Here is a 72,089-nt window from a genome sequence, read left to right on the forward strand (position 1 = left end):
ATATACTTCAACAATAAAATATTTGTAAAAAATATTTTTAAATTTTTAGATGATTTTTTATAAATATTTTACGTTTTAAGTATATCTATATTCAATGAATTTAAAATTTTAAAAAAAATTACTTAAAACATTTAAAAAGTTTACTAATGACAAAATAAAAAATAATAAAAAATTGAAAGATAAAAAACTCAAATATTATTTTTGAAATTTGTTAACCAAACATAGTTATTATTTTCACCTTCAATCCCTTGACAATGGATTGAAATAACCACACCATGGAATGGCTAATCCCCTTTTGACTGAGGAGATTCCTATGGTTCTTTTTGTAAAACAAATAAGTTGATGTAAAGTGTATGGAATTGCTATTCCAATCCAACCATATGTATAAAACAAATATGGCCCAAACGTTCATCTCGTCAATTACAATTTCTCATAGCTTAATTAAAGTCTAAAAATGCTAAAGACTAAAAAAAATTATCAAAAAATTAAAACAATATTCATACAAAGTGTAAGTCTCATACTATATTGTATAGAATTTTTTATAATTTTTTTAAAATCCTAGCATTGCTCATTTAAATTCAAACTCTATTTGAATCACAAATTGGGTTGAGCTTGGTTGAGATGGCTGATTTTTTTAACCGGGCTAAGTTTTGACATGAGGTCTTTAACCAAAGCAATGCTCAGCCCAGCCCAGCCCAACCATCCCGGCCCGAACGATAGGCCTAAATGCAAGATAGGATTTTTTTTTTTTTTTTTTTTTTATAGCAAAACTATGTACATTCCAAAAGACACAACTTCAGTCTTCACCACAGGATGACCCCAACCCTTTAATACTTTATTCATGTTTGATTGGATGGATTAGAGTATGAGACTAGGATTATTAATCTGTGAGTCTAATTATTCTGTGTTTGTTTTAACATTTTGGTTTAAGATTATTAATTCAATGGAATTAATCCAACAAATTTGTAGAATTATTAGTAATGGGGTAGAGGTGAGATTATTAATCCAATGGATAATTTTTCATATTAATCCAATTGGATAGTGAATACTATACTAATTTAATGAGATTATTAATATCTCACTATTAATCTCGTGAGTTAAACATCCATTTCCTTCAATCAACTGATAAAAGTATAAAAGAAAAAAAAAGCAATTCAAGTAAAAAAATAAAATAAAATTTTTAAGAAAATATTCAATTATATAAGGCAATCATAAAACAATGAGTCAAACTCAAAATATAAACAATCAATACAATAATATTGTTAACCGAATGTCACTGAAATACATGAGTAAGGTGTTGTTTGAAAAATTGATTATTTTAGTTAGGTTTTTTATTTTGATTATTTTAATTTGGCTAAAAAAGTTGTGTTTAGAAAGTTAGTTGGCTTTTTTTCATGGATGATTTGATGGTTACAAGAGAAAAATTAAAATGATTATATATTGGATATGATATTTTGTCTCATTAACTATTTCAGTTCATTTTGTCTTTTAGTGGACTATTTTAGCTCAACACTCTTCCCAATCATCACTTTTGGCAAGTTAGGTTTTGCTCTTTTTTTAGCTAAAACTCATAAAAAGGTAAAATAAATTAAAATAGTTAATAAGACAAAATGTTACATCAAATTAATAATTATTTTATTTTTTCTTACAAATATCACATCTAATTACAAAAAAAAAAAATAATAATAAATTCAACCTTCTTCTCAAACATAATTATTTTAACTTATTAAAATAGTTAACTTCCAAAATGTGACCCATATATTGCATTTTATAGTGCACAAAACGTCATTTTATATATATTTTCTTTAAAAAAAATTTTAACAAAACAAAACGTCATTTTATATAGAAAATCCGGACTCGTGGTACGGACCTGCTCGGAATAACAAGTACTTTTAACATTAGATAAGTTTTTTCTTGTTGTAAAGGGTTAATAGGATTAAAAAAGATTATAAATTGTTAACACAAAATCACAATAAAATAGAAAAAAATAATAGGATTGAATTATCTCTAATTGGACATTCAACTAGAGACGTTCTAGGCCTATATATGGTATGTATCTCAATGATACGAGTTATTCATCTTATAAGGCTAGTTGAGTAGAGCATTCATGTAAAAAATAAATAAGTAAACAAATAAATAAATAAAAAAGATCAAACATCAATAGTTGCATGACTGAACCACATTTGTTTTAACAAAATCGATGATCTATTGTCAAAATCACACTAACATCCATTTTTATCCGATCATTTTACTGATCGATATCCAATCAATATAATTTTTCATTTGAATAATATGTTCAATGAAATACCGTTGAGCAAAATAGCAAAAGTCCTATTAATAGATTGAGATTCTCTACAATAATCTATGATCTTTAGAAAGTTTTAGAGTGGTTTAATCTTATAATGATTGTGTTTTAGGCTCCTAAACTAGCATTACAAGATTATTGCAAACTAGAATTATTTTAGAGAATCTCAATCCCTTATTAACACATTTCCAAATTAATAAAACTATAGATATAGACACACAAAAAAAAAAAAAAAAAAAAAAAATTATGATACACACTCCAAAAATATGCCGAGTTATGATATTTTTAGTCTTTGGTTATGATTCATATTGGTGTTGTAACGTTAGTTATAACTTAGTTATGATCTCTTGTGATTTTTATTTTGGTTATGATGAAAAAAAAAATTAAATTACGTCTTAAGTGGTGTTTGCTTATAATATTTGATTATAACTTATTATAATATTAATTAACCTATTATAATTATTATTTTCTTTATAACTGAAGAGACCTTTAATTATATCGTAATATTTGATTATTTTTATGATAACTGAAGAGGCCTTTAATTATGTTGTGATATTTGATGACAACTTATTATCTGTATTTTTTTTTAATAATTATAAGTTAAAAGTGATTTAATTATCACATAACTTGCATATATGATATATACACTCCCTCCAAAACAAATGTGCATGGTACAATGATCCATACAAGCGGGCCCTTAGCCCCTGCAACATTCCACAACACCGTAGACATATTGTGTACAAAAGTGACATAGTTTACAAAAGTTAATGATAGGAAAAATTATTCGACGATGGTGTCAGTGAAAATAAATTATAAATTATTAAAAATAATTATAATAATAATAATTAATATTTATAATAATAATTATTATTATTTATTTATTTGTTTTTTTTAATTTTTTTTTTGCGCTTTGATAAATATAGTTCACTGACACCATGGCGGTGTAATTTTCCCTTAATTATACTTGGCCCCTCTCAGAAATTTTATAATTTTTCCCATATATTATATATTAATACATGTAGTCCGCTCAAAGGTTTTTTTTTTTCTTTAAATAATTAATCATCTCTCTCTCCCTCTTTTTTTCATTCAGTCTCTAGACTACTCTTTGTTGAGGAATTTTCAAAATAGATTTTCAAAATTTATACTTTAATTTTTAAGTATTTTCAAAACTTTTCTTATTTTTCTTTGGAAAGCTTGAAATAAGTTTGAGGACTTTGTCCCCACCCATGGAAACCAACTAGCCCTAGCTTAGTTGGCCACCATGCCTTCCTTAGGGCTTAGTCCCAAGGAGGTCATGGGTTCAATTCTCCTTAGGGGGGTTGAATAAATGAAGTGCAAGCATTTAGGTGCTTTGCCATGGGTGGAAAAATTTTCTCTCATAGGTGCTAATCTAACAACTAACATTTGTCGATAAAAAAAAAAAATTGGGGACTTTGTCCCACATCAGAAAGAGAACAAAATATAGAACACTTAATAAAGTATTATACGGAATATTCCTTTAAATATGAAATTATGGAATGGATGCTAGTGTACATGCACTCACGCCATAAAGATCCTGCTTCGCACCATCCGCACACGCATGCTCATAATGTGGGCAGTGGATTGTGTGGCGTTTGATGGCACACTTTGCACTTAGCATCAGCGCCATGGGAGGCGTTTTCCTATTTGCATCGGACAGGTTGAAGCGATGACGTGGATCCAACGTGTGGCGTTTGATGGTGCACTTTGCACTTAGCATCGGTGCCATGGACGCGCTTTCCTATTTGCATCGGACAGGTTAACTAAGACAAAAGCCATGAAGAATTGAGGTGGGAGGACTATCTGTTTGGAGATAAAGGTATGTTTTCCTATGCACATGGCTTCATTTATCTCTGCCAGCCTTCATTGTTGAAATGGCTTGTACTGACTCTTCATCCTTGTTGATTCCAAATTCAGGCGGTCCCCATTCCATGGGTCAATCTGCAGGTGGGATTGGTGGTTCCACTGTACAGTCAAGGTCCTTTGATCCTTCACCTACATTGGCTCAATCACCTGACAATCCATTCTATTTCTCAACCGTTTCAAATTTAGTTGCCCCCCAAACCTCTTCTACTCCATTTGCCCCTCAGTCCACAACGCCAACTTTTGAAACCGCAGGCTTTGGACATTTGGTTTTCGGCGGTCAACATGGAGGTAGTAGAGTAGCAGCTTACACTGCAACTGCTGAAGTAGATGGCGCGGCTAGTACACAATGACATCATAACCTTGTTGAATTTGGGTGCTATTTAACCCTATATTTAAAATCTTTTATGTGGTTCTTTTTCTTTTTTATGCTCTTTGTAGTATAGATTTATATATTATGTCCCAGCTTTTGTAAACAAGCTTATGAATATATTTTGTCATTTTATGTTGTACAATGCAGCCTTCTTTCTCATCCCCTTTGCAGCCAACTCAATCAACACAGACAACAAATGCTTTTGCTAATAAAAAGTTTCCTCAGCCATCAGCAGGTAACTTTGATATGATTATTCAAATCTGTGTATTTTATTTTATTTTTTATTTTGTGTGTGTGAACACAATCAATAGTTTTTAATAGTCTATTACAGGCATTTGTCATTTTATTTTTGATTTTTCTTTTGGAAGGTTTAAGTGGCGTCGTGGGCACTACAGGAGTTCTTGGTCAGAAAACCTTCAGTCAATTGTATGCTTCATCTCTAATTTGTTATGCAACTTGTCCTATTACTTTAAGCTAAAACTTAATAACTTTACAAGTGTTCTTTACCACATTGGAGTCATAAATATGTGCATTTGATAAGTAAAAAGAGGTAAATTTTGCTTGCAATGAAAATTTGATAAGCACATCATGTCTATGGCTAGTGTGACTGTGTGCTTAACTGGTGATGCATGGATATATCATCAAAAATGGGTATCTTGTTCATGTTTTACACAACATTTGAAAAATCAAGGTGTGTGAGTGATTTTCCGATCACACTGCCAAACGCAGTATTCAGCTGGAGAACACTGGCAGAATAGATGACACATGGCTAACCTGTAACAGAAAGAGAAGATTCCGGCGGTGGTTCGTCCACCCGGGGGCACTCCGACGATCAAGTCAGTATATCTCTCAAAGATAATCAATAATGCAAATCTCACTGTTCAGAATAAAATTGTGTACCTTAGACCCACGGGGGTGCCCCTCTTTTATAGCTAACTCAATCATTGTCCCAACAGGAGCCTAGCTCTAATGGACTTAGGATTACTATCAATCTTGGACTCCTAGTCGGATTGGGATAAACTCCCTAAGAGTCTTATCCTTTCCCTACTGTAGTCTTTCCATTTTCTAGGACTCTTGTGCCTTATCCGTTTATCTCGGATTCCGATACCTTCGGAGGTAACCTCGGCCTTGCCGTGATAACCTCGGCGTCACGACCAAGACACGTGGCACCTCGGCCAACACGTCGGCGTCACCTTCGCCACGTGTTGGTACTCAGAAAATATATCCCCACAACTGCCTCCTAGGTTCTATTACCTTGGCATTCTGAGGTGATGGAACCTATATCATTCATTTCTTCCAGTACATCGATTTACAGTATCTCAGCCGAGATCATCATGTTGGCCGACATGTCTTCGTTAAAGAACAAGAATTTCAAGAACCCTTTCACGCGTATGAGCTGTCATACAATAATTCAACCGTTTACGACACGCATCTTTCCTATATTGGATCGTGCCTGCGACGCGCCAATAAACCGTCTTGTCTGTATGTGCCATCTGATGCATTCACTGCTCTAGGTGCATTTAATTTGATTTCGCTGCCTTTTCAAGTTTTAACAAAAAAATTTTCCCTTTTCTTCCATTTTTTCACTTTTCATTCGATTCCTCTGCTTTTTCTCTCTCTAGCTCTTGAATACGCCATTGTTCCAGACCTCAAGCTCTGCAACTGCCTTCATTCCTCCTTCTGGTGAAGCTTCCGCCGTTCTGTTACTTCTGTAACCATTGTCTGACTTCGGCGATCCTTACACCGGCTTCTTTTCTTCGGTGAGTTTACTGTTCCTTTCGTTTTCAATTCTTTGATGCTTTCTATTACTTGCTGTCATTACTGCATTTGTTCAAACCTTTAACTTGTGAATCATACATCTGAATGTGTTTTTTTCCACGATTTTGCCCTTGCCCATATCTTGAACACACGCACTGTTTCACCACTTCTCTATACTTTTGCCATTGTTCTTGGCCCTATACTTCTTGTATTCTTTATGCTCTTGATAGACCATCTCTGTTCTTGCTTCTAAAACTCATTCTTGTTTCTATTTTTTGTGTCTTTTCTAGATTTGTGCCTTTAGTCTTCGTTTCCATAGACTTAGGTTTGGGATTTGTCTGTAGAACCCACAATTTAGGAAAAACTGAAACGAACTCCCTCTAGATCCATACAAACTTTTACCAAGGTGTACTTTTAGGTTTTTAGCCAAGGTCCTTTAAACCTTCAAAAAATACTTCTTCCTGAAATCCAATATCTCCATTTAAGCCAACATCATGGGTATGTGGAAACATAGGGTAAACACCCCATCCAAACTAGAATTCTTTAGACAAGAGTTTGAAATCCCAGCCGACGTCCATCTGAGGTTGGCTGAGGATGATGACTCCATCATGCCTACTGATGATTCCATGCCTTTCCCTGTGGTAGCCTTCATTGAGTGTGGACTTCGGCTCACACTCAACATTCTTTTCCGTGAAATACTTCATTATTACAAGTTGAACTCAATGCAACTTTTCATTAATTCCTATCGAACCATCAATGGTATTATAGCCTTAGCCAAACAAGAAAATGTTAGGATCACATTAGCCGACATCCAGTATTGCTACACTATGTGTGGCCTCAAAAAAGACACTGGCTACGTTTACTACCTCAAGCCGAGGTCCACAGAATACAAAATCGTTGCCGACCTCCCTGACTCTAACAAGGGAGCTGGGGACGATTATTTCATTACTTCGGGGAACTGGGAGTTCACCCCAGATGAAGACCACCATCTCTTCCCTCTCTTTTAATCAGTCTTTGTAGAGGGCAATGGTAAGAGCCCTGCATTCATACCTACTTGTTTTTTAAAGTCTTTCATACTTTATCTATTTCTTAATGTTTGTTTTTTCTTGCAGCTGTTCCTTAGCCACCAAAGAACTTTCGCCAATCCTTCATTCCCAGCAAGGATTTGAAGAGACTCTTGGACCTGCCAGTTCATAAACGAACGGCGCCCCTGCTTCTCAATTTTATTCCAACATACAAGTCAGCTCTGCCTGACGTCCCTAGGAGGAAGAAGAAAAAAAGCCTTTTCTCCACCATCTGCCACAACTCCATAAACCGCGTCCACATCTCGGACAGACTAAGGATCAACCTCTGATCCAGCTGAGCAACCGTCAACTTCGACTCCATACGTGATTCCAATATCCCAACGCCGCCGTCGACGCCGAACAGTTTCTACTGCCGAGATGGGTTGCCCAAAACCAGTTGCAAAAGATCTTTTGGCCAGCATCCCTTTTGATGTTGATGCACAACCAACATAAACCCTGCCTCCTCCAAAGCCAAAACGAATCAAAAAGGCTCAGCCAAAGGCAAAGGTGTCTCAGATCGACTCTGAGGATACCTTGCCTATTTCCAAAGCGGCTCCAAGTGAGAAAACTGTCTCTGTCCTTGCGAAGAGGTCCGCCGAAACATTTCCATCTGATTCTTCCAAATCAAAAAAGTCGAGGTCATCTTCTGCAATGACCTCCGGGTCTAAAAATCCTGCTGCCCCCTGGGCCCCCGAAATTACCTTGGAAGATAAGCCAGTCATGGCCAACAATAGCGCTGAGGACATCAATGTCGGCGTAGCCCTCAGTACTGCTCTGCTTCTTCCCGGCGATCTTGACTGAAATGCTGGGTTGAGCGAGTATGAAAATTACGCTCTGATGCTTTAACGTTCTGTTCAAGTAAGTGTCTTTCATCTGGCACTTTTTTCCTTCTTTCTCATACATAGAAATTTTCTAATAACTTCTGTTTTGTTCAATTTCAGGCCATCCAGCATACCCATTCTTTCTCTATTCAACCTTTCAAAAATCGAGAGAAGTTGGCCAAGATGAAGAGGGAGTTCTCTGCTCTTCAAAAAGCCAACAAAAGTTTACAATCAAAGATGAAAAAGTTGGAGGGCCAAGCCGAGGCTGCAATCAAAGCCCAAACTGACACCGAAGAGAAGACTGAATCTGCCGAAGCCATTAGAAAGGTTTCTGAGTCCCAAAGAAAAGAGGCCATGGAGAAGATGGCCAAAGCCGAAAAAGAGCTTCAAGAAGCCTTGGCCACCAAAGAGGCTAAAATCAAGGACGCCGACGAGAAGGCATATGCTCAAGGTATGGCCGACGTCACGGAGGCTTATGAAATTCAAGTGAAGCAGGCATGCAACAAGGGTTTCACCCTTGGTTGGATGTCTCTTCTAAAGAAGCTTAATGTCCCTGAGGACTCGCCCTTCAGAAATGCCGACCTCATTCCTCTTCTATTCCCTCCAGCCCCAACTCCAACTCTAGCTCAATCTGACAATGACTCTGAATCTGAGGAGGAGATTTTAGTGAGGAAGCCAAAAGATGTTGCTGGGGTCAAGTCCCCTCCTCAGAATGAGCAAGTCCTAAACTTGACTCAAGATGAGGAAGGTGATGAGGTTCCCAGAGACGCTGCTCCTGAGAAGGCATCAACCGACATCACCATTGCTGATAAGAGCCTTGACGAAACTTTGTAAGAAATTGATGCTGAGCTTGCGGCAGAAAAGGCGGCCAAGGTGGCTTCTCAACAGCCTTCCGAGGTCCAAACCCAGCCTGTTGCTGATGCTGAGGAATCTTAATTACGATGTCTTTTCTTTTGTACTTTGTTTTTCTTTGTTTTTGAAACAATGTAAGCCCTCCATATGGCCGATGTGCCTCCTTTTTCTTGCATGCGTAATACAACTTTCCTTCACTGAGTATTTGTACCTTTATCTTCTCTTGGCTGCTTCTGTATGATTCTACACTTAGAATATTTTTGTATATCTTCTAATATACTCTTCATTCTTTGTGTAACCCTATCGGGGTAATGCACCTCGGTTATACAAACTGATGATTTACCTCGACAAGTACTTGTCTTGTAAATTGCTCATAAATTTCAACAAGTGTAAAAACATATACTATTTTAATTTCAACTTGTAAACTTTTAACAAGTGTTGAACATCATATTGGTTTAACACAACTTGTAAATTGCTACAAATTTCAACAAGTGTTAAACAATGATTTCTGTTTAACTTCAACTTCTAAATTGTCCACAAATTTCAACAAGTGTTAAACAATGATTTCGGTTTAACTTCAACTTGTAAATTGTCCACAAATTTCAACAAGCGTTAAACAATGATCTCGGTTTAACTTCAACTTGTAAATTGTTACAAATTTCAATAAGTGTTAAACATATTTTTCTTCTCTCTTCTTCTCTCTGCCCCCTAATGTGAACCTGAGTTCCACTTGGGTTCTCATTATGCATGTATTCTAGAGATAATGTCAAGTATTTTGAAAAGAGAACCAATTGAGTCTTTATTTATTTACTTCGGCAAATGGCAAAGGAACAAAGAAATTCTAATGATAGAAAAATTTCAAATTACAAGTGTTCCAAGGTCTTGACAACTCTTTGCTCTCATTATCTTCAAGCCGATATGCCCCATTACCCAGTACCGAGATGATTTTGTAGGGTCCTTCCCGATTTGGGTCAAGCTTGCCCTCTTTGGGATCCTTTTTGTTGCCGACGACTTTTCGTAGAACGAGGTCACCAATTTGAAATTCTCTTGGGGTTAACCTTCTTCTTATAAGCTTTGGCAAGCTGTTGCTGGTATGCTGCGAGCTAAATTGCAGCTTTCTCCCTTCATTCTTCTAGAAGATCCAGATCTCGGGCTAAGAGTATATCGTTAGTCCCGTTCTCTACTCCCTAGGTTCTGATTCCTGGGATGCCGATTTCCAGCGGAATGATTGCTTCTGTGCCATAAGCCATGGCGAAGGGAGATTCCCCTGTTGATCTTCTCGGCGTAGTCCGATATGCCCAGAGTACATTAGGCAATTCGTCTACCCACTTTCCTTTTGTTGCCTGCAGCCTCTTCTTTATCCCATCCAGGATTACTTTGTTGGATACTTCTGCTTGTCCATTGCTTTGTGGAAAGCTTGGGGTTGAAAAGTAGTTCTTGATTTTGAACTTTGCACAGAAGTTCTTGATTAGCTTGCTTTCAAATTGAGTTCCATTGTCTGCAACAATTGCTCTTGAAATTCCAAATCTGGTGATAATGTTCTTCCAAATAAAGTTCTTTACGTCTACATCTCGGATTTTGGCAAGAGGTTCTGCTTCTATCCACTTTGTGAAGTAATCTGTTGCTACCAGCAAGTACTTCCTTTGTCCAGTTGCTTGGGGCAATTGCCCAACGAGATCCATGCCCCATTGGGCAAATGGCCAAGGACTGATACAAGGTTCAAGCCTGCTGCTGGCTGGTGTATCAGAGGTGCAAACTTTGGGCATTGTTCACACTTCTTTACATAGGCTTCTGCATCTTTCTACATATAAGGCCACCAATGCCCCTGGGTAATGGCCCTATGGGCGAGTGATCTGCCCCCCGCGTGGCTTCCACAAATTCCTTTATGAATTTCATATAAAAAATCTTCTACTTGTAAAGGGTGTACGCACCTTAAAAGGGGTCCAGTGAAGGACCTTCTGTAGAGATGCCCCTCTGTTGTCAGACTAAATCTTGCCGATTTCAATCTAATCTTGTGTGCCTCTTTGTGATCGTCTGGCAGCTTCTCTTCTTTCAGGAATGAAATAATGCGTCTATCCAGCATGGTCCTGTGTCCACGTATACTGCTTCATGCTCTGTGGATAGTGGCTCGACACTCGGGCCTGACAAATAGTCGATCATTATTGTCCTTGCTTTTCCAGGTTGTACTGCACTGGCTAGGTAGGCCAACGCATCGGCGTGGCTGTTATCATCTCGGCTAACCTGAAGTAGTCGGCAGTTCTGAAACAAGGCTGCCAGCTTGATGACCTCTTTTGCGTAGGCCGACATCCGTTCATCTCGGGCAGAAAACTCGCTCGTTGTCTGGTTGACGATAAACTGGGAGTCGCAGAAGACTATTACCTCGTCTGCCTCTGCTGCTACTGCCAGCTTTAGTCCTGCAATCAATGCTTCATATTCTGCTTCGTTGTTTGAGGCTTTGAACCCCAAACAAATGGACTGTTTCACTATCTGTCCATCTGGAGATATCAGCACTACTCTTACCCCCGCTCCCTGTTGGTTTGAACTCCCATCAACGAACAATCGAAAGGAGTTGCCGATGTAAATGCTGCAGGGTCTGAGTTTTTCCTCTTTTCTTTGTTCTTTTGCCTTTGACTGAGTTTCTCCTTGCTTCGTTGGACATCGTTCATCCTGGCTCAACGGAGCTCGATGTTCGATGGATTCTTGTGTGAACTCGGCCACGAAGTCAGCCAGAACCTGGCCTTTGATTGCTGTCCTTGGCCTGTACTCCAGGTCATACTGGCCTAGGGTGACTACCCACCTGGCTATTCTTCTTGTCAGGTCTCCTTGTTGCAGTAAGGACTTCAAGGGGTGTTCTGTTAGCACCACAATTTTGTGGGCCTAGAAATAATGGTTCAACTTCTTTGAAGCCATTACTAAAGCTAGTGTCAATTTTTCTAAGGGTAGATACCTTGTTTCTGTGTCGGCTAGGGTTTTGATTGCATAGTAAACAGCCCTTTGTTCTCCTTTTTTTTCTCGGATTAGTAATACACTTATCGCATGTTCTGAAACGGCTAAGTACAGGAACAGCTCCTCCCCAGGTTCTGGATTTGAAAGAACTGGAGCTGTGGTCAAGTACTTCTTCAGGTCGGCTAATGCGGCCTCGCATTCTTCGGTCCACAGGAAGTTTGTGGCTTTCTTCACCAAGTTGAAGAAAGGTCTGCACTTATCTGACCTTCTGCTGATGAATCTGTTCCGGGCTGCGGCCCTTCCAGTTAGCATCTACACCTGTTTTGCCGACGTCAGGCTCTTCAACTCTAGGATGGCCTTGATCTGATCTGGGATGGCCTCGATGCCCCTTCTAGTTACCAGGTATCCTAAAAACATACCAGATCCAACTCCAAATGCACACTTCGATGCATTGAGTCGAAGCCAATATGTTTTAAGGATTTTAAAGACTGCTTTTAGATCGGCGAGATGACACTCAGGCTCCTTGGTCTTAACGACCATGTCGTCGATGTAGACTTCTACTGTTCGGCTAATCAGGTGTTTGAACATTTTGGTTACCAGCCTTTGGTAAGTTGCTCCTATGTTTTTCAACCCGAAAGGAATTACTGTGTAACAGTACAGGCCTTTTGGGGTAATGAACGCGGTCTTCTCTTCGTCTGGGGGGTACATGGCTATCTGGTGGTACCCCATGTAGGCATCTAGGAAGCTCATTCTTCCATGCCCTGAAGTGGCATCTACTAGTTGGTCAATCTTGGGTAGAGGAAAGCTGTCTTTAGGATAGGCTTTGTTGAGGCTGGTAAAGTCTACGCAGACCCTCCATTTGCCGTTCTTCTTTTTTACCACCACTGTATTGGTTAGCCATGTCGGGTAGTGAACTTCTCTAATGGCTCTGGCCTCCAAAAGTCTGTCTACTTCTTCCTCTACTGCTTCGACGTGCATCAACGTCGGTCTTCTGGCTCGTTGAATTACAGGTTTGGCCGACTGTAGACACCCCATTTTCGACCGACCTTAAGAATCAGACGTCACCAGTTGAGCGCTCGGTGATATTGCATACTGTGCTCGTTCAGAAGTTTCAGAGTCCCGGCTGCAAGCCTTGCCTTCGGACTTCCGGACTCTTTCGTGCCTTGCCTCGGTTTGTGAACCAGGCTCTGTTTTCTCTGTTTTCTCTTCCCGAAGGGAGAGAGAGGTCTCGTAGATCATCTCTCAGTGGCCGTAGGCTACGTTTCGTGGTCGTAGGCCATTTTTCCCATTTGGAGCCCGGTTTTTGATTTTTCGGAGCCGTCGGCCGTGTGCCTCGACTCGGGACCGCCTAACCATCTCCGTTTGCTCCGGTTTTTCGTATACATCTTATTTCCTCCCTTTTGAGGAACACTGTTGCCCGAGAGACCAACTTCGTGGTCGAACGCCACCTCCGGTGCTTAACAGCCCATTTTCGGGGCCCCAAGCCGCGCGTTTCGGTCCCCGAACCTCCGTTTTGCATCCGTTTTGGTTCATTTTTGGTGGAGACCTTATTTTCATAGTTAGGAAGCTTGTAGGAGGGTGGGAGGCCAGCCATTGTTCTGAAAAGCCAGCTTTATTTCTTCATCGCTCTCCGACGCCCGTTTTCCTCACTTGAAAGCCAATGTTGACCACCTCGGGGCCACTTTCTTGAACCCTAAACCCCATATTTGTGTTGTACACACCTGGGAGGCCACCAATATTTGGTGGCCGACCAGTAATTGTACCTGACCCTTTTGACCCCCTCTAAAAAATGGTCTTTTCTCTCTCCTGGTTCACTTTTTCTGGGTTTCAATCACATAGTTGTGTTGTGCAGACATGGGAGGCCACCAATGTAAGGTGGCTAACCAGTAATTGTGCTTGCTTCTTTTGACCCTTGGTCGGCCATCCAGGGGAGGTGGCCGGCCGGCCACCTGAACTCTCAAAACCTGGCCGGCCATGACCCCCTCACCTGGTTCCTTACAGTTATGACCTCTTTTTCCCCCCAGATCCTGTATCCGAGGGGGACTCTTTTGGGGAGAAATTTGAATTTCGTTTTCCCCCCCTTTCCTTGCCTCTCTCCCTCTATATAACCAGCCCCTCAGCTGCATTTTGAAGGGTTACAAAAATTGGTTTAAGGCTCTTGCATTCAATCCCTCTCTCTCTCTATCCCAAGCACCAAAACACCCTTAGTCCTACACCATTTACCCTACACCTCATAGCACAAGGCCTCCATCCTCCATTCCAGCAACTTGAGGCTGCTTTCCAGAGGTGAAGAGCTCCCAAAACTGGTCCAAGAGCTGCTGGTCCATTGGTCTACAAGGGTGAGTCCCATTTTCCCTCTTTTTTTGCCTTGTTTTGCTTTCTATCTAAGCCATACTTGCTAGCATTTTTGGGCTCCGACCCAAACTATAAATAGTCATATTTTGTACTAATCTCCTTGTTTGATTAAGGGTCTTTCTCTGTTTGAGGTCTCCTACTATCACTTTCTCCTTTATCTCTCTTTTAGGCCAATTTTTACATAGTATTTTAGGCCTATTTGTGAGTTGTTTTGGACTTTTCCATAAACTGTAAAATATCTTGTTTTGAGCCCTTCTTCAACATTGTTGAAGGGCTTTCCTATGTTTGAGGCCTCCTGCTATCACTTGTTTCTTTATCTCTCTCTTAGGCCAATTTTTGTATAGTATTTTAGGCCTATTTGTGAGCTGTTTTGGACCTTGACATAAACTGTTAAATATCTTTTTTTGAGCCCCTCTTCAATATTTTTGAAGGGCTCTCCTCTATTTGAGAACAGAAGCTTCCACTTGTCTCTTTACCCCTCTTTTAGGCCTTTTCTTGCATGATAGTTTGGCCTTATTTGTGATTATTTTCGTGGCTTGATGTAAACTGTAAAGTGCCTTGTTGTGGCACCCTCTTCAACTTTTTTGATGGGATCTTTGCCATTTGGGGCCAGCTTCTGTCCCTTTGTGTTTAATCTCTATTTTAGGGCCATTTTTGCATGATAGATTAGCCCTATTTGCATTCATTTTTGGGACTTGTTATAAACTGGAAATATGAATTTTTTGGGACTTTCTTGCATCTGTCTTCATGCTTCATGATCAAATAATGCATGCTTCGTATAGCTGTAAGTCATTCCATGTGCCTAGTTTCGAATTTCGGGGTTCATTCCATACATCGGGTGCCATGTTTCCATGATTCGGGGCTGTTTTGTATCGCATTTCAGCACTGAAATTTTCATGTTTGCATACCATGTTCCATGCCTTGCCATGCTTTGGTAGAGTGGCATTTCTATGCCTTAGGATCGGTCCTCGGTTTGCGTGCATGTGTGCACGCATTTCGAGTGTCTCATTTTCATCTCATGGCTACTGATGTGAGTGTGGCTGAGGTCCACTCATGTTGGTGTAAGTCCATCATGCATTGTGTATGCCATTGCAATTCATAGCATTGCGTATGCTAAGTTGTATGTTAGAGCATTGTGTATGCCATGTTACCTCGTGCATCGTGTATGCCATTTCATAGCATCGTGCATGTCATGCATATTGCATTGTGTTTGGGATAGGAGTTAGCCCAAGCATGGGAAACGAGGGACATTTCGTTCTTCGAGTGACGGAACGTGTCTCAATTCCCAGTCACCGACACTCCGAATAATCCATGATGGAGTTTAGGTCTTGTTGTGTTTATATGTGCATTCATTTTATATTGAGTCGTGCAATTCAACTCCTCGGCCATCATGCATCGATATACGTGATTGGTGGCACGAGGATCGAGGACTACACTCCCCGAAGAGTAGTTATGCATACATATGTGAAAATACTTTGCCATGCCCCTTTGTTGCTCTCTGTTGCAGCAAATCAGAAATCGGCAGCCTTCCGGAACTTGACGCGCATTCCAAGAACAATTGCAAACAGAGGCAAACCGGGGCATTGCGAGGGATTCTCCGCACAAGGCAACCCGAGCATGCATCATTCATCATCCGGAGCAGATTTGAGGCAGTCCCTGGCTTGCATGCCAATTTATTTCTTTCCTAATTTAATTTGTTAATTAATTAGGGTTTTGTACATATTTGGACTGTAATTATTCATTTGGGAATGTATATTATTTATTCGGACCCTCTGAGCAAGGGCAATGTTGTAATAAGTGTGTGTGCGTGTGATGTATGTCTTCCAACCCCACGTCTTTCTCCCTTTTATTTACCCGCTTATGATGGTTAGATTAGGGCATGTTTCAATTAGCATACAGTATGATAGCATGTTTGCATTCATTCATCTGTTTTGCATGCACTGGGCTCGGCGCATCTTACTAACTGCATTGTATTTTCAATTCCAAGTTGAATACATGTTAGCTGTAGCATTTCATATGCCATGTCTAGAATAGCCGAGCCTGCTATAGTTGCATTTTTGCATGCGTTACATTAGGCATTTCTGTATAATTAGGATCATGCATGGATTTCCAATTAGCTTCTGTTTTGGCTTGGAGTACTCGGTAAGTTTTATGCTTTAGCATCCTTGCATGCGTGTGAGTGACTGCCATGATAGCATGCTTACCATGAGGCTAATTGCTTATGTGATATAACTGCCTGAATGCCTGTGGGTGAAGGTTGGGTTATTTGGATTGGAACAATTCATTCACTGTGAGTTTTTAAGCCCACTAGATAGTGGCAAAATCATGTTTTTTTCTAAGCCCACCCGAGGGTCGCAAATCCACGTTTTAGCCTACTTACGGGTAGCACCATCAAACCATTTTCAAACAAACGAACATGAAATGTTTTGTTCCAATTCAAGCGATCCAGTCTATACTTGTATGCTGTGCGCATCACATAGTAATCTAGGCTAATAACCAGAATAAGAACACATAATGTTTTCAAAAATAGATATCATGGTTAGTAGAGGCCGATCTTTGATCGGGCAAGCGGGGGTGCTCACGAAGTGACCTTCCCCAATCGTACCCAAGTTCCCGAGCCGAGGCAACTTTGGTGATGACGGACACGTGGCCTTAGGCAACGAGTCAGGGTTTCCTAAATTTCCCAAAATAAAATATTTAGGTGGCGACTCTGTATCTGGCAAAGCAGTCCATGTTTGGCACTTCTTTTCTAAAAATCTATTTTCTCAAAACGATTTGCCGGATTTGGACTCTTTGGTTCAGATTAAGAACCGTGACATTTGAGTCCTGAACTATAGTGAGCCCAATATCGAACGGAACGGGGACTCATTCCTCCCGGGGCGTTCGGAGACGTCTACAGTTTCTGGCGACTCTGCTGGGGATTTAGAGAACTTGACTTGAACTCATGATATCTGTTTTTGACTACACTTGTGTGTTTCTTTGCATTGCATGTGCATTGGGGCGCCTAGGACACCGTGTTTGCCATCTGCTATTCCTGAACGGTTTGCCGGAGGCTTGTCTTGTCATGGCATGACCATAAGGCTGACCGGTTATGGGATCTGCCAGTATGGGAACACAAACCCCGGTTTTACCGAGGCACCCTTTTTGACCATTCGACCTAGTGCATATTCGGATCCATAGTGACCATTCCAAACTAGGACAGGTTGCTTACCCGTTTATATGTTGTTTGAAACCGCTGCGTGCGTAGTGAAACCCTAGCTCTTGACAAAATAGGACAGGGAAAACCCTACCCCAACATAGGGGTGTTTTGGTTCTCACTTATCTGTTATGTGCTATCAGAGTGTGTCTCTATAGGGATCGCATGTATCAGTTTGAGAGTTTGGGGCATCAGGCCTGTGGGCATCAGTCTGTGTTTGAGAATCAGTTATCTACAGGTATCAGATTCAGTCTTTGGGGACAGTGATTCAGGGATAATGATCAGTGATTGAGGACAATGTGTATCCAGCTTATCGACCATGTGTTGTTATGCCCAGCTGTGTGTTGTGTATTTACTATAAGTTGTTATGCTGTCCGTTTATCTGTTTGTTTATTTCCTTATTGCTTTATTTACCTTTTTACTAGGGCAGTTTTAGCACAATTGCTTCTGACCCAGCAGATATTCCCCAAGCACTTTGGACAAGAGGTCGTCGGCTCAATCGATCCGAGGATCTGGTTGACGGACAGCCAGTGTTTCATTCTCTACCCCCAGTTGTCAGAAGAAGGCTAAGAAAACGCAGTGTGTCTGAGCAGAGGTTACCAGAACAGTGGTCTACCCTAGCAGTGAACAGTCGGGCTGAGGTTTTAGTTTCTGCCATAGAAATACACATACCAGTCAGTCAGCAGGATCAGCAGAGTGTAGCCAAAATAGAGGAAATGATGCGTCAGCTCCAAGAGAGCATGAAGCAAATGCAGGAGGACGCTGTTCGCCAAGCAGAATTCTATAAACAGCAAGCCACAATCATGGCCCAGCAGGCGAAGCTAATTACCCGGCTCCAGCAGTAAGCCGGAGCGTCAGCCTCACATCCAGTTCCTCCTCCACCAGGGATCCCGTTCCAGAGCAGACACCAACTGTCCAGAATGTCCTGCCAAATGCCCGGAACACCTTGCCAAATGTTCAGAACGTCCAGGAGGGCACAGACCTTCCAACGGGGCTGGCTCCGCCCCTATTTCCGCCTCAACTGTCCAAGGCGCCTACGCCTATCAACCAACCGGACTCTCCCTTCGAGTTCGAAATAGACCCAACAGCACTGAAATTGAGCAAGCTCGAGAAGCTTTTTAAAATATCACAAGGGGTAAAGGCTATTCCGGATATCAAAGACGGATATACCGATGTGGCCGTGACGCTACCGGATAGATTTAAAATGCTGCAGATCGATCGCTTCGACGGGTCTAGGGATCCCATGGTCTACCTTCGGCTATTCTCAGATATACTGCGGCCAATGGGGCTAACTAGACCCCAGAAGCTTTCACTATTTAGCCGGACCCTGTCGGGTGTAGCCGCCATCTGGTATGCAAAGTTGGAGGATGATGTCAAGCGGAGTTGGAATGAAATGGCTGAAGCCTTTGTTGCGCAATACTCTTACAACACCTAAATTGAGATTACAACTCGTGATCTCGAAACAACAAGGCAGGAGCCCAAGGAGAGTTTCTTGGATTTCGTAACCCAGTGGAGGGTGAAGGCCTCGATGATGACTTTAAGGCCCACCGATAAAGACCAGATCAGGATGATTATGCGCAATCTCCAGCCAAAATTCATGCAAAAGATGATTGTACTCCCTTTCTCCACTTTTTCAGATCTGCACGAAATGGGGGTAGAGATTGAAGATGCAATGAAACAGGGTCTGATCGACCAAGATAGGGAGCAACCAAGAAGGACTTTCAACCGTAACAACAATGCAGGCTCGAGTGGCGCTGCAACTGCAAGAGCTTCAGAGGTGAGCATGGTCACCACCATCCCCTCTCCCCTTCCAAGACCTATGGCAGCCACACCTTTCTCCGGTGCATCCGGAAGTAACACCCAAACCACGAAATACCAACCCAGAGGCCAAAGAAACTTCACCCCATTGTATATGCCCCTGTCCAAGGCTCTAGGGGTATTAATCAGGAAAGGGCATCTAAAACCCCTGGAACCGAGGTCGTTGCCAAATCCACTTCCCCCCTCTCCCAACCCAGCCAAATATTGCGCATATCACCAACAACACGGTCATGACACCGACCAATGTTTCAGATTACGTCACAAGATTCAAGATCTCGTTGACAAACAGGTGATTTTGCCACCAGAAAGACCCAATGTCACAACCAACCCACTCCCTACACACAACCAAGCTCCACCTCCCAAAAGAATCAACTTTATCCAGACTGGGGTCGTGTCTTACGATCCTAGCATCTATATCACCCCGTCCCATCTCCCCAAGCTGGAGGTGCTCCTTCCTGACTGCACCAACTCTTTGTGCATGATGGACATCTCCACAACCCAACCAGAGCTGACGGTGGTAACCATCGAAGATGGGGCAGAGCAGACTTCAGAAAAGAATGGAATTGTTGAGTCTGGGATTGAACAGTCTGAGAGTTCTGCTGGGGAAGTCTATGATCTGAGTGAGTACATCTTGTCAACAGGCCAGATTGGGCTGGGTATAGAATTGCCAAAGGAGGAAGAGCTATGTGTGATCCAGGAGGACGGATTTGAGCAAGGGCCAAATGATTTGACAGCTGTGGAGGAGGACTTTGCCAACCTACAATTTTTCATTGACCAAGAATCAGGGGGCGCGGCAGTCAACTGGTTTGATTATGAGGAATCAGCAGAGGCCACTGGGTGGCTGGATGACCAATTGGATGTGGTGGAAGAGTCCCTACCAGAATAGAGCCCGGTAGGGGCAAGAGTATCAACTGTGGCCGGAAGGGCCGGAAGTCAGATTACATTGCTGGAGAGTGCCGATACGAAGAATTTCGCTCAGAACAGGAGCATTGTGAATGCAGAGAAAGCTGAACAACAAACTGCACTAACGCAGGTAGAACAAGAAAAGATTTGGGATTCTGAGAGAATCCGGAAGGCCAAAGTCCATGAGGGGACCGAAAGTGCTGTGTGCACAAAAACAGAAGATGCTGCGGGCATGTGGGCTGAAAGTACTGAGAGTACAAACATACCAGGGCCGGACAGGTGTCTGTTGGCCGCTAACGGAATGTGGTGGGAAGAGGATGATTTATGTCTTGCCCACACAGATGAAGATTGGGGAAACCATCAGCCAGACGACACCTGGTATGTTGGAGAGGTCGACCATATGACGAGGAGCGGGCGGTATTTCAAGTCCCCGCACCTGGACCAGCCAGAGGCATCTGGGAAGGATAAATAAGCTGAGAAACAGAAGGAGAAACAGCTTGAAGAGGAGGTTGTACTCAAACAGTTAAAGAAGATACAAGCAGACATCTCCATCTGGGGACTGCTTATGGCTTCACGAGTGCACAGACAGGCTGTCCTTTCAGCCATGGACAAGGCCAAGCTTTCTATAGACACCACGCCGGAGCAGCTAGTTGGATTGGTTTTTCCGGGAGGAGGTTCCCCGACGTTGACCTTTTCAGATAAAGAACTGCCGCCTGAGGGCGCAAATCATAACAAGCCCCTTTACATCTCCGTGGAATGTAGAGGCAAGTGGGTGCCAGTGGTTTTCATCGACACGGGATCCGCCATTAATGTATGCCCATCAAGGACGGCATATGCGATTGGGTTGAAGCCCGCAGACTTCGTGCCGACTACTCAAGTGATCAGAGCTTATGATAATACCAGTAGGGAGGTGATGGGGACCGTCAAAATTCAGACCCAGGTTGGTCCAGGACAACACAATATTGAATTCCATGTCTTGGACGTTCCCACAACCTTTAACCTACTTTTGGGGCGACCGTGGTTGCACCAGGTCAAGGCAGTCTCTTCCACCTTGCATCAAATGTTGAAGTACCCTCACGGGAAAGGGGTAGCTATTGTTTTTGGGAATTCATCAATCCATCCACCGCCAGAAGTGTCTACACCAGTCGTGGAAATCGAGCACGGCATGGAGGATGTGTTCTTATCAGGGTTTACTCTGGCTGAGGCCCGGGTTGTGCAGAATATCATGGTTGTTAATGAGGGAGTATATGTCAGTGCTCAATCTGTATACCTCATGAACAAGCTACAACACATCCCCGAGATGGGATTGGGAAAGAGCGGCCGGAAGGGCGCTGCAGCATTGGCCGAAGTGTCGCACAATCCTCATATCTTTGGCTTGGGTTATCTGCCCACCAAAGAGGACTGGGTGAGGAAGGGTAAAGAGATGGCTGGGAGAGCCAAAGCAAAGAAGGTAGGGAAGCCTTTTGAGTTAATGCATTGACCCATTCAGGGTACCCTGAACGGACACTTCGTCCGGGAGGGGGAGGACTTCCCATTTTGTGGCTTCCCAGAGCCGTGGCTGAATGCGGAGAGGAAGCGCGTGCCTGGTTTTGAAATCTTTTTTGACCTGCAATTATCCGGGGATGACGTTGCCGAAGAGCAGACAGACCCATCAGCTGAGGTTGAACAGAGTAAGAAAGTGCAGTCTGAGGACACCGAACTTGAAATGGGGGTAGCACTGGCGTGTCTACTTTCAGAACCTCCGATCGACCAGGAGTGCTTGGGAGATAACTTCTCGGTATGCATGATCGGGAATGGAACAGCTGCGGGCCCGCCAGCAACTATTTTGGATGCATCTATCGCACCCTCTCTCACTTGGCAGTATGAAGAGGGATTTTTGTCCAGCAGTACCGAGTCAGGTAGTGAGCCGGAATCTGATTCTACCGAATCTTGTGAGTCGGAATCAGGTTCCAGGTCGATTGAGTCTGAGTCTGGTAATCCTAGGGATGATAACCCGGATGCCACAGTCTTGTCCAGGTCGTCTTTTTCTTTCTCTTTTGAGTCTGTTGTAACCGAGGAATCGGACGATTTGGATGTGCTTAATGAGAATCAAGTAGCTGTGGTTTCTGAGTACTTTTCTGTACCTTTGATTTATTGCATTAACTCAGACTTTCAAAATTTTGATGAAAACGACAAGACGAAGTTCCTCCAGTTTTGCAACGCTTAATTGAACAAGAGCAGGAAAGATTTGTTAAACCCCTGGTTGATGAAATCACTACAGTAAATATTGGTACTGAGGAGGACCCGCGGCTGGTCCAGATCGGGTCCACGTTGTTTTTAGAGGAACGCGAGCGCTTAGTTGCTTTATTAAAAGATTTCAAAGATGATTTCGCATGGTCCTACGAAGACATGCCTGGAATCAATCCTGAGATAGTACAGCACCGGATCCCTCTTGACCCCGAGGCCCGACCCGTTAAGCAGAAACTCAGGAGGATCCGCCCCGACTGGGCTCTCAAGATTAAAGAAGAGGTCACCAAGCAAATCGACGCAAGCTTCCTGCTGGTATCCGAATACCCGACTTGGTTGGCTAACATCGTCCCAGTGCCGAAGAAAGATGGCAGGATCAGGGTATGCGTGGATTTTAGGGATTTGAACAGAGCTAGTCCCAAGAATGACTTTCCCTTGCCGCATATTGACGAGTTAGTGGACTTCACAGCGGGGCATGCTTTGCTTTCGTTCATGGATGGCTTCTCAAGTTACAATTAGATAGTGATGGCACCCGATGACAGGAAAAAGACTGCTTTCACCACCCCGTGGGGGACTTACTGCTATAGAGTGATGCCGTTTGGGTTAAAAAATGTTGGAGCTACATATCAACGGGCCGCTACTACAATATTACATGATATGATCCACAAAGAGGTTGAGGTGTATGTGGACGACATGATTGTCAAGTCCAAAGAAAGAGAGGGCCATTACACCGCCTTGCAAAAGTTCTTTCAAAGGATCAGAGAATTTCGGTTGCGACTAAATCCTCAGAAGTGTACATTCAGTGTTACAGCGGGAAAAATGCTGGGGTTTCTGATTACACAAAGGGGCATCGAGGTCGACCCTTCAAAAATCAAGGCCATCTTAGAAATGCCACCACCAAGGACTGAAAAGGAGGTGCGAGGCTTTCTGGGTAAAGTGCAATTCATAAGACGGTTTATCTCAAAATTAACCTTGACTTGTGAACCACTTTTTGGTCTCCTGAAGAAAGGCAAGAAATTCCAATGGGACGGCCGATGCCAAGCTGCTTTTGAACAGATCAAGGAATATCTTCAGAACCCGCTCGGTTGTCACCACCAGAGCCGGGGAAACCGTTGATATTATACCTTTCAATGACCGAGACCACAATGGGCTGTATGCTCGCGTAAGAATCAGAGGACAAGGTGGAGAGAGCCATCTACTATCTGAGCAAGAAGTTGCTAGAGTATGAGACCCGCTATACACCATTGGAGAAGGCTTGCTTAGCTTTGGTATGGGCTACCAGGAAGCTGCGGCACTACCTGTTAGCTCACTCCGTAATGTTGGTTTCACAACTCGATCCCATCAAATATCTTTTCGAGAAACCAGCACTTACGGGTAGGCTAGCTCGTTGGTTGTTGTTGCTCTCCGAATTCGACCTGAAATATGTAACACGCAAGTCAGTCAAGGGAAAAGTAGTAGCAGAGTTCTTAGCCGATCATCCAGAGGAAGAAGGTGAAGCAGTTGAATACTTACTCCCAGATGAAGCCATTTTGCACATCGACGACGAGTATTGGACGATGTACTTTGACGGAACGTCAAATCAGTACGGGTATGGGATAGGAGTGTTGCTGATAGCACCCGACAATTCCCGTATCCCTCTAGCCTTCAAACTCCGGTTCAAAGTCCCGAACAATGAAGCAGAATACGAGGCATGCATTACCAGTCTAGAAGTGGCCCTGGAACTAGGAGCAAGACGGTTAAACATCATCGGGGATTCAAACCTTGTTGTGTCTCAAGCAAAAGGAGACTGGAAGGTTAAAGAAGAAAAGATGATGATGTATCACCAAACCTTGGACCTGTTAATCCCTCGGTTTGAAAAGCTAAACTTTGCTCATCTTCCAAGAGAGAACAACGGGTTCGCAGATTCTTTAGCAACTCTATCTTCCATGATAGACATCCCGTTTGGAATCCAGATGCGTCTTGTCGTCATTGACCAGAAATTTGCGCCAGCCTATGAGTCGATTGCTGCTATAGATGAGGTTCAAGACGAAAACCCCTGGTATTATGACATTTGGAATTTCTTGGAAAAGGAAGCATACCCGCCAGGGGTAAATGCCAAGGATAAAAGGGCAATTAGAAGAATGGTCGTTCAGTTCATCATCTGTGGGGGTAAGCTGTATAAGAGAGGTCATCTGGGAATGCATAAGTTGTGTGTTGAAGCCGAGGAATCGAAGCGCCTGATGGAGGCCATCCATGGAGGAGAATGCGGTGCACATATGAACGGAGTAATGCTAGCAAGGAAGATCCTCAGACAGGGTTACTACTGGTCCACCATGGAGGAGGATTGTATCGGTTTTGTTCGGCGATGCCATAAATGTCAGATTCATGCAAACCGCATGAACATCCCGCCGTCAAAGCTGTACAACATGACTTCGCCATGGCCATTTTCAGTTTGGGGAATCGATGTGATCGGGGCTGTCACTCCGAAGGGATCGAATGGGCATGAGTTCATCCTGGTCGCGGTAGATTACTTTACAAAATGGGTCGAGGCCCAATCATATGCGGTGTTGAAGGCGTCGCACGCTGCAAAATTTATCAGAAACAACATCATCTGCCGCTACGGGGTTCCAAACGAGGTCATTTCAGATAATGGTTCCCACTTTAAGAAGGAAGTGATTGACTTGCTGGAAAAATACAACGTGGCTTTCCATAAGTCATCCACATACCGGCCGCAAACCAACAGAGCGGTCGAAGCTGCCAACAAGAATATCAAACACATACTGCAGAAGATAGTGGAAACCTACCGGGATTGGCCAGATAAGCTGCCATTTGCTCTGTGGGGCTACAGGACTTCAATTAGAACTTCTACCGGAGCGACTCCGTATTCATTGGTTTATGGGATGGAGGCCGTTCTACCTATCGAGATTGAGGTTCCGTCATTGCGAGTATTGGCTGAGTGTCAAATAGCCGAAGTAGATTGGAAGCAGAGCAGATTTGAGGAACTCATGCTCTTTGATGAGAGAAGACTGAAAGCACTGTACCATGTTCAAGGTTATCAGCGCAGAATTTCCCGGGCCTTCAACAAGAAAGTTAAGTCCAGGGATCTAAAGAAAGGAGATTTGGTGCTCAAGGACAACCGAGCTCCCATCCACGACCCAAGGGGCAAGTTCAGACCCAATTGGACTGGTCCCTACATCATTAAAGCTATCTGGTCAGGTGGAGCTGTGGTTCTGATGGACCTAGATGGCCTGAAATTTTCCCAACCGATCAACATGGACAAGTTGAAGAAATATTACCCCTGAGAGGCTCGCTAGGCCGAAAACCCGAAAGGGCGACCTAGGCAAAAGTTAGAGCATTGAAAAATTGGAAAACATAAAAACTGAGCTCGCAAGGTTGAAAACCCGCAAAGGGCTTGGCAAAAGTTAGAGCGTAAAAGGAGAGTGAAAATACTCGAGTGAACCTAAGCCTAAACTACGTAAGGCTTGATTCCCATCTTCGGGATACGTAGGCAACATCATCCTGAAGTTCAGCCATAAACTTTTCCCCGATCAACTTTGTCTATTTGATCATCTCAGTCATCTTTGTCTATCAGCTTCCATTTGAATCTCCGGTGCAGTGCTATTCAGACTAGGGACAACTTTTCGTTGCCATGCAGTGCCGCAGCACTCTTCAGACTAGGGGCAACTTTCCAGTTGCAGGGATCCGGGGTTGTGCATCTCAGTGACAGATCTCAAGAGTGTCCAGTTCTGATCCATATCGAAAATGGCTTTGAAAAGTTTTAATAAAAGTTAACTTTGTTCAAATTAATCTTTCTACAACTAAGACCATTTTTGGACCAAAGAGGAAAATTTTCAGTACCACAACCTTCAATTTCATTGATTTCAAAACAGAGTTCTCCTGCTCTTGCATACAATCGAAGTTGTTTTTTATCACATTCATAAAGAAAACTTGAAAGTACTAATAAAGCAATAAATCCGAGGCATAGTCAAGTCAGGTGTCCCTGCGCCCCCTCCCAGAGATGGTCGAAGCTTCTGATACCGAGCTGGGCCCAATCTGTGCCTCTTCATTGAGCCAATCCAAGCACTCATCAGACAAAGTGCAACTGAAAGTGGGAGCGGGGGCCAGGAGTTCTCTCGTCCTCCATGTTGTGGCATATCGGGCAAGCTATGTACCTCGAACTGGGAAGACAGTCGGATACTCTATCCCCTCTGGCGGGCAAGTCTGATCATGGCCGAACTGGCGTTGGAACCGGAATGGGAAATAAAATACACAGTGAGTCAAGCCAATCAACTGAATCCCAGTCTGTCGGGACATACTATAGCTCATTGCCAGGAGATTGAGCCAAGGGCAGCGCTAGGCGATGTGATCTGCAGACAAATTGCACATCCAGTCGAACCACCATCCCTCATCAAAGGCATCGACTAGGCGTTGTCGAAAGAAGTAGCCGCGAGCTGAGTAGGCTGGGCAAGAGTCCACGACTTGCAATTTATCCATCAACCATACCTGGGGAGGGATGAAAAATGAGAGAATAAAGAATAGAGAGATGCACGATGAGAGAAAAGTAAGACAAGGGTTTTGTGAGAAAAACCGAGCATGAGGGCCGAGTGATATGAGCATTACATATGTAAGATTGGATGGGAAACATTACCTGCAGTAGTAGTGGACTCCCCGCAAATCTGGTCGTCTCCCGGCGATGGAAAGCATCCAAGCCCATCAGCGTCTCAGCCAGTGTCATTGCAATACAACTCTTTCCATCCCTCAAGCCTTGAGAAACTTCAATCAGGCGAACGCTAGATCCACCAAAACCCGACACAAGCAGAAAGTGAGATAGCATACACAAGCAAAGGGCATGTTGTCAGAAACCTTGCCAATGATGGTCGCCACGGTCACCAGCGTCAGAAAAGCGATGAATCAATCCGAGGTTGTCCAGTTCCCCATTACAGGTCAGAGACCGAGTGTCATGCGTGGTGAGTCCACACATCCACCCTAAAGCTTGGGCGTGACCAAAGCGAAACTGAGGCAAGATCTCTTCACAACTTTCGGATTCCATCAAAGCTTGAAAATCTTCGAAAGTTGGACATACCTCTTGCCCGCCAAAGCTAAAGACATGCGTCACCGAGTTCCAAAACCTTGCCGCGGCATGAAGGAAATGAAGGTGTAGCGGAGTGCGGCTCAGCGTGAATAGTGCATTCAAGCCAAAGCCCCGGAAGTTCAACTTTTCCGAGCCGTCTAAAGAAGCAATCTAAGCTGTGAGATTTTCGACGAGAAACGCCTCCATTTTGGTACAAAACTGAGATGAAATGAATGAGCCATGGAGCTAGGAATTTTAAAGAGGATAAGGCACTGTTCGGGGGGACACGTGTCGAAAATTTGGTGGTGGCTGAACTAAGTGGCCGGCCGGCCACCTTTTCTAGCAGGTCGGCCACCTCTCCCTCCCTCAAATGCAAAAAGCTGGTCGGCCAGCTCCCAAAAGTGGTCGGCTATGCTGCAATCTGCGTATTTGGCCCTGTTTTACTCTCCAGAAGAAAGTTCCTAGCATTTTCATGCATTGGGAGTGTCAAAAGCCTCTATTTCTCTCTGTTTCGGATGCGTTTCGTCGCCCAAATCGTCTGAAATACACCTTGTTCATAGAGTTGTTGTTAAGTCTTGCTTACCGAGTTGTTGTTTTGCTTATCGAGTTGTTGTTTTGTTGGTTAAGCTGTTTCGTTTACCGAGTCTTGTTTAATCGAGTCGCCGAGTCTTGTGCATTTGAGTTATTACTCTTTGTTTATCAATTTTGTTGTGTTTTTCTTATCGAGTTTGTAAACTTGCTGAGGTTTTTGTTGTTGTTTCTCAGTAAGATTAGGTTGTTTAGTTTGTCGTGTCGGTTCGCTACCTGACTTGGCACATATACAATGCACATTTACCGTTCAATCTCTTTACTTGCAAAATGATGCGATGCGATGCTGAGAACATAAAGTACAACACTTTTTAAAAAAAAAGCTGTTTCATTCCATCACGCTTCCATTGTTACAACATTTTACAGCAAAGGTACAAGTTTGACAGAAAATAAAACTGCCTAATAATGTACAATGTGCTACAACTACTAGTAAAAAAGATAAATAAAGCAGGGAACAGCTGCGCCAATGCTCTCAAGAGCAGGAATGAGAGGCCCTCTTCGTCCTCTTCTGCGGAACAAGCTCTGCACCACCGGCACCATCTGAGTCGGAACTGTCATCCTCAGGATCCTCCTCTCCACTCCCGGAACCAGGGTCAGAACCCTCCTCTCTGTCAGCAGAGGTCTCTGACTGATGATCTGTAGCCTCCTCCTCCTCCTCGTCCTCATCGGGCTCCTCCTCTACGATGTGTACCCTGCGTCTGCAGGACAACTCCCCTCTCCCGGTCCAGTGAGAAGGCCGAGATGGCCCGGCTCCCCGAGAAGGTCGAGATGGCCCGGTCTGTGGCGGATATACTGAAGGCATCTGAAAGTAAAAAGTACAGTTTGAATACATCAGCTCAAAATGTGTGTATCAGATACAGATGCAAGCCAACTACATCAAATGAGGGTGCATGCAGATACAGTATGTGAATGTGGCATGTCAGATGTGCTCTACACATACAATTAATCAAAGCAGTAAAATGTTCAAGGTCAACATGTCGTCAGAAGTACGATAAATGTGAGAAAACTAAAGAGTACCTAGAAACCCATGATGGACAGCTGCGCCTCTCTACGCAAGACCATGCCCTCGAGTGAGGCCACCAATCCGATCACCCCCTCCATGTACTCTCTGGGTAGCTGCAGATACAAGCTCAAATCATCAATAAATAAAGGAATGTCTAAGTATTTGAATGATAGATGAAAAACAGCAGGGCGTACCGACGGTGAGTCGGGATCAATGACATATCGATGATCAGGCATGGGAGGCTCTATCGGAATCGGGTAGGAGGTCCCGTATCGCCATCCTGTCAACTCAGTCGGCATGTCTGGCCATCCGGCATGATGATGAGTCGGAGGAATCTGGGGGACCAGTCCAGCCCTCCCTCTCGATGTGCCAGCCCTGCTAGTAGAAGGGGCGCCTGCAGCCCGAGCTCGACTCAAAGATGGCATGTCAGTAGACCTCCTCGAGGGAGTACGGACACCTGTCAACGGAGGCATCAAGTAGGTGTGACGGTAGGTCGCGTACTCCCCGTCCTCTATATGCAGCAGTGCATCAGTGCCTAGCCTAGCGTCAATGACACCCTGGGGAGTAAGCCTATCAGCGAGCCGCATATCGTCTGGAGGTGCTAAGGGAACACTCGGCTTAGGAAAGCCCATTGTCTGACGAATGAAGCGTTCCCCCAGGAACCAGGCCCAACCAACTGGCCCCTCGAACAAGATCCTATACCGAGAAGAGGCCCATCCTCCGGCAAACTGAAATCGAAGGTCCCCACCCAAAGACAACCAGGGCTGCCAGGTAATCTGCGGATAACCAATGCATAGGCTGATCAGAAATCGTAGGTGTACGGAATAAACCGGAGATGAAAACATTGTGAATTGGGAGTTTTGGATTACCTCTGACGGCCGCACCGTGTCGAAGTACTGCCGTAGGTAGAGAAGAGTCTCCCGAGGCCGCGGCCGGTACTGGCCCTCGAAAACAAGCGAGTAAGGGGTCACAAGGGGCACCTCCACCTCCACCTTTGGCACTAGTACGGGAAAATATGCGAAAACCCATAACTGTAGAAAACGGGGCAAAAGCCATCAGAATACAGAATGCTGAGTGCAGGATGTCAAGACAGAGTATAAAGTGTGCCGTGTGTGCAATATACATACATTGAAAAGCAGAAATGCAAATCAAGAGGGCAGAAAGTACCTCCCAGGCTCTCCAGTAGCCGCCAACTACGTTCCCCCGTCCGCGGGAGGTCGCGCTCATATAGCAATAGAGGGTAGCCAAGCTGGCACCACCCCAATCATACCAACTAACCTGTGTGAGGTCTGCCAGAGCACCCAACAGATATAGCCCAACGGTGTTCCCCCTGTCGGCGAACAGAGTAGTCCTGAAGAGGAACATCAGAAGCCGCGGGCGTACTGTGTAATCTCCTCCAGAGTCTCGGGCTCAGTATGCCTAAAATGTGAAGAAAACCAAGTGTACCGAACTCGGCCCGAGGATCGGTCGACCGGTGGATGAGCTCCCAGTAAGTAGATCCAAGCGGCCTCCCACTGGCCCATATCCTTGTCATATGGGATGGCCCTGCCTCCCACGTCAAGGCCGGTCAATACAGCAAAGTCAAAAGGGGTCATGGTCATATCCCCGGCAGATCCCACCACCTCTCCACCAGGGCGCCCATCAACGTCCTGCTAGCTGGATAACGAGATATCCCAGCACAAAAGGATTAGAATTCAAGAGTTTGGGCTGTGTGTCCAGATTTCAAAACCTGTGGACTGTGTGTTTACCTCAAAGTTCGGGCCGAGTGTTCAACATCAAAATATTTGGGCTGTGTGTTCAGATTCCAAAATCAGTGGACTGTGTGTTCACCTTGAAGTTCGAGCCGAGTGTTCAACATCAAAATATTTGGGCAGTGTGTTCAGATTCCAAAATCAGTGGACTGTGTGTTCACCTCAAAGTGTGGGCTGTGTGTTCACCTTCAACTTGGGCTGCGTGTTCAGCAATTCAGAGTTTGGGCTGTGTGTTCTACTCTCAACAAGTGTGTGCTGTGTGTTCACTTTCAACTTGGGCTGCGTGTTCAGAAATTCAGAGTTTGGGCTGCGTGTTCTACTCTCAACAAGTGTGTGCTGTGTGTTCACCTTCAACTTGGGCTGCATGTTCAGCAATTCAGAGTTTGGGCTGCGTGTTCTACTCTCAACAAGTGTGTGCTGTGTGTTCACTTTCAACTTGGGCTGCGTGTTCAGAAATTCAGAGTTTGGGCTGCGTGTTCTACTCTCAACAAGTGTGTGCTGTGTGTTCACCTTCAACTTGGGTTGCGTGTTTAGAAATTCAGAGTTTGGGCTATGTGTTCTACTCTCAACAAGTGTGTGCTGTGTGTTCACCTTCAACTTGGGCTGCGTGTTCAGAAATTCAAAGTTTGGGCTGCGTGTTCTACTCTTAACAAGTGTGTGCTGTGTGTTCTACTCTCAACATATGTGTGCTGTGTGTTCACCATCAGGTTAAGGGCTACGTAACCAAGAATTCAAGCGTTCAAAACGCAGACAGAATACTGTGTCATGGGCTAAGCATCAGAACAAGCTACGTGCTAAAAGGGGCGGATATGCATAGCAAGAGGCATGAAACGTACAAAATTACGGAATACGTTGCAGAAATGTAAAAAAAGGCGAAGTAAATACCTCTCATGCCTCATGAGAGAGGTGAGACTCCGGCTCTCGCAGAAGCAGATCCCCAGGCGCTCGATCATCAAAATCAGTGAAGTGATAAAAAATAGCCCGCGGGAGCACATGTGTCGGAGGGTCGTACCTCTCGGGTATGAAGGGTCGAACCCTCGGAGGCAGAGCCATAATATCGGGACCATCCGCGGCGCCCGGAGGACCTCCACCGTGAGAGAAATGACCAGCCATTTAAGAAAATCTGCAAAAAGGAGAAAAAAATGAGCAAAACTGAGGGAAATTGGAAAAAGTCAACAAAAGTCAACTCTCGGGAAAGAAAAAAGTCAACAAAAGTCAACCCCTGAGAAAATCTTCCAAATGTTGAGACAAACTTACCTCAAGTGGTGAAAATGAGAAAAGAAGCACTGAAATCAAAATTTAATCGGTCCAAAGTGATGAAAACTGAAAGATTTCGCGAAACAACTTGCGTGGGGCGTTGGAAAACGCGTATAGAGCTCAGATCTGAATGGGAAAATGGTCTAGGAAGGTAGAGAAGGTGTTTTCAAAGCTGAGGTTGTGAGGAATGAGGCTTTGGCCGAGTGTATTTAAAGAAATGAGAGCGAAATGACCGAACTGCCCCGGATTTGGGCTAGGTGGTCGGCCGACCACCTTTTGTGGCAGGCCGACCACCCCCTTTGCAAAATGCTTGTCGGTGGCCTCTCCCTAGGATGAGACCTGGTCGGTGGTGTTCCCCAAGTGCCCACCAAGCTCTCTGCAAATTTTGGGGAGGATTGGAGTCCCCGAGACCTGAAAAAGTACAAGAGAAGTGCACTTTCCGTCGCGAAATCACTCTACCGGAACTTCAACTCCAACTTTCGATGCGTTTTTCATCATTACTCGTCAAAAGTGAGATGTATCCTTTTCGAAGATGTTGCGACCCCTCCGGGGGGTAAACCAGAGGTCGCAATTGAGTCACCCTCATCGAAAACTCGCATTTCTTTGCTCGTCGTTTTACGACAAATTCGCATTCGAATTCACATTTATTCTGCATTGTTATGCACGTCACTTGCACTCTCATACACGCCACTCATACTATTGTGCACATTTCACAAGTATTGTCAAATCCTCATGCTTAACCCGCGTTGTCACGCGCGTTACTCCTCGCATTGCGATGCACTTTTCTATCGACGCCGCGATTGTCTACATTCAATATCACTTTGAACATGTGTTGCTAATTATGTTGTGGTTGTCGAGTTCCTTTCTTTTGCAGGCACGATATTGTATGTACGGTTCATTTGAGGCTGGTGCGACCAGACGAACCGCGTAGGTATTGTATCTTCTCCATGTGAGACATGGCGAGAATTGAATAATTCTCTGCATTCTTAACTGCATGAAATGTAGTTATTGCTTTGTATTCTTGCTTAAAACTGTTGCATCTATTGTGAATATGTGCTTCATTACAGCTTGCTGCATTTGCGTGATCATTGAGTTACCTTCGGCTTCTTGCATTGTCGGTTGCATTTTGCCCCTGCCTGCGGGCATGCCTGCGGGCACATCTCTGTTTGTCTTGCCTGTTTGTCTAAGTCTTTGGCCTTGTCAAAAATAGGTCGTCTCTGGGCTTTGGCATTCACTCCCGTCACTCATGACTTCCGAGTTCTGTCAAAGAAGGGCAACTGTAAACACCCCATTTTTGACCAACCTTAAGACTCAGACGTCACCAGTTGAGCGCTCGGTGATATTGCATATTGTGCTTGTTCAGAAGTTTCAGAGTCCCGGCTGCAAGCCTTGCCTCCGGACTCGGGCTCTTTCGTGCCTTGCCTCGGTTTGCGAACCAGGCTCTGTTTTCTCTGTTTTCTTTTCCCGAAGGGAGAGGGAGGTCTCATAGATCATCTCTCAGTGGCCGTAGGCTACGTTTCGTGGTCGTAGGCCATTTTTCCCATTTGGAGCCCGTTTTTCAATTTTTCGGAGCCGTCGGCCGTGTGCCTCGGTTCGGGACCGCCTAACCATCTCTGTTTGCTCCGATTTTTCGTATACATCTTATTTCCTCCCTTTTGAGGAACACTGTGGCCCGAGAGACCAACTTCATGGTCGAACGCCACCTCCAGTGCTTAACAGCCCATTTTCGGGGCCCCGAGCCGCGTGTTTCGGTCCCTGAACCTCCGTTTTGCATCCGTTTTGGTTCATTTTTGGTGGAGACCTTATTTTCATAGTTAGGAAGCTTGTAGGAGGGTGGGAGGCCAGCCATTGTTCTGAAAATCCATCTTTATTTCTTCATCGCTCTCCGACGCCCGTTTTCCTCACTTGAAAGCCAATGTTGACCACCCCGGGGCCACTTTCTTGAACCCTAAACCCCATATTTGTGTTGTACACACCTGGGAGGCCACCAATATTTGGTGGCCGACCATTAATTATGCCTGACCCTTTTGACCCCCTCTAAAAAATGGTCTTTTCTCTCTCCTGGTTCACTTTTTCTGGGTTTCAATCACATAGTTGTGTTGTGCAGACATGGGAGGCCACCAATGTAAGGTGGCCGACCAGTAATTGTGCTTGCTTCTTTTGACCCTTGGTCGGCCATCTAGGGGAGGTGGCCGGCCGGCCACCTGAACTCTCAAAACCTGGCCGGCCATGACCCCTTCACCTGGTTCCGTACAGTTATGACCTCTTTTTCCCCCCAGATCCTGTATCCGAGGGGGACTCTTTTGGGGAGAAATTTGAATTTCGTTTTCCCCCCCTTTCCTTGCCTCTCTCCCTCTATATAACCAGCCCCTCAGCTGCATTTTGAAGGGTTACAAAAATTGGTTTAAGGCTCTTGCATTCAATCCCTCTCTCTCTCTCTATCCCAAGCACCAAAACACCCTTAGTCCTACACCGTTTACCCTACACCTCATAGCACAAGGCCTCCATCCTCCATTCCAGCAACTTAAGGCTACTTTCCAGAGGTGAAGAGCTCCCAAAACTGGTCTAAGAGCTGCTGGTCCATTGGTCTACAAGGGTGAGTCCCATTTTCCCTCTTTTTTGCCTTGTTTTGCTTTCTATCTAAGCCACACTTGCTAGCATTTTTGGGCTCCGACCCAAACTGTAAATAGTTATATTTTGTGCTAAACTCCATGTTTGATTAAGGGTCTTTCTCTGTTTGAGGTCTCCTACTATCACTTTCTCCTTTATCTCTCTTTTAGGGCAATTTTTGCATAGTATTTTAGGCCTATTTGTGAGTTGTTTTGAACTTTTCCATAAACCGTAAAATATCTTGTTTTGAGCCCTTCTTCAACATTGTTGAAGGGCTCTCCTATGTTTGAGGCCTCCTGCTATCACTTGCTTCTTTATCTCTCTCTTAGGCCAATTTTTGTATAGTATTTTAGGCCTACTTGTGAGCTGTTTTGGACCTTTCCATAAAGTGTCAATTATCTTGTTTTGAGCCCCTCTTCAACATTGTTGAAGGGCTCTCATCTGTTTGAGAACAGAAGCTTCCACTTGTCTCTTTACCCCTCTTTTAGGCCTTTTCTTGCATGATAGTTTGGCCTTATTTGTGATTATTTTCGTGGCTTGATGTAAACTTTAAAGTGCCTTGTTTTGGGACTATATTCAACTTTTTTGAAGGGCTTTTTTCCATTTGGGGCCAGATTCTGTCCCTTTGTGTTTAATCTCTATTTTTGGGCCATTTTTGCATGATAGATTAGCCCTATTTGCATTCATTTTTGGGACTTGTTATAAACTAAAAATATGCATGTTTTGGGACTGTCTTGCATCTTTCTTCATGCATCATAATCAAATAATGCATGCTTCGTATAGTTGTAAGTCATTCCATGTGCCTAGTTTCGAATTTCGGGGTTCATTCCATGCATCGGGTGCCATGTTTCCATGATTTGGGGCTGTTTTGTATCGCATTTCAGCGCTGAAATTTGCATGTTTGCATACCATGTTCTATGTCTTGCCATGCTTTGGTAGAGTGGCATTTCTATGCCTTAGGATCTGTCCTCGGTTTGCGTGTATGTGTGCACGCATTTCGAGTGTCTCATTTTCATCTCATGGCTACTGATGTGAGTGTGACTGAGGTCCACTCATGTTGGTGTAAGTCCATCATGCATTGTGTACGCCATTGCAATTCATAGCATTGCGTATGCTAGGTTGTATGTTAGAGCATTGTGTATGCCATGTTACCTCATGCATCGTGCATGCTAGGTTGTATATTAGTTGCATTCATGCATGTCATGCATATTGCATTGTGTTTGGGATAGGAGTTAGCCCGAGCACGGGAAACGAGAGACGTTTCGTACTTCGAGTGACGGAACGTGTCTCAATTCCCAGTCACCGACACTCCGGATAATCCATGATGGAGTTTAGGTCTTGTTGTGTTTATATGTGCATTCATTTCATATTGAGTCGTGCAATTCGACTCCTCGGCCATCATGCATCGATATGCGTGATTGGTGGCACGAGGATCGAGGACTACACTCCCCGAAGAGTAGTTATGCATACATATGTGAAAATACTTTGCCATGCCCCTTTGTTGCTCTCTGTTGCAGCAAATCAGAAATCGGCAGCCTTCCGGAACTTGACGCGCATTCCAAGAACAATTGCAAACAGAGGCAAACCGGGGCATTGCGAGGGATTCTCCGCACAAGGCAACCCGAGCATGCATCATTCATCATTCGAAGCAGATTTGAGGCAGTCCCTGGCTTGCATGCCAATTTGTTGCTTTCCTAATTTAATTTGTTAATTAATTAGGGTTTTGTACATATTTGGACTGTAATTATTCATTTGGGACTGTATATTATTTATTCGGACCCTCTGAGCGAGGGCAATGTTGTAATAAGTGTGTGTGCGTGTGATGTATGTCTTCCAACCCCACGTCTTTCTCCCTTTTATTTACCCGCTTATGATGGTTAGATTAGGGCATGTTTCAATTAGCATATAGTATGATAGCATGTTTGCATTCATTCATCTGTTTTGCATGCACTGGGCTCGGCGCATCTTACTAACTGCATTGTATTTTCAATTCCAAGTTGAATACATGTTAGCTGTAGCATGTCATATGCCATGTCTAGAATAGCCGAGCCTGCTATAGTTGCATTTTTGCATGCGTTACATTAGGCATTTCTGTATAATTAGGATCATGCATGGATTTCTAATTAGCTTCTGTTTTGGTTTGGAGTACTCGGGAAGTTTTATGCTTTAGCATCCTTGCATGCGTGTGAGTGACTGCCATGATAGCATGCTTACCATGAGGCTAATTGCTTATGTGATATAACTGCCTGAATGCCTGTGGGTGAAGGTTGGGTTATTTGGATTGGAACAATTCATTCACTGTGAGTTTTTAAGCCCACTAGATAGTGGCAAAATCATGTTTTTTTCTAAGCCCACCTGAGGGTGGCAAATCCACGTTTTAGCCTACTTACGGGTAGCACCATCAAACCATTTTCAAACAAACGAACATGAAATGTTTTGTTCCAATTCAAGCGATCCAGTCTATACTTGTATGCTGTGCGCATCACATAGTAATCTAGGCTAATAACCGGAATAAGAACACATAATGTTTTCAAAAATAGATATCATGGTTAGTAGAGGCCGATCTTTGATCGGGTGAGCGGGGGTGCTCACGAAGTGACCTTCCCCAATCGTACCCAAGTTCTCGAGCCGAGGCAACTTTGGTGATGACGGACACGTGGCCTTAGGCAACGAGTCAGGGTTTCCTAAATTTCCCAAAATAAAATATTTAGGTGGCGACTCTGTATCTGGCAAAGCAGTCCATGTTTGGCACTTCTTTTCTAAAAATCTATTTTCTCAAAATGATTTGCCGGATTTGGACTCTTTGGTTCAGATTAAGAACCGTGAAATTTGAGTCCTGAACTATAGTGAGCCCAATATCGAACGGAACGGGGACTCGTTCCTTTCGGGGCGTTCGGGGACGTCTACACCGACCTGTCAACATTCAGTTTGTGGCAAGTGACCTCGGGGTCAATGACAGGCATTTCATAAGGTGTCCAAGCAAACACCTCAATATTTGCTCTCAAAAAAGCTTCCAACTCTTTTTCCTCTTCTTCGGCTAAGCCCGAGCCGAGAAGAAAGAAGCGTTCTTCATCCCCATCCTAGACGAGGATTTTTTTTCACTGCCTCTTTGCTCTTTTCGGTTGGCTCCTTGCCGATGTCTTCTAGGACTTCCACGTCCTTATCTTCAATTTCTGCCTTTTCTGGCTCTCGTATGCTGCAGGTAGATTTCATTGCTGCCATGGAGCAATTCTTCGCCTGCAGCTGATCGACTCTGATTTCCTCTATCCCATGCTCTATTGGGAATCACAATAGTTGATGCAATGCTGAGGAAGCTGCTCCCATTGCATGTAACCATGGCCTTCCCAAGATGATGTTGTAAGGGAAGGGTGTGTCGATTACGGTGAACTCTGTTGTTACCTTCCTGGTGCCCGCCTGCACCTCCAAGTTGGTTGTTCCTAGTGGCCATGTCGGCGTTCCATTGAACCCGACCATTGAGCTATTGGATTGCTCCATATCGTCTGGGTGAAGGCTGAGCTCCTTGTCACATCGAACGTACATGATGTCGCAAGAGCTGCCTTGGTCAATCAGGATGCGTTTTACTTGGCACTCCCCAACCTGGAGGGATACTACCAAGGCATCATTATGCGGATGCTGTACCATCTCAAGGCCAGCTTCTGAAAAGGACACTACTTGTCTTTGGCGCTCTTCTGCCCGATGTCTCTTCTCCCCGACTTGGTAGACATGTTGCAGGTGCTTCACCTTCTGGGTCTCCCCCCTAATTTCGTTCTCGTTGACCTTCGAGTGAATAACATTGACTACCCGAGGTCCTCCTACCTGAGGTTGTGGTGCTGGGGAAGGCAGAGTTGTTGCCGCTTGTGGCAATCTTGCATGTTCTTCCCTTGCCTTGGCCTCAGCGATGAGGTCTCTCAGATGGCCTTGCCTCACCAGTTCTTCCAAGTGTGTTTTCAGGGCTCTATAACCCTAAGTCGTGTGCCCATCTTCATTGTGGTAAGCACAATGTCTGCCAACGTTCCTTCCCATAAACTCTCCTCGTGCCTTTGCTGGTGTTCTGAAATAGGGTTGGTTTCGAATCCGATCCAGGACTTTGGGAATCGGGATTAGGAACACAGTTGTTACTGCTTGCGTGGCCCTTAGTTCTGCCTCTTGTTTGCTCGATCCATTGTTACCTCGGCCTTACTTCGGCGAGCCGTTTTCTTTCTCTTGCTTTATCTCCTTAGTCCCCAACGTGTCTTCTTCAGCTCTGGCGTACTTCTCGATTTTTTTCATGAGCTCGTCCATACTTTTTGGCAATATCTTTGCCAAAGACTTTCGTAGTGGACAGTTGTCTTTTAGACCGTTCTTAAAAGATATGACTGCCACCTCTTGATTACATTTGGGTATTCGATTGAACACCTCATAGTATCTTTTTGCATAGGCCCTAAGGCCTTCATCCTTGCTGATCTTCAGGGCCATTAGTGCGTCCATCCTTAATGGCTGCAGCTTGTTTGTCACAAACTTGGCCACAAATATTTCGACCAGGCCTTCCCAAGTCTTCACGCTTCCCTTCGGTAATTTGTGGAACCAATCTGATGCAATCTCTCCAAAAGATGGGGGGAACACTTTGCAGAGCAACTACTCGTTCCCACTATATAATGCCATTGAGTTCAAATATAGCCCAACGTGGAAGTTGGGGTCCGACTTACCATCGTATATTTGAAACCTTGGCATATTGAATCTCTTCAGCGCCTCAAACCTGTCTAATTCCATCGAGAATGGTGTCCTTCGCTTATCTGGGGACGTTACCTCGGCGTCGGCATTCTGTTGCTTCCTCTTGAGGTAATCTCTTAAGTCCTCCTTCGTTCGTCCAGGCGCTCAGCTATCTCCTACTTTCAATCTTTTTGGTGCGCTACTTTCAGCTTCGTGGTGAGTCCTTTTCGACCCTTCTCCATGAGTTGTGTCGAAGCAGAGTGCCTGTCCCTGAACATTCCGATGTCTTTCGGGGTTTGCCTCCTTTGTGTGATGTGTCCTCCGTGATTCTTCTTTTCTTGACTCTCTTCGTCCAACTTCCCTGGAAGGTCGATGAGAGTATCTTTCGCTCCCGTTGTGCTGAGGGGCTACGGGGATTGTTTTCTACCCTCCCTTCTAGGCATTGGCCGCTGGAATCGGCATATCCTGCAGCAGGAATGGTGGCTGCATGACGTTATTTTGCATCATGAAATTGACGACCGACTGCAGGTCTGCCAATTTGTTTGCCATCTCTTTTACCTCTTCGTCCCTCCGCAGGCACCTATCCTTCCAAACCTGGAGGTCGTCCTCATTGTAGTACTTGCTTTGATCAGGTTTTTTTGGTACGTCGCCAGCCTGGCCGACGTCTTTTACTCTGTGAGCTTGCTCATGAGTTTCTGCGTTGGTCCTGTCTCCTTCGCCATCAAGGTCAATAGGTCTCCCATTCCCAGTAGGAGTGTCGTCCCTAATCTTTTCCTTCTGTCTGTTACTGGTCATCTATTCTACTTTCTTTCCCACAGACGGTACCAAATTGTGTGAGTGATTTTTCGATCACACTGCCCAACTCAGTATTCAGCTGGAGAACACTGGTAGAATAGATGACACCTGACTAACCTGTAATAGAAAGAGAAGATTCCGGCAGTGGTTTGTCTACCCGAGGGCACTCCGACGATCAAGTCAGTATATCTCTCAAAGATAATCAATAATGCAAATCTCACTGTTCAGAATAAAATTGTGTACCTCAGACCCACGGGGGTGCCCCTCTTTTATAGCTAACTCAATCCTTGTCCCAACAGGAGCCTAGCTCTAATGGACTTAAGATTACTATCAATCTTGGACTTCTAGTAGGATTGGGATAAACTCCCTAAGAGTCTTATCCTTTCCCAACTGTAGTCTTCCCCTTTTCTAGGACTCTTGTGCCTTATCCGTTTATCTCGGATTCCGATACCTTCGGAGGTAACCTCGACCTCGCCGAGATAACCTCGGCGTCACGACCAGGACACGTGGCACCTCGGCCAACACGTCGGCGTCACCTTAGCCACGTGTTGGTACTCAGAAAATATATCCCCACACAAGGTGTTTTGTCTAACTTGGATGCCACCATAATCACCGAATACAAAATCTTAAAAAGGTTACATATAAATTGGAAGTTTCCTCATTGTAAAATTATCAAGCAAAGGAAGCAGACTTATTTATGTACCACCAAAAATATGATTGACCAACTTCCTTGTAAAGTTAATGGAGTGATTACATTGGTGGTAGACGTACTAATTTCCATGTTTAAAACTAAGAATGCAAGAGATTCTTCTATCATCTATGCCATACTTTGAGACATAAAGAAAGATTCTTCTATCTTCTTTCCACTGATTTTATGTCAAATTACATGTATCTCAGGTCTGCCACTCAGAGCAGTGTGGCATTGCAGCCAGCACCTAATGTGAGTCCTTTTGGAGCTTTACCTGCAATGCCTCCGCTGTCAATTGGTCGCCCTGGATCGATACCCTCGATACAGTATGGAATTTCTAGCATACCTGTACGTCTTACACTTCTGAATCTTTATTACTGGATTCAACAGAATGCTTTTTGTGAGGATGTAATGTAATTTTACTTTCTTAATTATCAATTGTGGACAATAGAAGTTTTGCACCTTTTGGCAATTTTAATGAATATTTTCTCTATCAATTTTTTTCTTCTCAATTTTGAATTATGGACAACAGATGTTAAATATCCAAAAAAATAATGTGGACATATGAATGAGTGTTAAATTTTGACGAGGTTATACAGCACTATTCAATTATGAATCATCCTACAATCAAAGCATGGCATTTGTCCATGCTTTTTGCAAATTTATGTATACAGAAAGGTGGTTATACTTGTATGCATCCAAACATACCATCTTCTATGAACTTTCTAGTCACAGTTGTTTACGTTGTAAATGATTTTTGTGCATGATAAAACATTCATTCTTCATAACAGGTGCTTGATAAGCCAGCTGCTCCTGTCAGAATGCCGTATTTGCTGACATCTCGGCACTTGTCTCAAAGTCGGGTTAGGTTACCAGCTCGGAAATATGATCCTAAAAGTGATGGCCCAAAGGTGACTATTATTAAAAACACTCGTTGTGTTTTATTTAGAACACAATATCTATTTCTTCCCCTCTTCACACACATACACATGTTCAGCCAAACCATGGAGATCTTTTACATTAATGCTTTTGTTGGCTAAATGATATATGTAGGTACCATTTTTTCAGAAATGACGAAGAAATGACTACTACACCCAAGACAGATGCTTTGTTTGTTTCGAGGGAGAATCCAAGAGCTACAGCTACGTCGAACACAGAGAAAAGGTTTTCCCTGGTTTCTTCATGTACATAAGAATGGTGAGTGCTGCTTTCTTATACAAAGCATGATAACATACTTTTTTTGGCACAAATTTGTCATTTTCCAGCTCCTCCTCTTGATTGGTATTATATTGAAGTAACACTAGATGTACAATTTACATCTCCAAAATAGAAGCTTCTTACTATCTCATCAGTTATCCAAATCTACCTATTTTCATCACTGCTTTATCAATTATGTCACTTTGGCATATACAAATATGTACTTATCATATTAGCAATCTTGCCATATATATAGTTATAGCTAAGGTATAAATCTGCTTAAATCTTTATATTTGTTAGTTTTAATTATCTTTCAGGTTAAAGTTTTGCATATCTAGGAGTTGAATATTCAATGGAGGGAAGGGATATACTAAACTGTCTTGTGTAGGCATGATTTCTCTTCTTATTACACATGATTCTAGATACACTAGTGGCTTAATGTGTTAAATTTTATTTATTTATTTCTTGTGTGTATCACAGTTTCTGTTTTTATGCTGCATCATGGGTTTTATTTTTCTTTGGGAAACGAGCACAACGTACCATCTTTAAAATTTTCAAATGATGCTATTGCCATTCAGGTAAAATCTCTGCAGCGGTGTTTGCACCTGCTTTGTTAAATGGTTCCATATGTCAGGATGAAGATGGTAAGTACTTGTTAGCCATTTAATGCCCAAATTACTGTTTTCCCATTTATGCATTCTCTCTCTCTCTCTCTCTCTCTCTCTCTCTCTCTCTCTCACACACACACACACACACACACACATTTAGAATGTTTCATGTGAGTGGTACTATAGTTATTTATTTATTTATTTTTCTTTCTTTGTAATCTGATGTTTTCATTTAGTACATTCCACACAATGGTATTGGGTTTTGCTAATTTTTATCTTCGTTCCAACAATATTGCAGATTGTTTAGCTGAAAATAGCTCTAACAAGGAGGGTTCTAGTTCTCTCAACTCCAATTACAAGCCTAATGGTGCACATAATTATAATGTCTCCCATAAAGGATCCTCCTTGCATATTAAAACCACAGGGTGCAAAGCTAGTGAGGCTACAATCCTGAAAGAACATGTGGCTAATGTTGAACCATTAATGCCACAACTTGCATGCTCTGAGTACCACACAAAACCTCAAATTCTGGAGTTGGCAGTGAAGGGAAGGGCTGAGCCCGAATTCTGCTCTCATGTGAAGGATTTCGTGGTTGGACGTCACGGCTATGGCAACATCAAGTTTTTGGGAGAGACAGATGTTAGAAAGTTTGATCTTGATTCGCTTGTACAGTTTAATACCTGTGAAGTGGTTATCTATATGGATGAGAAAAAGAAACCCCCGGTGGGGCAAGGTCTCAACAAGGCTGCAGAGGTCACCCTTTATAATGTCAAATGTATCGACAAGAAGACAGGGAAAGAGTACATAAATGAACCGAACGTTGATAAGTACAGAGGGATGCTAATCAAGAAGGCAACAAAACAAGGTGCCGAGTTTGTGTCTTATGACCCTGTAGAAGAGGAGTGGAAATTCTGGGTCAAGCACTTCAGCCAATACAAATTTTGAGATGACAGTGAACGGGACAAGGGTTAGTTTTGAGTCTTTTTTACATTGAATTTTTTCTGATTACTGATGCAAGATGTTGATAATTTTTTCAGTTTGATGATGATATAGATTTGCAGAGAAGGCTATGGTGTTGTTTTGTTTTGGTATAGTAGCATGGTCCTGTTTTCTATATTTGTTTTAGAGTATGCACTTGATACTTTGGGTCTGTAAATTGCTATAGTTCAATGGGTAAATTACCTAGCATTTAGTTGGTTTCTTTATGTTTTGGCCATGGCATTTAGTCGTTTGCTGTTGCTATTTTCATATTGTATTTTATTTTATTTTAATGAAATTTCCAGAATTAGAACACACCCACCTACCAATAAAAAAAAAACATAAAAAAATATGTTGTGTTTATTTTAAACGTGAACTGAGTTACACTTGAAATAATATCTTAACAGACTCTCTAATCTAAATCGGATTGGAGAGAGTTGTCAGGCTTCCGTGGGCTCACCACGGAGCCCACATCAATAATCCGGATCGTTCGATGTATAAAACTTGTCGAGTACTTTATTCTTGTAAAAAATCACGTTAATTGGATATTGATAGTCACTTGCCATATCACATTCCTAGTAACGGTAAATATAATTTTAAAAATAAATTCTTGACATAAATTTAATATTATCAAATGGCTATCGATATCTGATTAAAGAGATATTTTCTAGGGATGAAATACTTGACAAGTTCTACATATTGAACGGTTAGATTATCTATGCAACACTTGTGGTGGACCCACATAGGCCTAACAACACCCTCCAGTTGGGCCTAACTGGAGATCTGAACCATACAATGAATTTTATGTGCTCTTTCTATGAGCATTATTGTTAGTATTTTATTTACATATTTATTATTGTTATTATTTCATCATTTTGTTTTTATTTTTTATTTTTTGGTGGAATCGACTACCAGTTACTAAAAGATCCCTTACTTTATTTCTTCTTATCTTTTTTTTTTTTTTTATTTCCGTTCACAAATTACTCAATAAATTCAATTGTTGATTTGTAATGAATAAATCAAAAACTCAAACAGTAGTTTACTCAGAAACATATGTCAGTTTTCGTGATTGTATTTACTATTAGAATTGATTTTACTTATGTGAATGTTTCATTTGTTCGAGTGAAAAATATTTTTTTAAAAATATTTTTTCCATTTTCTGTTGTCAATGGAAAACAAGTCTATTTGGGTACAAAATATTTTTTTCAGTATTAAAAAGGTGAAAAATATTTTCCGAACTATATCACAGCTACAATCACTGCCACCATCGTCGCTGCCACCACTTCCACTGCCTAACAATCACCGCCACGACCATCTCTACCTCTTTACTACCACCCTGTAGACGTCCCCGAACGTCCCTAGAGGGAAATACCCCCCCCCCCCGGTTTTGTTTATTTGGGTTCACTACAGTTCAGGACTCAAAGTCACGGTCCTGTATCTAATCTCGCATAGTGCAATGTAAGACCAATGAATCATCAAAGAGTCCAAATCCGGCAAATCGTTTTTGAAAACAGATTTTTTGAAAGAAGTGCCAAACATGGACTGCTTTGCCAGATACAGAGTCGCCACCTAAATATTTTATTTTGGGAAATTTAGGAAACCCTGACTCGTTGCCTAAGTCCATGTGTCCGTCATCACCAAAGTTGCCTCGGCTCGGGAACTTGGGTACGATTGGGGAAGGTCACTTCGTGAGCACCCCCGCTCGCTCGATCAAAGATCGGCCTCTACTAACCATGATATCGAGTTTTGAAAACATTATGCGTTCTTATTCCGGTTATTAGCCTAGATTTACTATGTGATGCGCACAACACAAAAGTATAGACTAGATCGCCTAATTTGGAACAAAGCATTGCATATCTGCTCATTTGAAAGACAATTTGAAATTTGCTACTCACAAGTAGGCTAAAACACGGATTTCAACGAGTTGTTCCAACTCAGACAATCCAACCTTCACCCACAGGCATTCAGGCAGTTATATCAACTAAGCACATAGCCACATGGTAAGCATGTTGTCATGTTAACATTCACATTCATGCGAGATGCTAAAGCACAAATACTTATAGTGTACTCCAAGCCAAAACAAAGAACTTGTTAGTAATCAAATGTATGATCCAAGTCCATGTTAGAATGGCTAATGCATCGCATGCAAAATGCAACTAGAATAGGCTCGGCTAATCTATGGATGGCATGTGAAATGCAACAGATAACATGTATTCAAGTTAGATTTGAAATACTATGTAGTTAGTATGATGCGCCGAGCCCGGTGCATGCAATGCAGATGAATGAATGCACGTATGCATAACATAAGGTATGCTAATTGAAATATGCCCTAAATCTAACCATTATAAGCGGTTAAATAAAAAGGAGAAAGAAATGGGGTTGGAAGACATGCACACACGCACCCACGCACCCACACTTATTACAAATTTGTGCCCTCGCTCGAAGGGTCGGAATGAATAATACAAGCCACCTAATTAACTAACTCACGAGCTAATTAATTATTACAGAACCAAATTGAATAACTAGCTACAACTAATTATTACACAACTTAATTAATTAACAAATTAATTAAACTACAAATGAAAGACAACAAACAAATAGGGAAAGCAGTAAACGGTGCTATTCCAACTCTGTTTGAAGAAGAGGAGGGTATGCATGCTCGCTTTGGTTCCCCGCCTCGAAACGCCTTCCGGTTGTTCTTTAGAGGCTCTGTTTGCAGGGTGTCTTCCAGTGCTTGTTGCTGAGACTTACCAAAACACTGCTGGAGAGTTCACCAGTGGCCTGCCAGCCAAGAAAGGAGAGATGCCGGCCAACAACAGGGCACTGCCTGCCAAGGGTGTGACACTGCCGGCCATCAGTGGTGCACTGCCGGTCACTGGTGTGCTGTGACACCAAGTTGCAACAAAGCACAAAATAGAGAAAATGAAGGTTCTCCCAAGGGTGTATACGCACTATGCCACCCCAAGCCACCTCAAAACATCAAGGGAGAGGCCTAGTCGGATCCACGACCATCAATTATGCATCCCGATGCATGATGGCAAAAGATCCAACTTGTGCAAATCAATATGAAAATGAATTCACAAATAAAGCAAGTAAAGCCTAGAACTCTATCATGAATCATCAAGAGCTTCGGCGACCGAGAATTGAGACACGTTCCATCACTTGAAGTACGAAACGCCCCTCGTTCCTCGTGCTCGGATTAACACTTAATCCAAGCAATGCAACACATAAGCATGGCAAACATGCAACATGACCTAAATGTGCAAACGTGCAACTAAACCAAGCGTGTAACAAGCATATAAGCATGATGTGAGGTGATGACCTTGGACAACATGACAAAATGCAACATGAACATGTGAGCATGCAAGGTATGCAAAGCTTAAACAAGTATGCGACAACATACGAAATGAAACAAGCATGCGACAACATGGTAAGATGGGCTTACACCAAAGATGGACGGCTCTCAACTAGGTCCAAATCAGTAGCCAAAGCGATGAATTAAGCCAAACAACACACTCAAGCATGCGAAATGGGAAAGGTTCATCAAAGAGGCCTAAAAGGGCAACTCTCAAAAGTGCCTAAGAAGTGACAAATGTGCAAGCATAACAACACTATATGCACTGAAATGAGATGATAAATGATGCCAAAGCATTTAAATAGCTCAAGGATAGCATGCGCGAATCACCGAAACACGAAGCTTGCAAGGCCAATTACACTACAGCTACACAAAGCATGAAGGATATGGCAAGGGCAACCCAAAATAGTCCTAGTACATGTTGATATGAGACCAAAACATGCAAGGAAGTAAGCCAAAGCAAGCTAGCATACAATGTTAAAACATAGGACATGCAAGGCTACAAAAGAGGCAATGCACTGCACCTATTAGAACCAATCATGGCATGACTTGGACAACCAAAAATAGAGTTACATCATGATATATTAGGACCCAAAATGTACTGAAATGATGAGCCAAAGACTTAGGCTAAGTGGCATGCGCAAAAGTCCATTCTTGAGGCATAAAGCACAAGCTATACAAAGCATTCAAGGCATGTCAAATGCAAGTGTAGGACAACATTTCATGGACTGAAATAGCATATGGAATGAGGGCAAAGCATGCAAACATCACATGTATGGCATGGTAGGGGCCTCAAAACCCAAGACTAGCCTAAGCATTTACACTATAGCTATACAAAGCATGAGTGGTATGGACATGGCAGCCTAAAATAGTCCTAGAACACTTCAAAATAAGCATAAAATCAAGTTTGAGCAAAGCCAAAATATGCTAGTATGATGAGTCAAAACATCATGCACAAAGGGCTAGTAAACATAATTTGTTCTACACCTATATGAAGCATGTAAAGGATGATTAAACCAACTATGGATAGGGTCATATCATGCCAAATGATGACCAAATACATGCTGAAATGTAAATCAAACAAGCTAAAATGACATGGCAAAGCATGGAGCATATGAAGCTAGTTTAGGGGATTTACACTACAAGTGCATCATGCAAGCATGGGGTAACAAAACCAACCTAAAACAGGTTCATGGCATGGTAAAACATCACCAAAAATGGACTGAAATGGACTCAACAAAAGCTAAGCACACATGCTACTTTGATGAGCTATGGATAGAGTTACACTACACATACTATATGCATGCAAAATATGGCCAAACCAGCCATGGACAGGGCGAAGGAAGGTCCTAGAAGTCACAAAAATAGGCCTGAACCAAGCCTCAAAAATGCATAGAGGGATGGTCCTTTGGAAGGCCAAAAAATGCAAGTAAAGAGGGACACAAAGAGAGGGGGCTACCCCCTCTGATTAAGGACCTCAAAACCACACCTTTACCACAGAAAATCCACTGGATTTCAGTGGTAGGAAGGCCAAACCAAGGCTAGCTCGGAGGCCTCAAGATATGGCTTAAAACAAAGCCAAACAAAGCATGCAAGGGGGCTACACACCCCAAACAGCAAAATGACCTGAACCAAACTTAAAAATCACTTAAAAATAAGACTTTTTCCAGTTATAAGAAAAGCCTAAATCAATATGCAAAGAGGGCTAAAGCAAGGTGCAAGAAAGTGCAAAAATGGGGGAAATGCTCACCCTTGAAGACCCTCTTCGAAACCAGCAGTTTCAGGAGGTGGAAGCTTGCTTTTAGACCTCAAGAAGGCCTCTCAAGAAGCTTGGTTCAATGGTGGTGGTGTATATCTAGGTGTTGTAGTGTAAAAGTGCAAGAAAATCCAATTTCTAAGCACAAAATACAAACAATATAGAGAGAGGGAAAAGTTTTTCTCTTCAAAGTTTCAGCCCCTGTCCAAGGAAGAAGCCTCTTCCTTATATAGTGGAATGAAAAGCCAAAGCTTCTTCAAGAAGCTTTGCAAGGCCTTCATCTCTCCATACACGTGTATGAAGGGGAGCAAAAAAAAAACCAGCTGGCTCAAAAGATCTGGAGGAAAACCAGCTAAGACAGGGGGGGTGCCAGCCACCATCAATGGCCAGCAGTGGCTCATTGATGGCCAACAGGGCCTCATAAATGGCCGGCAGGAGCAAAGCCATGGCCGGCAGTTCCATGCCATGGTCGGTAGTGCACCAAAAGTGTCACTCTGAAAGGACCAAGTCAGGGTCCAAAAATGAGGCAGAAAGGATACAGGGTTCGGGGAGCTCGAATCAGGGACGTTCCGCCACGACAGTCAAGTACTCGGCGAGCAGTCGAACTAGTTGTTGGGTGCACCTGCAAGCACAACCAAGTCCTGAGGACGGTCAAAAATGGGGTGTCTACAGTTGCCCCTCTTTGACAGAACTCAACAGTCACAAAGTGACGGGAGTGAGTGTCAAAGCCCAGAGACGACCCATTTTTGACAAGGTTGAAGACTCAGACAAACAAGCAAGATAATAAAGAGATGCGCCCGCAGGCAGGGGCAAGATGCAAATGATATGCACAATGCCGAACATAACTTATGATCATGCAAAGAAAGCTGTAACGAAGCATAACAATGCAACAGTTTTAAGAAAGTAGAAACCAAGCTACATCACAATGCAGAAAGGATGTAAGAGAATTATTGCAATTCTCACTGCGAATATAGTGTGCATGTGTGATAGATACACGAAGCGAACGTCTGTGATGGATACACAAAGTGAATGTGTGATAGATACACAAAGCGAACGTAGTGTGATGGATACATAAAAAGGTGAACACAAAGTGTGATAGATGCACTAAGTGAACAAGGTATGATAGATACACAAAAGGTGAACACAAAGTGTGATAGATGCACTTAGTGAACAAGTATGATGGATATACTAAAGGTGAACACAAAGTGTGATAGATGCACTTAGTGAACAAGTATGATGGATATACTAAAGGTGAACACAAAGTGTGATAGATGCACATAGTGAACAAGTATGATTGATATACTAAATGTGAACATGAAGTGTGATAGATGCACTTAGTGAACAGAGTATGATAGATATACTAAAGGTGAACACGAAATGTGATAGATGCACTTAGTGAACAAGTGCGATGGATACACTAAAGGTGAACACAAAGTGTGATAGATGCACTTAGTGAACAAAGTATGATTGATATACTAAATGTGAACACGAAGTGTGATAGATGCACTTAGTGAACAAAGTATGATGGATATACTAAAGGTGAACACGAAGTGTGATAGATGCACTTAGTGAACAGAGTATAATAGATATACTGAATGTGAACACGAAGTGTGATAGATGCACTTAGTGAACAGAGTATGATAGACATACTGAATGTGAACGCGAAGTGTGATAGATGCACTTTGTGAACAGAGTATAATAGATATACTAAAGGTGAACACGAAGTGTGATAGATGCACTTAGTGAACAAAGTATGATTGATATACTAAATGTGAACACGAAGTGTGATAGATGCACTTAGTGAATGAGTATGATGGATATACTAAAGGTGAACACGAAGTGTGATAGATGCACTTAGTGAACAAAGTATGATTGATATACTAAATGTGAACACGAAGTGTGATAGATGCACTTAGTGAACAAAGTATGATTGATATACTAAATGTGAACACGAAGTGTGATAGATGCACTTAGTGAATGAGTATGATGGATATACTAAACGATAATGAAGTGAATATGTGCATGATAGATACACAAAATGAGGATGTGTGTGATAGATGAGAATATGTGTGATAGATACAGAAAATGAAAATGTGTGTGATAGATACACCAAGTGAGAATGTGTGATTGATACACTCAGTGAAAAGAGTGTGATTTATACACTAAATAAATGAAGTGTGATTGATACACTAAACGAATGAAGAAAGTGTGATAGATACAGAAAATGAGAATATGTGTGATAGATACAGAAAATGAGAATGGGTGTGATAGATACACAAAATGAGAATGTGTGATTGATACACTAACTGATTGAGAGTGTGATTGATGCACTAACTGAATGGAGTAAGTGTGATTGATACACTAAATAAATGAAGTGTGATTGATACACTAAACGAATGAAGAAAGTGTGATTGATACACTAAGTGAATGATTTTAAACGGAACTTCTTTGAATGAACCGTACATACAATATCGTACATGAATGAGAAAGAAACTTGATAGGTACAATGCAATACAATGCATGATGTTCAAGGAACGCAATAAACAAGCATAGCGGCGCTTTAGAAAGCACATCATAGGGTGAGTGGCGATGAACCGCTCTACTCTGATGGGGATCTCCCCTCATGCTCTTCGAACACTTACCTTTCTTACAGTACAAAGGCTCTGAAATACTGACAAGGGTTCTTCACGTAGAACACTTTGGATGCTGTCTTTCTTCCTGATCATAGTCACAACTTTCCCTATTTTCCAAGGGGGTGACAGACTAGGTTGGTTCAGTATCCAGAATTGAGGTGCATACACGCTATCTCAATCTATGGGGCTTCCATACAGATTTCAAGCCGAGGACATGCCTCTAGGTATTTAAACCAGACTTTAGTCTCGAAAATCTCGAACCTTTACGTTCTAGGCATCAGCCATTCGAACCCTAGTTTCCACCGTCACAGTTGGTCTCCTAGGAACTCATTGCAAACATAGCCAAGATGCCTCTGGCAGAGACTGGTACTCAAGGAGGGCACTTCTGATCACCATTCTGGGTTGAAGCAGACTTGATCTTGAGCTTGAGGTAGAGGCACACTCATACTTCGGAGCATTGGCAAGACCTGAAAAGGTACATCCGGAATACAATCTCGGAATTTACTGAAGTTGAAACAATCTTAGATGCTCTAAATTTTCCCTCTTTTCTTTTGCTTTGCAGTCTAGAACTTATATAGCTTCAGATAGGTCCTGGTTTTACTATTCTGACATGGCCTGGGTTGAACCCTGCGGTTTTTGAAAGAACAAAATCTTGTTTTGCACAAATGTGGAGAACGACAGGGCACTCTGAGCACCAAAAGATTTTTTGAAATTGAGAGTGAGAATAAGTTCTCAACTAGTTATTGAGCCTACGATTGAACACAGCGCAGTACGACTCAACAACGGAAAACAAAAGGTAAACAACCTAAACACATCGAGTAACACTCGAAACGACTCAAAACAAGAATCGAGATAAAACAAAAAGACACGACACTCAGACATGCACAGGGAGCCTGTTTCTTTGGGTATTGTTTCCCAACCTTTCTCATTTGTGATTCTCACATCACTCAGCCCTCAAGCTCTATTTTTCTGAAAAAAAGCCATTTTCCTCACTTTTTCTCTCAGCGCACATCTCTCTATTCTTCAATCTCTCATTTTTTTATCCCTCCCCTGGGTGGTCGATGGATAAATAAAAAGTTGTGGGCTCTTGCCCCTAGCATTCCGCTAGATTCTCTTCTTCTGTTCACAACAGTGAACTTTCCCACAGAGGAGTTGCAATGCGACCAGACGCGCAGCAGATCTGTAATTGACATCGGTTGACGATGCTCTGCTGGGGAGTTTGGACATGTCAGATCTGTCCGGATGAGGGAGTGAAATATCTTGATCCATTCCAATTCATGCTTCGCACTTGATATGATACTTCGCTGCTTGGAGGATGAGAGAGCTGTTCAGCCCTTTATTGTTAGCTTCAGTTGCGCCCCTTTCTGGCAGGTAGAGTGCCCTTCTTGGCAAGTATGGTGCCCTTTCTGGAAAATGCATTGACAACGGGGGAAAGACAGGAAGCCTGACTCAACTGTGCCCCTAGTTCATTATTTTGACCATTTTTTTGTTTTTGACGTTCTGCTAAAACAATTTTGACCGACTTGAGAGTTAGATTAACATGCTTGTTCAATTTTTTGATTTAAAATCATGCAAGTCAGGCTATGAGCACTGAAAATTTTCCTTTTTGGGTCCAAGAAATGGTCCAGTTTTGGAAAAGATGGAACAACTTGCGAGAGAATTAGTCAACCTTAGTAAAAATCCTCAAAACTGTTTTTGCAAACGGCCACTGCTCGACGAGCATGGAACCCACTCTTGAGATGTACAACCTTAGATCCATAGTAATGGAAAATTGCTCCTGGTTTGAAGAGAGATGCATGACAACGGAAAGTTGTCCCTTGTTTGAACGGCACCGCAGCGCATTGAATGGCAACGGAAAGTTGCCCCTTGTTTGAATGGCACCGCAGCGCATCGTAGTCAGTCCTTAGAGTGACGGTTACAACCGAACTCTTGGATTCAGAGAAGGAAAAGATGATCAAAATCATTACATGGACACAATCAGTTTGGAAGTGTTTGTGGCTGGACTTTAGAATGAAGTTGCCTACGTATCCCAAACATGGGAATCAAGCCTTACGTAGTTCGGGGTTAAGGCACACTCGGGTATTAACCTCTCCTTTTGCGCTCTAACTTTTGCCAAGGCCACCCTTCCGGGTTTTAACCTTGCGAGCTTTATTCTTCTTTCTTTTCATTTCTTATCATTTTCTTTTCTTCAATCTTTTCAAGATTTTTTATTTCTTTTTCTTCATTTTTTTTGGCATTTTTCTTTTCTTTTTTTCTTGTTCTTTTCTTTGCTCTAACTTTTGCTTGGGTCGCCCTTCCGGGTTTTCGGCCCAGCGAGCCTCTCAAGGGTAAAAGTGTAGCTTTGTCCATGTCAAATGGTTTTGAGATCTTGAAGACATCCGAATCCAGGAGAATGGCTGCTGTTCGCTGACGATGTAGGAGTCCATCTGATGGGGGGTTGAATTTGCTCCTAGTGTTGTAGATAGGAACTCAGTTAACCTTCAGCAATACTTTCTTCTTTCCTCCCTTCAGGGATTTGGCATTCTTGCTGATCATCGTCTTTGACTCTTCGAGCACATCTGACATTTTTGCCCCTAGTTTGAGGGCTTTTGATCTAGCTTCGCAAGCTTCCTTTGACTTTCTTGCCCCTGCTTCATGGGCTGCTTCAAATCTGGCCACACGGGCTTTACATGATGGTTGACCAAGGGACAACTTTCTTGAGGCATAAAAAGCATTTCAAAGTTTTGAGGCATAAAGCACAAGCTATACAAAGCATTCAAGGCATGTCAAATGCAAGTGTATGACAACATTTCATGGACTGAAATAGCATATGGAATGAGGGCAAAGCATGCAAACATCACATGTATGGCATGGTAGGGGCCTCAAAACCCAAGACTAGCCTAAGCATTTACACTATAGCTATACAAAGCATGAGTGGTATGGACATGGCAGCCTAAAACAGTCCTAGAACACTTCAAAATAAGCATAAAATCAAGTTTGAGCAAAGCCAAAATATGCTAGTATGATGAGTCAAAACATCATGCACAAAGGGCTAGTAAACATGATTTGTTCTACACCTATATAGAGCATGTAAAGGATGATTAAACCAACTATGGATAGGGTCATATCATGCCAAATGATGACCAAATACATGCTGAAATGTAAACCAAACAAGCTAAAATGACATGGCAAAGCATGGAGCATATGGACTGAAATGGACTGAAATGGACTCAACAAAAGCTAAGCACACATGCTACTTTTATGAGCTATGGATGGAGTTACACTACACATACTATATGCATGCAAACTATGACCAAACCAGCCATGGACAGGGCCAAGGAAGGTCTTAAAAGTCACAAAAATAGGCCTGAACCAAGCCTCAAAAATGCATAGAGGGATGGTCCTTTGGAAGCCAAAAAATGCAAGTAAAGAGGGACACAAAGAGAGGGGGCTACCCCCTCTGATTAAGGACCTCAAAACCACACCTTTACCACTAAAAACCAACTGGATTTCAGTGGTAGGAAGGCCAAACTAAGGCTAGCTCAGAGGCCTCAAGATATGGCTTAAAACAAAGCCAAACAAAGCATGCAAAGGGGCTACACACCCCAAACAACAAAATGACCTTAACCAAACTTAAAAAGCACTTAAAAACTAGACATTTTCAGTTATAAGCAAAGCCTTAATCAATATGCAAAGAGGGGTAAAGCAAGGTGCAAGAAAGTGCAAAAATGGGGGAAATGCTCACCCTTGAAGACCCTCTTCGAAACCAGCAGTTTCTGGGGGTGGACGCTTGCTTTTAGACCTCAAGAAGACCTCCCAAGAAGCTTGGTTCAATGATGGTGGTGTATATCTAGGTGTTGTAGTGTAAAAATGCAAGGAAATCCAACTTCAAAGCATGAAACACAAGCAATATAGACAGAAATGGAGTTTTTCCTCTTCAAAAGTTCAGCCCCTGTCCAAGGAAGAAGCCTCTTCCTTATATAGAGGAATGAAAAGCCAAAGATTCTTCAAGAAGTTTTGCAAGGCCTTCATCTCTCCATATACGTGTATGGAGGGGAGCAAACAAAAAACCAGCTGGCTCGAAAGATCTGGAGGAAAACCAACTGAGACAAGGGGGGTGCCGGCCATCATCAATGGCCAGCAGTGGCTCATTGATGGCTGGCAGGGCCTCATAAATGGCCGGCAGGAGCAAAGCCATGGCCGGCAGTTCCATGCCATGGCCGGCAGTGCAGCAAAAGGGTCACTCTGAAAGGACCAAGTCAGGGTCCAAAAATGAGGCAGAAATGATACAGGGTCCGAGAAGCTCGAACCAATGACGTTCCGTCGCGACAGTCGAGTACTCGGCGAGCAATCGAACTAGTTGTTGGGTGTACCTGCAAGCACAACCAAGTCCCGAGGATGGTCAAAAATAGGGTGTCTACAGTTGCCCCTCTTTGACAGAACTCAACAGTCACAAAGTGGCGGGAGTGAGTGTCAAAGCCTAGAGACGACCCATTTTTGACAAGGCCGAAGACTTTGACAATCAGTCAATATAGGCATGCGGAAATGCACCCGGAGGCTGGGGCATAATGCAAATGGTATGCAAGATGATTTTGATAATTGGACTTATACGCTACGCAAAGCCGGTTTGTATACACAACCATGTAATGCACTAACAAGTATAGATCGGGTGCGCAAGATAGTGCGAATGTGATGCATGTAAAATGCAAAATGTAATGTAATGCACTAACAAGTGCATATGATGTGCGCACGATAGCGTGATGCGCAAGATAGCGCGATTGAAATGCATGCAAAATGCAATCAGGTAAAGTGCGCAATATAGCGCGATCAATGAATGCATGCAAAATGCAATCAGGTAAAGTGCGCAAGATAGCGCGACCAATGAATGCATGCAAAATGCAATTAGGTAAAGTGCGCAAGATAGCGCGGTGCGTTAGACAACGCGAGTGCACAAAACAGTGCGAATGCACAAGATAGTGCGATGATGTGCGCAGGATAGCGCGATGCGTGAATGCATGCAAAATGCAATCAGGTAAGGTGCGCAAGATAGCGCGATGCGTTAGACAACGCGAGTGCACAAGATAGTGCGACGATGTGCGCAAGATAGCTGTAGACGCGCCCGAACGCCCCAGGAGGGTGAGTCCCGTTCTGTTCATATTGGGCTCACTATAGTTCGGACTCTCGAATTGTCACGGTTCTTAATCTGAACCAAAGAGTCCAAATCCGGCAAATCGTTTTGAGAAAAACAGATTTTTAGAAAAGAAGTGCCAAACATGGACTGCTTTGCCAGATACAGAGTCGCCACCTAAATATTTTATTTTGGGAAATTTAGGAAACCCTGACTCGGTGCCAAAGGCCACGTGTCCGTTATCACCAAAGTTGCCTCGGCTCGGGAACTTGGGTACGATTGGGGAATGTCAGCTATGAGCACCCCCTCTCGCCCGATCAAAGATCGGCCTCTACTAACCGTGAAATCTTGTTTTGAAAGCATTATGTGTTCCTATTCCAGTTATTAGCCTAGAATTACTATGTTATGCGCACAGCAAACAAGTATAGACCAAATCGCCTAAATTGGAACAAAACATTGCATATCCGTTTGTTTGAAAAATAGTTTGAAATTTGCTACTCACAAGTAGGCTAAAGCACGGATTTCAACGAATTGTTCCAACTCAAACAATCCAATCTTCACCCACAGGCATTCAAGCAGTTATATCACATAAGCAAGTAGCCTCATGGTAATTATGCTGTCATGTTAACATTCACACTCATGCGAGATGCTAAAGCATAAATGCTCACCTAGTACTCCGTGCTAAAACAATGAACTAGTTAGTAATCATATGCATGATCCTAGTTCATGTTAAGTGCCTAATGCGACACATGCAAAATGCAACTAAGATAGGCTCGACTAATCTACAATGACATGTGAGATGCTACAACTAACACGTATTCAATTTGGAATTGAAGTACAAATGCAATTAGAATGATGTGCCGAGCCCGGTGCATGCAAAACGAATGAATGGATGCAAACATGCTATCATACTGTATGCTAATTGAAACATGCTCTAGACTAACCATAGAAAGCTAGTAAATAAAAAAGAAGAAAGACGTGGGGTTGGAAGACATGCACTACTCACGTACACTTATTACAATTGCCCTAGCTCGGAGGGTCAGAATAAATATTACAGTCCGAATCAACAATACTAAATTAATCATTACAGAATTTCTAATTAATTAACAAATTAAATGCAGAAAGAAGGTGGCCACCGTCGCCTCGGGATGCGTGAATGATGCATGCTTGACTCGTCTCGCCCGAAAACTCGTTGCCATAGCATTGTTGCCTCTGTTTACACCGTCCTGCCCCTCTGAAAATTTTGAAAGTCTCCAGAACTACTTTGAATCATTCCCTGAGTATTCTGGGATGCCACCGGCTAATGAAAAGGGTCACCGGCCATGAGAAATGAATTATCGGCCAACTGTTGTGACATCGGCTGGACCGTGATGGTCGGTCGGCACTGTATATGGCCGGCCGGCCAGAAATTCCTGCAGAATCCTGCAGTTGACAGCAGCAGAGGGCAAGCAGTGTATGGCATAGAATTTTCAAGCAAATGTGAGCATGGCCACACTCCCTATCATGCAATGAACTCAAGGGAGCGTGGTCCTCGACCCTCGGGCCATCAATTGTGCATTTCGATGCATGATGGCCTAAGAGGCCAAGTTTGCAACTTAATGTAAATGCATGCAACACACAAATGAATGCTAACACCCTTTCATATTGAGGTCAAGGGCATCGGCGACCGAGGGTTGAAACGTGTTTCGTCACTTTGGGTACGAACATACCTCTCCCCTCATGCTTGGTTTGACACCCCAAGCCAAGCAATGCAATGCATGTATGCAACGTACAATGCAAAGTAATGCAACTCATGCAATGCCATGCGAGCAAGCTAATCAAATGCAACAAGACATTAGCTAACCATGCAAGCTAGACTAATGCAATGTGGGCATATCAAGTATACAACAAGACTATGTGATGCAACTTAACTAAACAAGGTGCGAACACGCAAACAAGATATAATGCAAGCATGCTCCTAATGTAATGCAACATACATCATACCAAGTATGTAACTAGATACAAAAGTGGTCTTAAACTGAAATGGGAGGCCTTAGCCATGCCCCAAAACAGTGGCCAAAAGGGCCCAAAATGGTACCAATTATGCATGCAAGCATGCACACGCCAAGGCCTATCATTTGAACATGAAAGGGAACAACTCTAGGCATACTTAAGGGTAATATACTTGGACTTTAAACACTCACATTAAACTCTGAAAAGCATGCAAAAGATGACATCAATACATGCTAGGGAATGGATGCAACATAGATGGCATTCAAGACTACAAATGAGAGCATTGCTCAACACCTACCCCGAGCAAACATGGCATGGATCTTTCAATACAAAATAGAGTTTTAGCATGCAAAATGGACCTCCAAAACCCACTGATATGGCAACCCAAGACCCCAAACACATAGGCATGTACAAAAGCCCAAACATGGAGCATAAGACCACACCTCTTTAAGGCATTAAAAGGGGAACAAATGCAAGCATGTAAGCATCAAACATGGATTGAAATGACCTAATGAGTGATTCCAAATCACTGAAATAGTCTAGCCAATACATGCTAATGACTCACACACCCGATACCAACGTGCTAGAATGCAAAGGGGGCCATATAAAACATATCAAATACGACCAAGCCAGCACCTAACAGACCTCAATCATGATAAATAATGACCAAAAGCTTCACAAAGCTAGGTAGAAATATGCAAGCATGAGGGTTTAATGGCTAGGTGTATTTCTAGGCAAAATGGGGGAATACAAAGCAAGTGTATTAAGCATGGGAGAGGCCATTAATCCGACCAAAAACAGAGACATATTATGACCAAACAACACCTAAAAACCTCTTAAATGGAACCAAAAACAACCAAGCACATATGCTACCCTTATGAGGCCAAAGCATGCACAAATGAGACACAAAGGGGAGAGGGGTGTCCCTCCCCTATGCAAGACCTCAAACCCCCTTCTTCACCACTGAAAATCCGCTGGATTTCAGTGGTGAGAAGGTCAACACACAATAGTAACCAAAGCTTAGCAAAGAGAGCACCAAAAGGGCCAAACAAGGCCTTAGAGGAGGAGGTCGACCCCCAACACCAAAACAACCTTAATGAAGTATCTTAAGCATGCAAATATAAGACTTTTTTCAGTTATACACAAAGTCTAAAATAGTAACCAAGATAGGTAAAAGACTAGTGCAAGATTGGGGAATATAAAGTAAAAGTGTTACCCTTGGAGAATCCTTGAAGAATAGCAAATGCAACCCTCTTCTTCTGATCGAAACCAGTCCAAAACCTCAAGAACAAACCCTCAATGCCTCCCAAAGTCAAAGTATGGTGTAATAGTGTGTGTTTTAGTGCAATACTATGAACTAAACACATTTTTAGGCTATAAAACACACACAAAATGAAGAGAGATAGGGAGATATAGAGAGAGAGAGGATGATATATCAGATATATGTATGTATTAGGTCTGGATTTTCTGAACCAAAACAAAGGAGAGAGTAGGGGCTCTTATATAGACCAAGCAAAAGGCTAAGCTTCCAATAGAACCTATCCTAAAGGGTCAAGGCTTCTAAGGGAAGCTAAGCAAAAGGGCCAAGGCTTCCTTAGGAAGCTGGGACAGGTGTCCAAGCTTCTTGAGGAAGCTAAGACAAAGGTCCAAGCTTCCTCAAGAAGCTAGACCAAAAAGGTACAAAAGGGACAAAATAGCCACACTCGTGTATGGACGGCCAGGTTTGTGCACTCCAGCTGGCACAGCTGGCATGTGTTATGCCTGAAAAAGGAGAAAAAGTGATACCGGCCAGAAAATGTGCCAGTCGACCACTGATAGTGCTGACCGGCCAATAGACTATTTCACCAATGGCCGGTATCAAGAAGACACGGCCGGTGGCCTCAAACCACGGCCGATGGGTCTCAGGGGGGGGCTAACAAGCCACTCCCTGTCTCAGAAACAAAAACACAAGTGTTTGGTGCAAAACCAACCATAGAACAGTCGAGTTGAAAGATCCTGAAGCAAGGCGCGTAGCCGAGACCTCTGGGAACTCAAAACAAACACGAGCATGGATGATCACCGAGTGTTCAAACGGTGACGTCCAAGTCTTGAGGACGGTCAAAAATGGGGTGTCTACAATAACGTGATGCGTGAATGCATGCAAAATGCAATCAGGTAAGGTGCGCAAGATAGCGCGATGCGTTAGACAGCGCGAGTGCACAAAACAGTGCGAATGCACAAGATAGTGAGATGATGTGCGCAAGATAGTGTGATGTGAAAGATAGCGCAATGCGTGAATGCATGCAAAATGCAATCAGGTAAGGTGCGCAAGATAGCGCGATGCGTTAGACAACGCGAGTGCACAAAACAGTGCGAATGCACAAGATAGTGCGATGATGTGTGCAAGATAGCGCGATGTGTGAATGCATGCAAAATGCAATCATGCAAGGTGCGCAAGATAGTGCGATGAGTTAGACAACGCGAGTGCACAAAACAGTGCGAATGCACAAAATAGTGCGATGATGTGCGCAAGATAGCGCGATGCGTGCATGCATGCAAAATGCAATCAGGTAAGGTGCGCAAGATAGCGCGATGCGTTAGACAACGCGAGTACACAAAACAGTGCGAATACATAAGATAGTGCGATGATGTGCGCAAGATAGCGCGATCAATGAATGCAAAGATAGGAAAGATGTAAAGGGTGACAAACTCCAACCAAGTCGGAAGCATAAGAGGAGGGAAAATAACCAATTAGGAGTGCATACAATGCAACCTAAGTCAAATTCCAAACACGCTGAAATCGTGTGAGGAAAAGGACACTCAAACCACGCTGAAATCGTGAGAGGAGGTCCAACAATTCCAATCACGCTGCAATCGTGTGTGGAAGGAATGAACTCTAACTACGCTGAATTCGTGAGAAGAGGTCAGGAAATTCCAAACACGCTGCAATCGCGTACGGAAGGAATGAGAGAGAAACATAGGGACCTATCCCAGCTATTTCGGAATGGTACAAACATTGGAACGTACTCCGAATGCTCTAAACCAGAGGAGGAGAAACAAAGGGAGACAACCCCGTGTTCCAAAAAAGAAGAAGAGGCATAGAGACGTATCTCCGTGTCTCGAAAAAAGGAGTCATGAGGACGTATCCCCGTGTTCCGAAAATGGCGAGAGCATTGGAACGTATTCCAAATGCTCGTAACCAGAGAAGGAGGAACAAAGGGACGTATCCCGATGTTTCGGCGAAAAGGGAAGACATAGGGACGTATCCCCGTGTCTCGGAATGGTGTGAGCATTAGAACGTATTCCAAATGCTTTTAACTAGAGAGGGAGAAACATAGGGACGTATCCTGGTGTTTCAAAAGGAAGAAGAGACATAAGGACGTATCCACTCGGAATGGTGTGAGCATTGAAACGTATTCCAAATGCTTTTAACCAGAGAGGGGGAAACATAGGGATGTGTAGACACCCCATTTTTGACCGTCCTCAAGACTTGGACGTCACCGTTGGAACACTCGGTGATCCTCCTTGTTGGTGTTTCGTCTTGAGTTCCCGAAAGTCTTGGCTGCGCGCCTTTCCACAGGATCTCTCGACTCGACTGTTCCGTGTTTGGTTTTGGCACCAAATACCTGTGTTTTTGCCTCGAAGGGCGAGGAATGGCTTGTTGGCCATCCCCACATTCCACCGGCCTTCGCCTAGCATCACCGGCTGTTTAGGGGTGCCACCGACCATGGTTTCTTAAAATAAATGGCCGGTCGGCACTATATTTGGCCGGCCGGCACTTTATTTTGTCGGTGACCTCTTTTGCTGGCCGGTGTGACTCCTTTGCACCCTTGAGGCATGGTGCATGCCAGCTGTTCCAACTGGAATGCACCATCACTCCTCCCCGTGCAGTTTTTGGCTGGTGTGAGCCTTTGAACCCCCTTTCCTTCTAGAAGCTTGAACCCTTTGGCCAAGCTTCTTGGGGAAGCTTGGCCAGCTGTTTTAGCTTCCCCAAGAAGCCAAGACTCCTTTGCACCCTTTGCCCCTTTCATTTAGCTTCCTTGAGAAGCTTAAGTCTTGGCCCTTTGCCTATTTAAGCAATGATCCTCTCCCTTTGTTAGAGGTTAGAGCTTTTGAACCAAAAAAAAACCAGAGCTTTTATATCTATACATCTGATATATTATCCTCTCTCTCTATATCTCCCTCTCTCTCATCCTTAGGGTGTGTTTGGAAGCCTAAAAATGCATTTTGACCTTACTTTTGCACTAAAACACACACCATTACACCTTGCTCCGAGATTGAGAGGCATTGAGGGTTGTTTGTTGAGGTTTTGGACTGATTTTGATCAGTGGAGAGTGGCTGGATCACCTGTTCTTCAAGGCTTCTTCAAGGGTGAGACACTTTCTTTAGTTTCCCCAACCTTGCACTCGTTTTCTACCTGCCTTGCATGCTGATTTAGGCTTTGTGTTTAACATAAAAAAGTCTTGTATTTTTGTGCTTAACATCTTTCATTAAGGGTGTTTTGGAATTGGGGGTCGAACTCCTCCCCTTAGGCCTCTTTTGGCCTATTTTGATGCTCTTTTCTTTAAGAATTGTTTACTTTGTTGTGTTGGTCTTCTCACCACTGAAATCCAATGGATTTTCAGTGGTGATGGAGTGATTTTGAAGTCTTGTGTAGGGGAGGGACACCCCTCTCCCCTTTGCCCTTCTTTTACCCTTGTTTTGGCTTAAAAGGGGAACATGCATGCTTGTCATTTTTGGTCCCATTTCAGAAGTTTTTTGGGTGTTTTGGGTCATATTATATCTCTGTCCAATGGTGGTTTGTTGGCCCTTAGCATGCATTTTATACTTGCTTTGCAATTCTCCATCTTGCCTAGAAGTGTGCTATGTGTTTAGCCTAGCATATCCTCTTGTTTTGACTTAACCTTGTGAAGTATTTGGCCATGTTTTGTCATGCTTAAAGTCTGTTGGCCACTGATTTTGTCATGTTTGGCATGCTTGATATAGTTGCTTTGCATTTTGGCTTGTAAGCCTTGGTTGTATGGGTCACCAACATGCTTAGCATAAGCTTGTTATCATCATTCGGCATCATTTAATGTCATGTTTCAGTCCATATAATGTGATCTTACATTATCATTTGCGTCTCATTCATTGCCTTGAAGTGTTGTAGTTTTGCGCCTTAAAGGTTGGTCATTGTGTATGCTACCATGCTTAAGCATTTAGGCTGCCATATCAGTGGATTTTGAGGGCCCTTTTGCATGCTAGAACTCTGTTTTGCATTGAAAATTCGTGCCATGATTTCTTGGGATGGGTATTGAGTGATGCTCCCTTTTGGTGGCCTTGAATGCCCTTGTTTTGGACTCATTCCTTGGCATGTTTGTCCATGTTTGCATTACATTCGCATCTCATATGATTAGTACTTTGCATACTTAACATGATAGGTTGCATCACGTTTGGCATGTTTTGCATCTTAGCCTCATGTTGCATAACTTGGATCACAAGTGCATACATGCATTACATTGTTTGGTTTGGGGTGTCAAACCAAACTTGAAGGATGAGGGGTGTTTGTACTTCGAGTGACAAAACACACCTCAACCCTCGATCACCGAGGCCCTTGACTTTGGCATGATAGGCTCTTGGTCCTCATTTGTGTGTTGCACGCATTTTTACATTGAATTGCAACCTTGGCTCCTTAGGCTATCATGCATCAAATGCACGATTGATAGCCCGAGGGTTAAGGGTCATACTCCCTTGAGTCCGTTACATGATTGGGAGGGTAGCCATGCATACACTTGCTTGAAATTCCATGCCATACACTGTCTGTCCTTGTTGCTGTCAAAAACCAGATTCTGCGGGAACTTTCTGCCGACCGGCAGTGTTCAATGCCGACCGGCAATCCTTCCTGGGCCGATAGCTTCATCAGAAGCCGATGGATATTTTCAATGGCCGGTGGACATTTCCTTCAGCCGATGGTGTTCCACAGTGTTCAGGGGACCTGCCTCAGAACTTTGGCAATTTTCAGAGAAGCAGGACAGTGTAAACCAAGGCGGCAGTGGTATGGTACGGACTTTCTGGGCGAGACGGGTTCAAACATGCATCATTCGCGCATCCTGAGGCGGGGTCCGTGACCACCTTTTTTTTGCATTAATTCTGTTAATTAATTAGAAATTCTGTAATAATTTATGTGTTTATTATTCGGACTATAATATTTATTTGGACCCTCCGAGTGAGGGCAATTGTGTAATAAGTGTGCGTGAGTGTGTGTATGTCTTCCAACCCCACGTCTTTCTTCCCTTTTATTTACCCGCTTATGATGGTAGACTAGGGCATATTTAAATTAGCATCCCCTATGCTTAGCATGCGTGCATTCATACATTTGCCTTGCATGTACCAGGCTCGGCGCATCATTCTAACTGCATTTGTATTTCAATTCCAAATTGAATACGTGTTAGTTGCAGCATTTCACATGCCATGTTTAGGATAGCCGAGCCTGTTTGGATTGCATCTTTGCATGTGTTGTATTAGCCATTTCAAATATGAACTAGGATCATGCATGTGATTACTAACTGGTTTCTGTTTTGGCTTGGAGTACTAGGTGAGCTTTTATGCTTTAGCATGCCGCATGCGTGTGAGTGCTGCCATAATTGCATGATTACCATGAGGCTAGCTGCTTATGTGATATAACTGCTTGAATGCCTATGGATGGAGGTCGAATTGCTTAAATTGGGATAACGCATTAAAACTGTGAATTTCAAGCCCACTAGATAGCGGCAAAATCATGTTTTTCTAAAAGCCCGCCCGAATGTGGCAAAACCCGCATTTTAGCCTACTTGCGAGTAGCAAACTTTTTTTCGAAACAAACATGAAATGTTTTGTTCCAATTTAGGAAATTTGGTCTATACTTGTTTGCTGTGTGCATCACATAGTAAATCTAGGCTAATAACCGGAATAAGAACACATAACGTTTTCAAAAACGGATATCATGGTCAGTAGAGGACGATCTTCGGATCGGGCGAGAGGGGGTGCTCATAGCTGACCTTCCCCAATCGTACCCTAGCTCCCGAGCCGAGGCAACTCTGGTGATGACGGACATGTGGCCTTCGGCACCGAGTCAGGGTTTCCTAAATTCCCCCATAAAAAATATTTAGGTGGCGACTCTGTATCTGGCAAAGCAGTCCATGTTTGGCACTTCTTCTCAAAAATCTGTTTCTCAAAACGATTTGCCGGATTTGGACTCTTTGGTTCAGATTAAGAACCGTGACACAAATCGAGTCCGAACTGTAGCGAGGGCCCCACGCGGGCGTGTCTACAGGACGTATCCCGGTGTTTCAGCGAAAAGGGGAGACATAGAGACGTATCCCCGTGTCTCAGAATGGTGTGAGCATTGGAACGTTTTCCAAATGCTTTTAACGAGAGAGGGAGAAACATAGGGACGTATCCTGGTGTTTCAGCGAAAAGGGGAGACATAGGGACGTATCCCCGTGTCTCAGAATGGTGTGAGCATTGGAACGTAATCCAAATGCTTTTAACCAGAGAGGGAGAAACATAGGGACGTATCCCGGTGTTTCAGCGAAAAGGGGAGACAGAGGGACGTATTCCCGTGTCTTGGAATGGTGTGAGCATTGGAATGTCTCCAAATGCTTTTAACCAGAGAGGGAGAAACATAGAGACGTATCCCGGTGTTTCAGTGAAAAAGTGAGACATAGGGACGTATCCCCGTGTCTCGGAATGGTGTGAGCATTGGAACGTATTCCAAATGCTTTTAACCAGAGAAGGAGAAACATAGGGATGTATCCCAGTGTTTTAGCGAAAAGGGGAGACATAGGGATGTATCCCCGTGTCTCGGAATGGTTTGAGCATTGGAACGTATTCCAAATGCTTTTAACCAGAGAGGGAGAAACATAGAGACGTATCCCGGTGTTTCAAAAAGAAGAAGAGACATAAGGACGTATCCCCGTGTCTCGGAATGATGTGAGCATTGGAACGTATTCCAAATGCTTTTAACCAGAGAGGGAGAAACATAGGGACGTATCTCGGTGTTTCAGAATAAGAAGCGTGCATAACAATGCAATTTAAAGGGTGCATAACAATGCCAGTGAAGTGGTGCATAACAATACAGGAGGAGTGTGCATAACAAATGCAAGTGAAAAGATGCATAACAATGCAAATGAAGTGTGCATAACAATGCAGGTGAAAAGGTGCATAACAATGCAACTAGAGTGCGCGTGACAACGCAAGTAAAGAGGTGCATAACAATGCAACGAATACACACTTTGTGTACAATAACAATGCATTTTTTATCAATATGCTCAATGAAGAAATGTGCGTCTCGGCAAGACTGATTCAGTTTCTAACCTCCGATTTACCTCTCCGAGGACTTTGCAACACACTTAGCTCAAAAGGGGACACCCTGTCTATATTGGCGAGAGATAACATCTGCATATGAAACCCTCAGGTGCTGCTTGGACTGCCATTCTGACTTGAAGCAAGCTTACACTTGGGGTCGAGATACACTCATACTCCAGAGAAATGGCGAGGCCTAAGAAGGTGCACCTGGAATGCAGTCTCGGAATTTGTTGAAGTTGAAATAGACTAAGATGCTCCAAATTTTCCCTCTTTTCTTTTGCTTCGCAGTCCAGGACCCATATAGCTTCAGATAGGTCCTGGTTTTACTGTTCTCACATGACCTGGGTCGAACCCTGCGGTTGTTATGAAAGAACAAATCTTGTTTTGCACAAATGTGGAGAATGGCACAGCACTCTGAGCACAAAATGATTCATTTTTGAAATTGAGAATGAGTTCTCGACCGGGTATTGAGCCTACAACTAACCACAGCCAAAACGACTCAAAAAATGGAGAACAAAGGTAAAATAACCTAAACACAACGAGACACGCTCGGAACGGCTCAAAACAAGATTTAAGACAAACAAAACGACTGACACGACACACATTCCAATGGCAAGAGACCTCTCAGTGCACGAGGAGCTAGTTTCTTCGGGTATTATTTCCCACCATTTCTCATTTGTGATTCTCACATCACTCGGCCTTCAAGCTCGGTTTTTCTCTCAAAACCTTTTCCTCGTTTTTCTTCTCAGCGCACATCTCTCTATTCTTTAATCTCTCATTTTTTATCCCTCCCCAGGGTGGTTGATGGATGAACAATAAATTATAGGCTCTTGCCCCTAGCATTCTGCTAGATTCTCTTCTTCTGTTCACAATAGTGAACTTTCCCACAGAGGAGTTGCGCTACAATTGGGTGTGTAGCAAATCTGCAACCGACATCGGTTGACGATGCTCTGCTAGGGAGTTTGGACGTGATCAAATCTATCCAGATGAGGGAATGGAATATCTTGCCCCATTCCAGTTCCTGCTTCACACTTAACTTGATATCTCGTTGCTTGAAGGATGAGAGAGCTTTTCAGCCCTTTGTTGTTAGCTTCCGATGTGCCCTTTCTGGCGAATACGGTGCCCTTTCTGGCAAGTAGAGTGCCCTTTCTGGCAAGTGCGTTGATAAAGGGAAAAAGACAGAAAACCTGACTCAACTGTGCCCCTAGTTCATCATTTTGACCATTTTTTGTTTTGGTTTTCCACTAAAACAATTTTGACCAATATGAGAGTTAGATTAACATGCTTGTTCAACTTTTTGATTTAAAATCATGCAAGTCAGGCTATGAGCACTGAAAATTTTCCTTTTTTGGGTCCAAGAAATGGTCCAGTTTTGGAAAAATGGGATAATTTTCGAGAGAATTAGTCAACCTCAGTAAAAATTCTCAAAAACTACTTTTGTAAACGGCCAATGCTCAACAAGCGAGGAACCTACTCTTGAGAGGCACAACCTCAGATCTGGAGGAAAATTGCCCCTTGCTCGAAGAGAGCTGCATGGCAATGGAAAGTTGCCCCTTGTTTGAACGGCACCGCAGTGCATTGAATGGCAACGGAAAGTTGCCCCTTGTCTGAATGGCACCACAGTGCATTGTAGTCAGTCCTCAGAGTGACGAACACAACCAAACTCTTGGATACAGATAAGGCAAAGACAATCAAAACCATTACATGGACATAGTTGAATTCGAAGTGTTTGTGGCTGGACTTCAAGATGAAGTTGCCTATGTATCCCAAACATGGGAATCAAGCCATACGTAGTTCAGGTTAAGGTATACTCGGGTATTAACTTCTCCTTTTGCGCTCTAGCTTTTGCCAAGGTTGCCCTTTGCGGGTTTTCAACCTTACGAGCTATGTTCTTCTTTTCTTTTCAATTCTTCTCTTCTTTTTTTTTTTTTTTTTTGCATTTTTTGTCTTCTTTTTTTTTTTTTCTTTTTTCTCTTTTTTTTTTTTTGTTGTTCTTTTTCTTCTTTTTCTTGCTCTAACTTTTGCCTGGGTCACCCTTCCAGGTTTTCGGCCCAGTGAGCCTCTCAAGGGTAAAAGTGTAGCTTTGTCCATGTCAAATGGTTTTGAGATCCTGAAGTCATCTGAATCCAGGAGAATGGCTACTGTTCACTGACGATGTAGAAGTCCATCCAATGGAGGGTGAATTTGCCCCTAGTGTTGTGGATAGGAACTCGGTTGTCCTTCAGCAATGTCTTCTTCTTCCCTTCTTTCTGGGGTTTGGCATTCTTGTCATTCTTCATTGATTTGCGGAATGATCCATCTTCGGCTCTTCGAGCACAATCGGACATTTTTGCCCCTAGTTTGAGGGCTTTTGATCTAGCTTCGCAAGTTTCCTTTGACTTTCTTGCCCTTGGTTCGTGGGCTATTTCAAATCTGGCCACACAGGCCTCGCATTGTGGTTGACCATTGAACATTCTGAATTAAGGTCCAAGGTTTGAAAGCAAGGGGTCGAGTCTCGAGGCTGAGAGCGATCCGAAGCTGCACAATCTCAAGAGCGATTCCACACAGGTCTTCGCAGGACTGCACAAAATATTTTTTGAAATCTTTTAAGAAAGCGACAAATCGCTCGCGCTGAAGACAGTGTAGAACCAATCTGGATCAAGCCAGGGTCCTTCTCAGTACTCACACTAACAAGCATGATTTCATTCATTAAGGGCTTAGCATGCCTCTCTTTCTCTCAATTGATCAAAATTTTTTTTGCAAATCCCGAGGAATTCCTTCCTCTTTGTTTTCATCACAATGTTCAAAAAGTTTTGAAAAATTCAGGTCAATGCAATGAGTTCGAGGCACAGAAAAGTAGGCGAAAAGTACTGTCGTTTCATTCAAACTTTTTGGCACAACTGGCGTAAGGCAGAAGCAAACACGAGAGTGTGAAAATCACTGCTGTTTCATTCAAAAATCTGTTGGCATTACTGGCTCCACGGAAAAAACAGACTCAAAAGAAAACAAAAGGACAAACACAAAACAAAATAATGATATCCGAAGTAACACCCCCGGAATCACCCGACTTCTGTACAACAGGACTGACTCGATACAACAAGACAGACCCTTAATCAAAAAGACTGACTCAAAACAAAGAGACAGACTCAAAACAAAACCACAGAACTGACTCAACACCCAAGTCAGAGGCTACAAAAACCAGCATTCGCAAATGCTCAAAACAGTGCGTGCCACACGCCACATCTGAAATATACTGAGCGCCGCCGGCAGGTGGTCCAACCCCTGATCACATACTCGTGGTATCCTCGAAGTCCAAAAGCTCAGTGGTGACAGACTTTGCTAAGGTAGGTGGGAGGATGACCTCATTGTCGATCAAGTCCTGTACTTCATGGCGAAAGCGGAAGCAATTGTCGGTGGCATGACCGGTTTGCTGATGGTACGCGCAGTATTGAGTAGCGTCATGGCCTGCTGGAAAATGACTAGGGAGAGGCCTAGGCTCGAGGGGTTTAAGATGCCCCTTTTCAGCCTGGATTTGAAGTGCCTTAGACAGAGGCATGTAGAGGGCGTGAAAGAGTCTGCGCCCTCGGGGCAGATACTTTGAAGTCTGTGGATTCTTGCTAGACGCACTAGCGAAAGGGTCGGCAGGCACTGTCTTGGCTTTTTGATCTCTTCCAGGTGCAGGGTTATGAGTAGAAGGAACTATTCTGGAATGACGGGGCTTATCCCGGTTTTTCGTCTGGCTTGAACTGCCCTCGGTTGGAGTGGGGAAAACATCTTCTACAGTCTTGGCCACAACTACGAATACCTGCTGCTTATTCATCCCCCCAGCTTTCAAAGCCTCGACTGCCCACAGCAGTTGTTCAATGGGATCGATGTCTGCCTTCATTTTGTTCTTACCTCTGGCCTCAGCCTGATCAAGGGTTTGGGTTGTTGTTGACATGTCATTGCAATAGCTCGGGACAACCTCAGGTTGGCTGAGCTCGATCACAATTCGCCCCAGTAGCGGGGGCTCTTACGGTACAAAATTTCTGGCATATGATGCAGTTGGTGGCGAGGCTGACATTCCGTAAGCGAGATTCGCCACGGACCTCTGAAGGTCACCAATCATTCCCATTAATTCAAACGTGGTAGGTTCACGGGCCTGAAACAACTGGGGCTCCCAGATCGGGCGCACAGTAGGCGACCTGGGTGGATGTGGTGTATCAACATTGGTCTCGCTTTGCAGGATGGTTCCTTGGTCTAATGGGGCTGCCATAACCACGATTTCCTCTGAATTTTGCGTCATCATAGATCCGCTGAACTGAATGGAGGTGGTGCAACTGGTGACTGACGGATCAGATACCTGTCTTGCCTCAGCAAGGGGGAACACTAGCTATTCTGAACTAACTCTCTGAACCCCCGCCCTCTGAAAGAGAAAACACACAGCATTTCAGCCCAAGCAAAACAGACATAAGCATAGCTGAATCACTGTACTCTACTACTGATCACTGTTCTGCAAAGTAGCTGTCCCAAAACTGAATCTGATACCCGCAGATATAACTGATTTCTAGATACTAATGGCGGTGCCCTCAGGCCTGGGTACTCAAACTTGCAAACTGATATGTGCGTTCCTATAGAGATATACTCTAAAAGCACATAGCAAGTAAAAGAGAGCCAAAACACCCCTATGTTGGGATAGGGTTTCCCTGTCCTATTTTGTCAGGAGCTACGGTTTCACTACGCACGCAGGAGTTTTAAACAACCTATAATCGGGTAAGCAACCTGTCCTAGGTTAGAATGGTCACTACGGATTCCGAATATGCACTAGGTCGAATGGTCAAAAGGGTGCCCCGGTAAAATCGGGGTTTGTGTTCCCGTCATGGTAGAGCCCGCAACCGGTCAGGCTAATGGCACACTTCTAGAAGTGAGCCTCTGGCAAACCGTTCAGGAATAGCATACGGCAAACATGGTGTCCTAGGCGCACCAATGCACATGCAATGCAAAGAAACACACAAGTGTAGTCAAAACCAGATATCATGAGTTCGAGTCAAGTTCTCTAAATCCCCAGCAGAGTCGCCAGAAACTGTAGACGTCCCTGAACGTCCAGGGAGGGAAATCCCGTCCCGTTCATTGGGCTCACTACAGTTCAGGAGTCAATGTCACAGTCCTGTATCTAATCTCACAGAGTGCAATGCAAGACCGATGAAATCATCAAAGAGTCCAAATCCGGCAAATCGTTTTTGAAAACAGATTTTTTGAAAGAAGTGCCAAA

At 43.4% G+C, this 72,089-nt stretch overlaps 1 protein-coding gene across 1 annotated transcript; it reads left to right on the forward strand.

Annotated features, from left to right (window-relative positions):
- The first annotated feature begins 8,556 nt into the window (after positions 1-8,556).
- On the forward strand, positions 8,557-43,679 carry LOC114260263 (nuclear pore complex protein NUP98A-like). The gene is made up of 7 exons (XM_082871659.1): positions 8,557-8,653; positions 8,942-9,032; positions 41,139-41,337; positions 41,721-41,797; positions 41,983-42,113; positions 42,705-42,770; positions 43,033-43,679. The coding sequence occupies exons 1-7, from the start codon at positions 8,557-8,559 to the stop codon at positions 43,677-43,679; spliced, it is 1,308 nt and encodes a 435-aa protein (XP_082727785.1).
- The last annotated feature ends 28,410 nt before the right edge of the window (positions 43,680-72,089 follow it).

The sequence above is a fragment of the Camellia sinensis genome, chromosome 5 (assembly GCF_055761805.1).
Source record: "Camellia sinensis isolate YWXY chromosome 5, ASM5576180v1, whole genome shotgun sequence".
NCBI classification, from domain to species: Eukaryota; Viridiplantae; Streptophyta; class Magnoliopsida; order Ericales; family Theaceae; genus Camellia; species Camellia sinensis.

Excerpts from the sequence above, each read along its gene's own strand:
- LOC114260263 (XM_082871659.1), top strand. The coding sequence starts at position 8,557 with ATGGAGAAGATGGCCAAAGCCGAAAAAGAGCTTCAAGAAGCCTTGGCC. Across the intron at positions 41,798-41,982 it reads TTGTCTCAAAGTCGGGTTAG|GTACCATTTTTTCAGAAATG; the intron begins GTTACCAGCTCG and ends TGATATATGTAG. Across the intron at positions 42,771-43,032 it reads CATATGTCAGGATGAAGATG|ATTGTTTAGCTGAAAATAGC; the intron begins GTAAGTACTTGT and ends ACAATATTGCAG.